At 49.5% G+C, this 71732-nt stretch overlaps 2 long non-coding RNA genes and 1 gene segment (V, D, J or C); all 3 read right to left on the reverse strand.

Moving 5' to 3' along the window:
- Nucleotides 1-9207: 9207 nt before the first annotated feature.
- LOC147373637 (uncharacterized) lies at nucleotides 9208-11096 on the reverse strand. Its single transcript, XR_015163139.1, has 2 exons — nucleotides 9457-11096; nucleotides 9208-9359 (listed from the first exon to the last, which is right to left on the reverse strand). It is a non-coding gene; the product is annotated as an uncharacterized LOC147373637 (long non-coding RNA).
- Nucleotides 11097-11917: 821 nt separating this feature from the next.
- On the reverse strand, nucleotides 11918-12412 carry LOC147373638 (T cell receptor beta variable 6-4-like). The segment is given in 2 exon segments: nucleotides 11918-12276; nucleotides 12364-12412. Coding segments are annotated over 2 exon segments (408 nt in total).
- Nucleotides 12413-26708: 14296 nt separating this feature from the next.
- On the reverse strand, nucleotides 26709-36728 carry LOC147373639 (uncharacterized). 4 transcript variants are annotated; one of them, XR_015163138.1, is made up of 5 exons: nucleotides 36667-36711; nucleotides 33760-33843; nucleotides 33589-33662; nucleotides 33289-33478; nucleotides 26709-31750 (listed from the first exon to the last, which is right to left on the reverse strand). It is a non-coding gene; the product is annotated as an uncharacterized LOC147373639 (long non-coding RNA). The 4 variants fall into 4 exon arrangements; XR_015163136.1 differs by having other exon boundaries at nucleotides 33589-33843; nucleotides 36667-36728; XR_015163137.1 differs by having other exon boundaries at nucleotides 33289-33662.
- Between the last annotated feature and the right edge of the window lie 35004 nt (nucleotides 36729-71732).

A 71732-nucleotide genomic window follows, 5' to 3' on the forward strand; every position in this document is an offset into this window, starting at 1 on the left:
AGAAAAAAACTCAAAAGACTGCTGAAATCATTCCAAGCATCCTGAACTGCTGTAAAGAGCATGCTGCTGCTGCTGCTGCTGCTGCTAAGTAGCTTCAGTCATGTCCGACTCTGTGCGACCCCATAGACGGCAGCCCACCAGGCTCCTCCGTCCCTGGGATTCTCCAGGCAAGAACACTGGAGTGGGTTGCCATGTCCTTCTCCAATGCAAGAAAGTGAAAAGTGAAAGGAAGTCGCTGGGTCGTGTCCGACTCGTACCGACCCCATGGACTGCAGCCTACCAGGTTCCTCCATCCATGGGATTTTCCAGGCAAGAATACTGGAGTGGGGTGCCATCGCCTTCTCTGTGTAAAGAGTATAACTTATCAAAATTGGTTATTCATCAATTTCACCATTGAGACTTTCAGCAGATTGGCCAATTGGTGAGTGGAGTTTTTGCCCAGCAAGCAACCTGCTCTCTTGTCTGTGATCAGGTCCTGGGTCAGCCGGTGTTCCCCTGTCCCAGGGTGTATGTGGCACAGAAGGTCAAGGGGTGAGCAGCACTTGGGGTTTGCCCTTCCTGTGAAACCCAGCTGTGAACCCCCAGTCTTGGAGTCAATGGATCCCAGGGGAAGAAACTCTGCCCTTTTGTGTGGACTTCCATGTGTAAGGAGCCCAGGAGGGATATGGCCTAGGGGCAAATGAAATTGTTGCCCAATAAAAATTTTATATTTTACAAGAAAAAATTGAAAAGCTCATAGTCTTTAATCCGAATCAAATGGATGATAAAAATGGAGTTCTTTCTTAATTAACAAACTGTATACAAATGGGAGTCATGTACCATTTTATGCTTGTGTTCCATGCAGTTCAACTTAGAAATGAATCACACACAAGTAAGAGACTATGGGAATAGTCATATGTATAAAATATTGAGGATGTGAGATGGTCTCTGTGACCTCAGAAGACCTCATGACCTGAGAAGATGCAAAATACTGCCCTGTGCCCACAAGACAGACTGAGTTTGTCATCCAATTTTGATAATTCTGCAGTCGATCATCTTGGGGTTTAATGCAGCTGTTTGACGCATCTACTAACATTTCTCCTAAGTGTTCTGTTTACTTGTGTATTTTAAAATTTATTACTGAGATTGTTTTTCCTCTGGAGAACTCTTGCCTGGTATTCAGTGAGCCCCAAGCAGTTTTATGTAACAGTTTCAAGATGGGAGAGCTCAGATCACTCAGGGAATTTAAAGCTGCCTGGGTGCTTTCTGCTTAAAAAAAGAAAGAGAAATATAAATTTCATGTTGGATGCTACTGTTCCTTCAGATCAGATCAGATCAGATCAGTCACTCAGTCGTGTCCGACTCTTCTCGACCCCATGAATCGCAGCACACCAGGCCTCCCTGTCCATCACCAACTCCCAGAGTTCACTCAGGCTAATGTCCATCGAGTCAATGATGTCATCCAGCCATCTCATCCTCTGTCGTCCCCTTCTCCTCCTGCCCCCAATCCCTCCCAGCATCAGAGTCTTTTCCAATGAGTCAACTCTTCACATGAGGTGGCCAAAGTACTGGAGTTTCAGCTTTAGCATCATTCCTTCCAAAGAAATCCCAGGGCTGATCTCCTTTAGAATGGACTGGTTGGATCTCCTTGCAGTCCAAGGGACTCTCAAGAGTCTTCTCCAACACCACAGTTCAAAAGCATCAATTCTTCGGTTCTCAGCCTTCTTCACAGTCCAACTCTCACATCCATACATGACCACAGGAAAAACCATAGCCTTGACTAGACAGACCTTTGTTGGCAAAGTAACGTCTCTGCTTTTGAATATGCGATCTAGGTTGGTCATAGCTTTCCTTCCAAGGAGTAAGCGTCTTTTAATTTCATGGCTGCAATCACCATCTGTAGTGATTTTGGAGCCCCCCAAAATAAAGTCTGACACTGTTTCCACTGTTTCCCCATCTATTTCCCATGAAGTGGTGGGACCAGATGCCATGATCTTCGTTTTCTGAACGTTGAGCTTTAAGCCAATTTTTTCACTCTCCACTTTCACTTTCATCAAGAGGCTTTTTAGTTCCTCTTCACTTTCTGCCATAAGGGTGGTGTCATCTGCATATCTGAGGTTATTATTTCTCCCGGCAATCTTCATTTCAGTTTGTGTTTCTTCTAGTCCAGCGTTTCTTATGATGTACTCTACATAGAAGTTAAATAAACAGGGTGACAACATACAGCCTTGACGAACTCCTTTTCCTATTTGGAACCAGTCTGTTGTTCCATGTAGAGTTCTAACTGTTGCTTCCTGACGTGCATACAGATTTCTCAAGAGGCAGATCAGGTGGTCTGGTATTCCCATCTCTTTCAGAATTTTCCACAGTTGATTGTGATCCACACAGTCAAAGGCTTTGGCATAGTCAATAAAGCAGATAGATGTTTTTCTGGAACTCTCTTGCTTTTTCTATGATGCAGCGGATGTTGGCAATTTGATCTCTGGTTCCTCTGCCATTTCTAAAACCAGCTTGAACATCAGGAAGTTCACGGTTCACATATTGCTGAAGCCTGGCTTGGAGAATTTTGAGCATTATTTTACTAGCATGTGAGATGAGTGCAATTGTGTGGTAGTTTGAGCATTCTTTGGAATTGCCTTTCTTTGGGATTGGAATGAAAACTGACATTTTCCAGTCCTGTGGCCACTGTTGAGTTTTCCAAATTTGCTGTCATATTGAGTGCAGCACTTTCTCAGCATCATCTTTCAGGATTTGGAATAGTTCAACTGGAATTCCATCACCTCCACTAGCTTTGTTCGTAGTGATACTTTCTAAGGCCCACTTGACTTCACATTCCAGGATGTCTGGCTCTAGGTCAGTGATCACACCATTGTGATTATCTGGGTCATGAAGATCTTTTTTGTACAGTTCTTCTGTGTATTCTTCCCATTTCTTCTTAATATCTTCTGCTTCTGTTAGGTCCATACCATTTCTGTCCTTTATCGAGCTCATCTTTGCATGAAATGTTCCTTTGGTATCTCTGATTTTCTTGAAGAGATCCCTAGTCTTTCCCATTCTGTTGTTTTCCTCTACTTCTTTGCATTGACCACTGAAGAAGGCTTTCTTATCTCTTCTTGCTATTCTTTGGAACTCTGCATTCAGGTGTTTATATCATTCCTTTTCTCCTTTGCTTTTCACTTCTCTTCTTTTCACAGCTATTTGTAAGTCCTCCCCAGACAGCCATTTTGCTTTTTTGCATTTCTTTTCCATGGGGATGGTCTTGATCCCTGTCTCCTGTACAATGTCACGAACCTCATTCCATAGTTCATCAGGCGCTCTATCTATCAGATCTAGGCCCTTAAATCTATTTCTCACTTCCACTGTATAATCATAAAGGATTTGATTTAGGTCATACCTGAGTGGTCTAGTGGTTTTCCCTACTGTCTTCAATTTAAGTCTGAATTTGGCAATAAGGAGTTCATGGTCTGAGGCACAGTCAGCTCCTGGTCTTGTTTTTGCTGACTGTATAGAGCTTCTCCATCTTTGGCTGCAAAGAATATAATCAATCTGATTTTGGTGTTGACCATCTGGTAATATCCATGTATAGAGTCTTCTCGTGTTGTTGGAAGAGGGTATTTGTTATGACCAGTGCATTTTCTTGGCAAAACTCTATTAGTCTTTGCCCTGCTTCATTCCGTATTCCAAGGCCAAATTTGGCTGTTACTCCAGGTGTTTCTTGACTTTCCTCAATTATCAGAATATTCTCAATTGAGAGATGTAACATTAAGTGCTATTTGAATTTACTTTTTTTTAACTGTTTTTAAATTGAAGTATTGATATAATTTACAATGTTGTGTTAGCTTCAGGTGTTCAGCAAAGTGATTCAGTTATATATGCATATATATAATCTTTTTCAGATCGTTTTCCATTATAGGCTATTACAAGACATAGAATATAGTTTCGGGTGCTGTACAGTAGGTCCTTGTTGTCTGTTTTATAGGTAGCAGTGTGCATATGTTAATCCCAATCTCCTAATATATCTCCCTCCCACCCTGCTATCCCCTCGGGTAACCACAAGATGGTTTTCCATGTCTGTGAGTTGATTTCTGTTTTGTAAATAAATTCATTTATATCATTTTTAGATTCCATGAAAGTGATATCATATATCTGTCTTTCTCTGTCTGACTTCGCCTGTTATGATAATCTCCAAGTCCATCCATGTTGTTGAAAATGGCATCATTTCATTCTTTTTATGGCTGAGTAATATTCTATTTATACACGTACATCTTCATTCATTTATTCATCTGTTGACGGACATTTAGGTGGCTCCCATGTCTTGGTTATTGTAAATAGTGCTATAGTGAACAGTGAGGTCATGTGTCTTTTCGAATTACAGCACACACACCCTTCACGCTGATGGAGCGCATTTCACACTAGTCTCATGAGATCTCCAAAATGAGCAGTTTTCTCCCCTGATGAGACGTGGCCTTAGGAAGAAGGGTCCACCTCATGCCTGTGGCTGCCCTTTTTGTGCAGAGAGCAGCTGGCTATGCCACGCTGTGGGTTCACTGCTGGCACAGAGGTGCAAGGAGGTCTGGTTGGTCCTGGCCGACTCCAGGGTCAGGGGGAAAGTCTCCTTCTTTCTTCAGATTCAGAGGGATACAGTATCTCTGTTACCCCCACCCCCACCCCTGCCAGTGTCACGGACACCATTTGAATAATGGATAAGCCTTAGCCCCTGTCTCAGGTCTTGCCGGTACCAGAACATTCTCAAGGAGTTCATATGCTGAGAACATTTGAGGACCATCTTGTTTCCTGTTTGTATAATACGGTCTCTTGATTTCTGGGTGACTGCCGCATCCACCGGTCCTGTTGGAGAGGCAGATACACACAGCAAAGATATGGCTTAGTGAGAAGAGTAAACTGGGTCTGAGAAGGAAAGAGATGACTTGGAGCTGGGACTCTGCAAACCCTGCAGAGGTTTCAGCCAGTTCCAAACTCACCTGATGCCAGGAGACAAAGAATCACGCAGAGTTTGGGGCTAGTGGCAGGGTCAGGGCAAGGAGGACTGTCCCTGCTAAACGCTCTGATCCACAGGTCTGAGAGAGAGAGCTGGGGCTCTTCTCCAAAGGCCAGATGGGCCTGCCTGGGATGCCGGCCCCCACCCCTGCAGATTCCCCCAGGGTTCCTTGTGACTTGGCTCAGGCACATCAGCTCCTCCTGGCTTAGATGTTGCTGCAGGGGAGATGGGCGGGGCTGCAATGTACTGAATTTTGGGTGCATGGATTCGGCCCCTGGGTCCCCGGTATTCCTCTGAGACAGTTGCTCCTCGGTCTGCACCTGCCCCTGCCTGACATCAAAGCTGCTTTGCCCAAACCCTTCAACTGCTGATCTCATTAAGGTTTAGAGGGGCCTCCCACTTCTTCCATGGTTGTTAGGTAGCCTGGAAATAACTGAAAACGTCAACAGCTGCTAGTGCTAGATCCCTGCCTGTTTCTTAACACTTTCCCTCCCAGGTTTCTCTCCCAGATCCTGCCCAGAGCCCCAGATCTCAGTGGCATCACAGTGCCACCTTGTGGCCAATAACTGAAGCTTCACCATTGTTTCTTCTGCAGTGGTCCGAGGGGTGCTGGGAAATGTCTGAGTGATCACATTTTATACTGAATTTCCTTCAATTCTAATCCCAACACTAATTCTAACCCTAACTATCCCTTTGATTTATCACACTTAATAGGCAATCTTCATTCTGCGTAACCTCTATCTCATTATCTGGCAGTTATAGTCCAACTGAGATCTTCCTTCTTAAAACTGTCTTCTGAAAGGGAGAGGAATAGAATGGGAGACATGAAAGGAAAAGTTTATTAAAGGTAGTAAGAGAAATGCAGAAGTTGAAGTGTAAGGAGATCTTTTATCTTCATTCAGTTCAGTTCAGTCACTCAGTCGTGTCCGACTCTTTGCGACCCCATGAATCGCAGCACGCCAGGCCTCTCTGTCCATCACCAACTCCCAGAGTTCACTCAGACTCACCTCCATCGAGTCAATGATGTCATCCAGCCATCTCATCCTCTGTCATCCCCTTCTCCTCCTGCCCCCAATCCCTCCCAGCATCAGAGTCTTTTCCAATGAGTCAACTCTTCACATGAGATGGCCAAAGTATTGGAGTTTCAGCTTTAGCATCATTCCTTCCAAAGAAATCCCAGGGCCGATCTCCTTCAGAATGGACTGGTTGGATCTCCTTGCAGTCCAAGGGACTCTCAAGAGTCTTCTTCAACACCACACTTCAAAAGCATCAATTCTTCACCACTCAGCCTTCTTCACAGTCCAACTCTCACATCCATACATGACCACTGGAAAAACCATAGCCTTCACTAGATGGACCTTTGTTGACAAAGTAATGTCTCTGCTTTTCAATATGCTGTCTAAGTTGGTCATAACTTTTCTTCCAAGGAGTAAGCATCTTTTAATTTCATGGCTGCAGTCACCATCTGCAGTGATTTTGGAGCCCCAAAAAATAAAGTCTGACACTGTTTCCACTCTTTCCCCATCTATTTGCCATGAAGTGATGGGACCAGATGCCATGATCTTAGTTTTCTGAATGTTGAGTTTTAAGCCAACTTTTTCACTCTCCTCTTTCACCTTCATCAAGAGGCTTTTTAGTTCCTCTTCACTTTCTGCCATAATGGTGGTGTCATCTGCGTATTTGAAGTTATTGATATTTCTCCTGGCAATCTTGATTCCAGCTTGTGCTTCTTCCAGCCCAGCGTTTCTCACAAAACTGCTTAAAAAAAAAAAAAAAGACAATCAGTGTTAACTCCAAAATATAGATCAGCAAAGGACTGAGGAGATAATGAAATTGCCTTTGAGATGGGGTCAATTGTGTCTGAATAGAAAGTAAACTTGGAATGTAAGAACAAAAAAGAACGTCTTATAAAGCCATAAGTCATCACGGAAGAACAGTGTGTCATGGGGAGATAAGGATGGACGGAATTGAGATCAGCCAGGAACAGTCTCCACTAAATGATCAACTTGAACACTGTGCCAATTTGAGCAGCAGGGAGGGAACAGATGGTTCTGGAAGAAGCATTGGAGTTGGAAGATATGAAAACGGTGGTGCAACATAGTATTATAAGGAAGCTGAATCTGCCAGGTTCATGTGGCAAAGATGGGAAAATGGGGGGAAAAATTGAAGACCAGAATCTGGAAAGGGAGTCCTTCAAATGGGAGTGCTAGAGTAGGGAATTCTCGTGTGTATCTGACCTTCCTTGCTCCCCAGAGCCAGGAAAGCTTTGTGGATACCACAGTCAAAGTCCAGGAAAACTCCCTCCTCTGGGCACTCATGCTCTTGGGAAAAACCTTGGTGTACCGAGTGACTACAGTTAATAATAAGTGGATTTAGGGCAACTGTCATTCCCTTTACCTGCTATGCAAGGCTCAGGGTACCCCTATCATGGCCGAGGCTATGCCATTCAATCCCAGTCTTGCAGCTGGGTTACCTTTTGAAAAGTTAAAGTGTTAGTAGCTCAGTCCTGTCCCACTCTTTGGGACTCCAAGGACTGTAGCCTGCCAGGCTCCTCTGTCCATGGTATTCTCCAGGCACAAATACTGGAGTGGATTGCCATTCCCTTCTCCAGGGGACCTTCTCAAGACAGGGATCGAACCCAGGTCTTCTGCACTGCAGATGGGTTCTTTACCATCCTACCCACCAGAGTTATCTGGTTATGTCTTCAGACTCCAAGAAACCATGACCCATAATCACATCCACTCTGACCAGGGCTTTAGATTTCATAGATTCATCTGTGGGTGAAGATGGATAGAAGGTGTTATTTACAATATAGGTATTTATATTTATAACCAATATGTATAACAATATGTAATATAGCAAACACATAAAAAGGAATAGAAGCATTAGAAAATATCGTGTCTTCTTGAGTTAAAGACCTCAGGGAAAGTATTTCAAATCAAAAGCCTAGGGTGTGAATTACAACAACCTCTAGAGAACAAATTTATTCAGGGAATCAGGATGAAACTGGAGAGGTTGTGAAAGTACGCTTTAGTCTAACTGTCAGGACTGCAGCAGTGAAAACATGAAAACAAAATAGAGAAAGTGGGTTGCTTAAATGAGGCAAAGGAAATAAAGTCTTACTGTTTTCAACACTGTCTTTGTCAACTAACTGGCACAGAAGTAGTAAGGATTTTACTTCAAACAGGACGACAGGCTTGATGCTATATTGTGGAAAACTTGCAATATAACAGGGACGTGTGTGCTCAGTCGCTTCAGTCGTGTCCGACTCTGTGCGACACTATGGAACGTACCCCGCCAGACTCCTCTGGCCATGGGATTCTCCAGGCAAGAATACTGGAGTGGGTCGCAGGCCCTCCTGCAGGGGATCTTCCCAACCAAGGGATCAAACCCAAGTCTCTTAAGTCTCCTGCATTGGCAGTCAGGTTCATCACGGCTAGTTCCACCTGTGACAGGGATGGAAGAGGCTTTAGAACAAAGACTATGCCTGAGGAGGTAGTCGAAAACTTTCCAGTTGCCAACAGCAACCGCAGGGGAACTCACTACGAACACAGGCCCCTAAAGTTGAGTGTGTGGGCAAACACCTGCAGGTCCCATGGAAGCCTGTGGTCTGTGCCTTGGAGCCCTGAGCTGGCCCTGAGACTGCTAGAACCCAGTGAGCCTTAATGATTTCTATCCACCAACATTTACCGCTGCAGTATCTCAGGAGTTAGTCTATGGTCTCTTTCTATCCAAAGAACAGCTGAGTCCAAATCTACCTCTTTTTGTTGGGGTGTGTGTGTGTGTGCTTAGTTGTGCCTACTCTTTATGACAACATAGACTATAGCCCATCAGACTCCTCTGTCCAAGGAACTTTCCAGACAAGAATACTGGAGTGGGTAGCCATTCCCTTCTCCAGGGGATCTTACTGACCCAGGGTTGGAACCGGGGTCTTCTGCATTGCGCAGAAATTCTTTATCACTAGCGCCACATATTGGTGAGTGGAAAGCAAAAAACAACCTATTTAGGGGCTCTGGGAGCTGCAAGGAGACAGAAAGATGAGGTTTGTGAACAGGAAGGAGGCGACTGTGCTGCGCTGTGGTTGGGCTGCTGGCACAGAGATACACAGCCGAGTCCCCGGGCTCCGCTGGCTGGATCTTCAGATAGGAGTACGTTTTCTCAGGCCTTTCAGCATAAAACCGGTTTTTAGGCATCCCTGATCTGTCTAGTTGTTGCTCATCTTGAAAGTAAGTCAAAAACTCTGGACCCTGCCCCAGGGTCTGTCGGTACCAATAAAGGGAAACATGACCAGAAATTGGATCACACCTAAGATTTACAGTCTGGCCCCTCCCTGCGACCCTGTGCCTGGGGGACTGGGACACTGCTCCAGCTCCTGTGTGACCTGTGGGGACAGAAGTGGGGGACGGTCAGGTAGAGCCTTACCCACCACCCCCACACACACAAATACATTGGAACCACTTGGTTTGCTGAGGACTCACCCACCCCCAGGAGACAGAGGGTCACCCAGCAGAGGAGCCTGGAGCCCATGGCAGGGACAGAGCAGCAATGGGAGGTTCACCAGCTCAGGGTCCTTGTGAGCATGAGCAGGGGTGGTGGCGGCGGGGGTGGTGGCCTGTCACCTGTCCCCATAGGGCAGCTCCCATGGTGACATCACTGCCTCTGTCAATGCCCATGACTTCAGGGACATGTAATTTACATTGGGTTGGCCAAAACATTCGTTCAAGATTTTCCATAAAATGTTACGGGAAAACCCGAACGAATGTATTGGCCAGCCCAATATTATGACATACATAGATGACTAATTTAAATATTTATAATCTCCCCTTTTTTGGGCTTCCCCAGTGTCTCAGCAGTAAAGAATCTGCCAGGGATGCAGGAGCCCCAGGAAACATGGGTTAGATCCCTGTTTCAGAAAGATCCCCTGGAGGAAGGCATGGCAACCCCTTCCAGTATTCTTGCCTGGAGAATCCCTTAGACAGAGGAGCCTGGCGGGCTAAAGTCAGTACGGTTGCAAAGAGTTGGACACGACTGAAGTGACTTAGCACGCACGCGCGCAAGCTTCCCTTTTAACACAAGCAATGTGTGGGTTTTAGGGCTGCCTTCCCACAGGGCTCACATGTTGCTGCATCTCTACATTAATCTTCTCATCCTCCATCTCCCCTCGCCTGCAGGGCACTTTCACTCAGAGGGTCAACAGCACCTCCAATGTCAGATGTGTGCACGCTAAGTCACTTCAGTTGTGCCTGACTTTTTGCGACCCTATTCTCCCAGACTCCTCTGTCCATGGGATTTCCCAGGCACGAATACTGGAGTGGGCTACCATTCCCTTCTCCAGGGTATCTTCTCTACACAGAGATCGAACCTGTGTCTTAAGTCTCCAGCATTGTCAGGTGGGTTCTCTACCATTAGTCCCACCTGGGAAGCCCCCAAAGCCAGACACCAGGTGGTGAATTCTTTGTCTTACCTGCACATCACGGTCTGCCATGAGGACCCCTATTTCTGACCCAGCCCAGCACCCCGCCCATGGTCCCACAGTCATACAGGCTCCATGGTATTCACTTCGTAGGCAAGGGTGGGCAATGGAGGGGTCCACTTGATTTGGCCCAAGAAGCCTAATGAAGTCACTGACATATTCAGAGACACAAGGGGTGAAATGACGCCCCGGGAAGAGACCTCGGCTGAAAGCTTCTATTCCCTTCTGTGGGCCACAGACCAATTGCCCTCTCTGTGTTCCTCAATCTCCATGCAGCTTCATGTCTCCACAGCCCTCAGCAGAGCCTCACATTCGTCTAAGTCACCACTCATTAAAACACAGTTTCCTCAGAGCTTCTTTACAGAAGACCCAATTTCACTGACCTTTAAAACACTGGTGTGGAATATATCAATACAGTAACAATTCTGTTTTTCTGGAAACCTAGGAGGCTATGTTGCAAAAGTAATGTAGTTCTCACTTTCACTGCCATCAGAGCATCTGCTTGTTCAAAAGTCATTTGTTCACAGGCTAACGGTCATTACAAACATCCTCTCTTTCGGGGGAGGAGGGAGCAGGACCAGAGATGAGTGAGGGGTGGAGAGTAAGGCTGTAGAGTCTAGGAGGGGGACGCTCTGTAGCTCTGTGTCTTTACTGACCTGAATCTAGGAGGGCACTCAGAGGTGATGTTACATCCCACTGTCTCCACTGGTCTTGTTACACTGATCAGCTGTCCCAGCGCCCATGCAGCTCCATCATCACAGGAGCTCAAGGAGGAGACACACACGGGAGACAGAGTCCTGCTTCTGAGTAGATGGAGACCACATCCAGGAGAGAAAAGTTCATAATCTAGGACTCAAAAGTCAGAAGAAAGACATCCCATCTGTGCTCACAGTTCATCTGGGAAACAGCTGTACCCAGATGTGCCTGAACACACAGTGGGACCTTGAATGGGATCACAGGTAGGAGTTAATCACTAGGAAAGGCAGGACCCCTCCGCAGGGCACAGGATGCATTTTTGGAGTCTCTGAGATGGGAAGGGACATGACCCAGGTGACGGAGGAGCAGCGTGACTGGAGAAGAGAGGACTGGGGAGCTGAAGCCAGAGAGATGAAGGGTGGAAACACTCTGTCCCCTCTGGAAAGATGGGCAAGATCAGAAACCACATGAAAGCCAGGTTGATGAATAGTTTCAGAAAGACAGCAATGAGGTGCCCGGGGAGAGACAAGAGGGTCTAGACATATTTGATTTCCCATAACCTTCCCTCCTGGAGGTCTCAGGCTCAGGTGCTGACCAGGAGTCGGAGCTAGAGAAGCATCTTCCTGGATCACAGGGAGGATGCAGAGAAAGACAGAGATGGATGGTGGACATGTGTCCGCAAGGCCTGGAGTGAGATCCGGGCCAGTACAGACCACACACCAAGGGTCACACTGAAGGCACGTGGCAGCAAAGCCCTGAGACTCCCAGTGCTAGGAGCCTACAAGGGCCTCCCCCATCTTTTTGCACAGAGAGGAGGTGACCCTGCAGCGCTGTGGAGTACTGCTGGCGCAGAAGTACACAGATGTCTGGGAGCGGTTGGCGGACTCCAGCGTGAGAGGGAAGTTCTCTGTGCTTGATCTGGAGACGCTGTAGCCATCAGGCATGTCTCCTTTGTACGTGGTGTCAGTGAAAGATGAATAACGAATCAGCCTCAGCCTGAGTCCCAGGTCTTGTCGGTACCAGTACATACTGTCGTGGTACAGATCCTGAGTACATCTCAGTGTCACGTTCTGTCCTGTCTTCACGACCTGGAATCTGGGGTCCTGAGAGACACCAGCATGGACCGCCCCTGTGGAGAAGGAAGACTGATGCTTCCATCACAGCGGACAGGCTTAGTGCTGGCAGCCCCAAGGGGACCCTGCCCCCCAGGACTCACCTGTCTGCAGGAGACAGAAGACCACACAGCCCAGGAGGCAGGGGCTCATGGCGGGGGCAGGGCGGGTGGAGGGCCCTCTGGTCTGAGTGTGGATGAGAGGGGAGAAGGGCTCTCCAGGAGTTCTTCTGAGATGTCACTGTCCCTGCCAGGCTCCAGAGCCAACCAGTCAGTCAGGGGGCCACGCCTCTTCCCCCAGAGGCTCAAATCAGAAATGAACCTAAGTGAAGAGTTCACAACAGGGAAACCTGTCCAGATCAATGGACTTGAGCCTTACAAGTTGTTGTAACCCTTCTGTAAACAGTTTGCAACTTTATTCACTTTTTCTAGAGATAATTCTTCATTCATACTTTTATTACTTTTACCTGCATATTTCTGTAGTGTTGAATCTCAGGAAAATCCTTTGGGCTTCCAGCTGCCCTTTATGACTCATGAATCCCAAATACATCTTCAAGTGTCTAGGTAAGTGTTAGTTGCTCAGTCATGTCTGACTCTTTGTGACCCCATGCACTGTAGCCCACCAGGCCCCTCTGTCCATGGGATTCTCCATGCAAGAATACTGGAGTGGGTTGCCATTTCCTCCTCCATGGGATCTTCCAGACCCAGGGATCGAACCCAAGTCTCTTACATCTCCCTCATTGGCAGGCAGAATCAGGAAGGTCCCCTGCAGAAGGAAATGGTAACCCACTCCAGTACTCTTGCCTGCAAAATCCCATGGACAGAGAAGCCTGGTAGACTACAGTCCATGGGATCGCAGAGTCAGACACAACTGAGCGACTTCACCTTCTTTCTTTCTTTCACTTTAGCGCCACCTGGGAGAGTGTCCATTTCTACTTTCGTTAATTAACCACAGTCCTGTTGATGTCCTTCGACCTGCAATGATTCTTTTGGCATCTTGTTCCCCAACCGCAGGTCAGACTTATCCACACTTGAGGAATCTTTTGGCTCTATTTCTTATCAATTCACCAACAGATGGGTCCCCTGCCAGATGCATCTACATTCCCATCCTGTTCACTGGACACAGGGCTTGCAGTTTCTGAAGGGGGGAAGGGGAAGAGCAAGTGGAACCACGTCCAGCTTGGGACTTGCCGTTCTTTGTGGAGAGAAGCCAGTTGCCCAGCACCACGGATGACCTGGGCTTCTCTCAGATTGTGAGAATGGTAAGGAATCTGCCTGCCAATGCAGGAGACATAAGACGTGCAGTTTTGATACCTGGGTTGGAAAGATCCCCTGGAGGAGGACATGGCTACCCACTCCACTATTCTTGCCTGGAGAATCCCATGGACAGAGGAGCCTGACTGGCTACTGTCCATGGGGTCACAAAGAGTCAAACACGACTGAAGCAACTAAACACTCACACACACACAAGCAGGTGACAAAGGAACGTATACGTGGGACGGATGCAGGGAGAGGTGGCAGACTCCAGGTTAAAGGAAAAATGCTCTGATTTTAGGTGAGACATCCATTCCATGGGAATGCTTCCTTGTGAAGTGGGGATTGCATTAATTCAGAAACAAATATCATAGAGCTCCTCAAACGCTTATCTTGTTGTACATCATCCCACACATAGAAGCCCCCACACATGCTGCAGTGCTCTGCTCTCTGCAGATTCTCAGTGGTATTTGAAACCAGGGACCCTAAAAATTATACAGCTATTCCTGGTTACATGACGCTGAATCTGTGGTGACCTCCTGATGTGCTGGTTTCCTCAGAGCACGACCACACGTCACAGGCCTGGGTGACGCAGCATTCCTGGCAGGGGTCAGATTGTGTGTGGTGAGGACCACAAGTGATAAGGACAGGCTTGAGCAGCATTCCTTGCTCTAACGGTTATGAAATATGAGGGCTGGGCAGGCCGATTCCCCTTAGATAAATAAGCAGATAAAATAATACTTATCTTGCAATATCATTTTGAGCATTAAAAAATTTCAGGAAAGAATGTCTAGGAAAGGCTGTCCACTTTACCAGGGCCTGGGTCTCACTGGCTGGCAGTCGATGCCCGGCAACCACTTCCTGAGCTGGGGCAGGAGTGTTTTTGTCCCAGAGGCTCCTTATCATGCAGCACTGTGTCTTGCCTACTGGCACAGAGATACACGGCTGAGTCTGTCAGTTCCAAGGAGCTCAGGTTCATCTGAGAGCGAGAGTCACCGAACTGTTCACCTGAGAATCGATCAGGCATGTTTCCTTTTGTACGCACTTTCCCATCATAATACAGAATGAGGAACTGGGGGCCCTGGCCCAGGGCCTGTTGGTACCAGGATACATAGCGGTGTCCAGATTCAGGGGAACATCTCAGAGTCACTTGCTGCTTTCTTGATTTGATCAGGTATTTGGGGGTCTGGGTGACTTCAGAATCCACCAGGCCTGTTGGGGAGGAGACAGAAGGAAGCTGAGGGCAGAGCACAGGGGAGCCTCCTGCTGCAGCCCTCATCGCCACGCTTCTATCTCAGGGAGGCAAAGACATCTCAGAAGCTCCCACACTGTGTCCAGGACTCACCTGCTCCCAGGAGGCAGAGAGTCACACAGCAGAGGAGCCTGGAGCCCATGGCAGCATCAGGAACCCAAGACTGCTGGTAGATGGGGGCGGGACTCCTGGGGTGAGTGGTGTAAAGTGCTGACCCTCCTGCTTCCCTGACTGGAGCATTTGCCTATGATGTCCCTGCTCTGTGTCTCTGCAGGCTGACCCAGGGCTGGCTCCTCTATGCCATTCCCTGTCCTGACAGCCCCTCAGCAAAGGGTGGGTGTGAGGTGAGTTTCATCCCCTGGTCCATGTGCCCACAACGTGTCTTGTTCTGCTCTGTCTGACCCTGCCAGACACTCATCATCCAGCCCTCACCAGATACCCCAAGCTCTCACCCTCTCCTTGCCATGCTGCTCGAGGAGACAGCCCCCTGGGCACATCCTGAAACTCCAGGTAGGTCCCCAGTCCCCCGGGCAGTGAGGAGGCTGTGCTGGCTCCATGTGTCCCAGGACCACTCAGGGAACTCAAACCTGCTCCCAGATGCAAGCATGTAGCCAAGGTTGCCTTAAGCTGCCCTCCCCAGGTGACTCCTAAGCCCTCCCCAAACACCATGCTTACCGTGGAAACACAATGCCTCCACGTGGCCAAAGGTCGAGGGCCTCATGGATGAGCAGCATCTGTTTAAAGCAAAGGTACAAAAATCCCACACCCTGAACACACACACACACACACACACACACACACATCTGTTCTACTGCCTTCCTAGCCTGGCTCATTAGGGTTGATTTTCAAATCCACTCTTAGCCTCTAGAGGTAGAATCCTGTATGATCTGACCGTATTACTAAGAAGGAAATAACTGCTTCACCAGTACAATGATGGTAGTTAGCTAAAGATGGAAATATATGATCATAAAATAAATGCTCAAAGGATCTCAAGTGAATCTGCCTGCAAACATGTCTTCATAACTACTTCTGGTTAATCAGAGGCATATATGTTGAGATTTCCTATTTAAATTAAGCATTATCAAATTCCATGTATACTTTTTCTAAAGAAGTTTTATAAATGTGGACTCAATTATTTCTGCATTTATAAAATCGTGATATAATGGGGGTGATGCAGGATATATTTTGACTTTGAGAAGATTTTGATGAGGGTGCCAGGTGGTGCCAACCTGGCCTAGGTTAGGTGAGATGCTAAGGATGTTGGGGGGCGGGGAGTGCGTGTCGAGAACACACAAAGGCAATCTGTCCCCTTCAAATGGACTCACGTGTGTTTGGGGATGATACGTAATTAACTAAAGTTTGTTTCTTTTTCATGAGTCCATACATGTTGCTTAAAACAGACCGCATGGAGAGGCCTTTTTAAAAGCCTCCCTGAGACTTGGGAACGGACCTGACCCAGATGAGGGAGGGGCTTGTGGCCGCAGTAGAGAGGGTCAGGGAGCTGATGCAGGGAGGTGGGGAGAGGAATGTCCTGCCCGCCTGGGAAAAGTGGACAAGAGCAGAGACCATGTGAGAGCCAGGCTAGGGGAGAACGTTCCAGAAAGACAGAAATGAGCTGCCTGAGGTGAGACAAGTGTCTAGATGTATCTAGTTTACCAACAACCTTCCTGCTAGGTCTCAGGCTCAGGTGATGACAAGGAATATGACCTGGAGAAGCTTCTTCCTGGTTCACATGGAGGATGCAGAGGAAATACAGAGATCAATGAGGACACATGGCCCCGAGGCCCGGGAGTGAGGCTCAGGCCAACCTAGTCCACACACCCAGGCTCACACTGCAGGCACACGGTCTGCAAAGCCCCGAGGCTCCCGGTGCTGGGAGCCCGCACGGGGCCCTCAGCGGTCTTTTTGCACAGAGAGGAGGTGGCCACGCAGCGCTGTGGAGTACCTGCTGGCGCAGAAGTACACAGATGTCTGGGAGCGGTTGGCAGACTCCAGCGTGAGAGCAAAGTTCTCTTTGTTTGATCTAGAGACGCTGTAGCCATCGGGCATGTCTCCTGGCTCGCTAGTGTGCCCACCATCTGAGTAATGGATCAGCCTCAGCCCGTGTCCCAGGTCTTATCGGTACCAGGACATGTAGTTATGACCCAGATCCTGAGAACATCTCAGTGTCGCATTCTGTCCTGTCCTCACGACCTGGAATCTGGGGTCCTGAGTGACTCCAGCATGGACCGCCCCTGTGGAGAAGGAGGACCGATGCTGCAGTCATAGCAGACAGGCTTAGTGCTGGCACCCCGAAGGGGACCCTGCCCCCAGGACTCACCTGCCTGCAGGAGACAGAAGACCACACAGCCCAGGAGGCAGGGGCTCATGGCGGGGGCGGGGCAGGCGTAGGGCCCTCTGGTCTGAGTGTGGATGAGAGGGGAGAGGGGCTCTCCAGGGAGTCCTTCTGAGATGTCACTGTCCCTGCCAGGCCCCGGAGCCAAACTGTCACTCAGTGAGCCACGCCCCTTCCCCCAGAGAATCAAATCAGAAATGAACCTGAGAGATAAATTCACAACCCGGACACCCATCCAGATAACGGACAAAAGCCTCACACGTTGCTGTAACATTTCTGTATGTGTTAAAGTTTTTTTCTGTAAATGTTAAAGTGATTAAACGATTTGGATGTTCTAGTCCAGAAATAAATCTTCATTAACGTGTATATTACTTGTATTTATCTACATGTTTCTGGAGTTTTGAATCCTGGGGAATCCTTCTGGCATCCTGCTGCCCTTTATGATATGTGTCCCAAGAGCTCTTCAAGAGGAGAAGGCAATGGCACCCCAATCCAGTACTCTTGCCTGGCAAATCCCAGAGACGGGGGAGCCTGATGGGCTGCCGTCTATGGGGTCACACAGAGCTGGACACGACAGAAGCGACTTAGCAGCAGCAGCAGCACTTCAAGGCTCCATTTCCGCAACATTGACCACAGTCCTGAGCCTGTCCCTCCACCTACCATGTTTCTCCAGGTTTCTGCTCCCAACCTCATCGCAGGCTCATCAGCATTTGAGGAATTTGTTTGGTCTGCTTCTAATCAATTCACTGACAGACGGTCCACCTGTCAAACGCAGGTACAGCTCCCTCATGTTCAGGGCAGCCCGTGATTCCCGTGTTGGGGAGAGGGAGCAAGCAGAGCCCCCTCAGGCCAGTGACTCACCTTTCTGGGTGGAGAGAATTGGGTGCCCAGCACAGGATGACGTTTAGCCACAAAGGATGCAGGAGGGACGTGGAGGGAGGTGCAGATGCCAGGGTGATGAAAAATGCTCAGTTTTTATTTGAGATGTCCCTCTCATGGGAATACCTCTTTGTGAAGTGTGGCTGCCATTCACTGAGTAACAGTTCATATCATAGAGCCCCAAACTGTATCTTGTTACACACAGCACAACAGGTATATGTAATTTGCTTGTACAGAGATAGTTCCATGAGTGAGGGGCCCACGGCTGTTGAGAAGAAACTTGCGCCGGGATGCTAGCTGTAACACTTATGAAATATGAGATACGGGCAACTCATGTCCCCTCAGATGTACAAACAGTTAAAATAATACTTATTTTGATGACTTTAGTGAGCATTAAAACATACCAAGAAGTAAATGTCTGGGAAAGTCTATCTCTCTATCATGACTGGGCTTGGCAGGCTGGCAGCTGACACACAGGCACCACTTCCTGAGCTGGGGCAGGAGTGTTTTTGTCCCAGAAGCACCTGATCATGCAGGGCTGTGTCTTGGCTGCTGGCACAGAGATACACGGCTGAGTCCATCAGCTCCAAGGAGCTCAAGTTCAGTTCAGAGCGAGAGTCACTAAACTATTTTCCTGAGATTCTATTCGGGAACTGTGCTTCTCCCCTCACTTTCTGCCTGTAATACTCAACGAGGAACTCGGGGCCCTGGCCCAGGGCCTGTTGGTACCAGTACACGGAGAGGTGTCCAGAGACAGGGGAGCATCCCAGGGTCCCTCGCTGTCCTTTTGCTTTAATCAGGTATCTCGGGGTTTGGGTGACTCCAGAATCCACAAGGCCTGTGGGGGAAGAAGACTAGGGCTGAGAAAGAATGCAGAAGAGAACCAGATGGTGCCTTGGATTCAGGCAGAGTCAGGCTAGGAACACGGATTCTCCCCTGTGCCAAACACCCACCTGCTGCCAAGAGACACAGAGCCACACAGTAGACGCGGCCGCAGTCCATGGCAGGAGGGCCAGAGCTGGTAGGCGTATCCGTGCTCAGAGCTCTGGTTCTCTGAGAGCTGGGGTTCTGGGCCTCCTTCCTCTGACTGGAGGTGAGGCAGTGACGTCACTGCTCTGATGTCATTGCCTCTGCTGGTTCCCAGGAATCCGACCTCTCATTCCAGGTCGCTGATCCAGGAACCCTGCTCTGTCCTGCAAAGTGTCTTAGATAACACGTGAGCTGGACTGCTGGTGTAGGCGAGGCTGGCTTTATGCCCGACGCCCTTCCCCATGGCTCCTTTGCTTTTCTTTCAGGCAGGTGTTGCTCTTTTCTGTTTCTCTTTCCTACCACCTCCGAGCTCCATACCCTTCACTTTTGCTGCAACCTCAGAGGCTCCCTCAGCACTGCATAGTTGAAGTTCATGGCTCCCAGCTGGGACAGCAAGCCTGAAAATTAATGCCTGTGCTAGTAGGGATTCTAGAGATAAAAAAACCAAATAAAGCTTTCTCTTAGGCCTCCTGGTCCCAGGCACTAGCTCTGTCTGCTTGCTCTGCCCAGAAACTTGTGGTGTTTCTCAGCTGCACAGCGTCCCCATGTGCTGTATGTGTGGAAATCAAGACTGTCTGCCCAAATTTAATAGTCATGGGATGTGTTCATATTAGAGAATATTTCACTGTTTGGCGATTGAACTGTGTTTTTGCTTGTTTTGTTTTTCTAAAGAACACACACACAATTAGAAACACAAACACACACACCAGCCTGCCATAGCTGATTCATGATTTTGTATTTCAAGAGAAAAGAAATGTGCTTATGCAGGAAATATTTGATATTTGACTTTTAGAAGATTGTGATGAGGGAGATGCTACAAACTTGGGTTAGGTTTTGTCCCTGGTGGTGTTCAGTGGCTAACTCGAGTCCAACTCATTGAAACCCCATGCATTGCAGCGTCCCAGGCTCCCCTTTATCACTATCTCCCACATTTGCACAAATTCATGTCTGTTAGTCGGTGATGCTATCTAACCACCTCTTTCTCTGCCACCCCCTTCTCCTCTTGCTTTCAGTCTTTCCAGCATCAGGGTCTAGGCTATTTAGATGCTAAAGACAGGCAATGGTGGAGAATACATACACACACAGCTTGTCTCTCCTCCCCAGGGACGACCAGGGAATTTTGGATGATTAATAATTAACTGAGGTTGCATTCTCTTTGAGGACCCCAGATAACCTTCTCAAACATGCCCAGTTAGGGATCATTACAAGGTTCCCTGGGTGATGGGCAAGGACATGACCCAGATGAAGGAGGAGCAGCAGAGCTGAAGTAGAGAAGAGTGGGAACGAGGGCCAGGAAGGTGGGAGAGAAAGGCCCACATCTGGGGAAGTTGGACAAGAGCAGAGACCACTCAAGGGCCACCCTGGGGGAGAGCCTTCCACAGCGACAGGCATGTGGTGCCCGGGGAGAGACAAGAGGGTCTAGATGTATCTCATTTCCCAACGTCATTCCCTCTTGGAGGCCTCACGTTCAGACTGTTGACTAGGAGGCAGAGCTGGGTACCATCTTTAGGCTCGCATGGCAGCTAGAGTGAAAAGACAGAGAGTGAGGGTGGACACATGTCCACGAGGCCCTGTCGTCAGGTCCATGCCAGGAAGATTAAACATCGCTGGCTATGCTGCCAGTATGTGTCTGTGGGCTCCGAGTCTCCAGGTGCTAGGAGCATGTAAGGGGTTCCCCGAGTTCCAGGCTACAGGGCCCTCATCTACTTTTTTGCACAGAAAGGAGGTGGCCGTGCAGCACCGTGGAGTAACTGCTGGCACAGAAGTACACAGATGTCTGGGAGTGGTTGGCAGACTCCAGCGTGAGAGGGAAGTCCTCTGTGCTTGGTCTGGAGACACTGTAACCCTCGGGTATGTCTCCTTTAACCGTGTTGGGAGCAGCAAATGAGTAATGGATCAGCCTCAGCCCGTGTCCCAAGTCTTGTTGGTACCAGTACATGCAGTCATGACCCAGATCCTGAGTACATGTCAGTGTAGCCTTCTGTCCTGTCCTCACGACCTGGAACCTGGGGTCCTGAGTGACACCAGCATGGACCGCCCCTGTGGAGAAGGAGGACCGATGCTACAGTCACAGTGGACATGCTTAGTGCTGGCACCGCAAAGGGGACCCTGCACCCAGGACTCACCTGCCTGCAGGAGACAGAAGACCACACAGCCCAGGAGGCAGGGGCTCATGGCGGGGGCGGGGCAGGCGGAGGGCCCTCTGGTCTGAGTGTGGATAAGATGGGAGAGGGGCGCTTCAGGGAGGCCTTGCCAGATTTCACTGTCCCTGCCAGGCCCACAGCCAACCTGTCACTCAGGGGCCACACCTCTTCCCCCAGAGGCTCAAATCAGAAATGAACCTGAGTGAAGAGTTCAAAACAGAAACAACCCATCCAGATCAATGGACTTGAGCCTTATGACTTGTTGTATCCTTTCTATAAACAGTTTACAACTTTAAGTGTGTTGTATTCCAGAGATAATTCTTCATTCCTAAGTATGTGAAGTTATATGCAGATTTCTAACTGCAGGGTTGGGGGTTACTCAGTGCTCCTAAATAGCACATTGTTCAAGAGTCAACTACAATCCATACATCAGTAAAGTTGATTTTAACATGCCTGAGGAGGGATGTATGTCACATGCTCTGGCTAATATCCTGCACTAAATCAACAGGCAGAATTATTTTCTCCCCTGTGATTTCTAGAGGCCTCAGCTGGAGGCAAAATGTGTCCATCTCTATATTTGCACCTAAGAAATGGTGGAAGAGGCTGTCAGAGATTAGCAAAGGGACTCAGGAAATCCAGAGTCCTGTTATGTGCCAGGGACTTCATGCTTCCTAAATTCCTAGGCAGGCGTGGAAGTTGTTGGGATGACTAATTTAATGTGTCACCTTGACTAGGCCACAGATATTTAGTTCCACATTGTTCTGAATGTCCCTGTGAGGATGTGTTGGTGAGAGATAAATATGTGAAAGTTATCAATAGATTTTAAAATCAGATTAGATGAACATCTTTATTGGTAAGGCAGATGAACTTCCATAATGTAGTAGGTCTCATGCAAAGAGATGAAGAAATGAACAGAACAAAAACCCTAAACCTCTCCTAGGTAGGAGAGAATTATCCAGCTGATGGCCTTCACTAGACTATCACCTCTCCCTGCCTAACAGCCTTTGAAATTAAACAACAGCTCTTCTTAGGTGGCTAATAACATGAGCCCAGCTTCTAGACCCTGGACTATTAACAACTATGTGTGTCAAATACTTTAAATGATAACACACACACACACACACATATATATATGTGTGTGTATATATATGTTTTTTTGTTTTATGGAAGAATCATATAATGGGGGCGAGGACCACAGTGACAAGAACAGACCTGAGTCTGATTCCTTGTTCTGATATTTATGAAGTATGAGATCTGGGCAAGCCACTCCCCCTCAGATATGTAAAGAGTTAAAATAATACTTATCTTGTATGATCTTTGGAGCATTAAAACATATCAAGACATGAATGTCTGGGAAAGGCTGTCTGCTTTAGCAGAATTAGGCCCGGCTGGGGGGCAGTTGATACCTTCACACCACTTTCTGAGCTGGGCCAGGATGTTTTTGTTCCAGAGGCACCTGATCATATAGGGCTGTGTCTTGGTTGCTGGCACAGAGATATACGGCTGAGTCTTTCAGCCCCAAGGAGCTCAAGCTCAGTTCAGAGCTAGAGTCACTGAACTGTTGACCTGAGAATCACCCTAATAGGTTTGCTTCTCCTCTCACATTCTGTTGAAATAGTGAACGAGGAACTGGGGGCCCTGGCCCAGGGCCTGTTGGTACCAGTACACAGAGAGGTGTCCAGACTCAGGGGAACATCTCAGTGTCACTTGCTGCTTTCTTGATTTGATCAGGTATTCGGGGTCTGGGTGATTTCAGAATCCACCAGGCCTGCTGGGAGGAGACAAGGAAGCTGAGGGCAGAGCACAGGGAAGGCTCCTGCTGCAGCCCTCATCGCCAGGCTTCTATCTCAGGAGGCAAAGACATCTCAGAACCTCCCACACTGTGTCCAGGACTCACCTGCTCCCAGATGGAAGAAGTCACACAGCAGAGGAGCCTGGAGCCCATAGCAGCATCAGGAACCCAAGACAGCTGCTGGCTGGGGGCGGGGCTCCTGGGTGAGTGGTGTAAAGTGTTAATCCCCAGGCTTCCCTAATTGGAGCATTTGCCTATGACGTCACTGCTCTGTGCCTATGCAGGCTGTTTCCAAATTCTCTGGACCCCTTGTCAGGACCCATGATGGACTCCTCTATGCCCTTCCTGCCCTTCACAGCCCCTGAGCAAGGGATGGATGTGAAGGGTGCCCCATCCCCATGTCCCCAACTCCCACAGCATACCTTGTTGTCCCCTGCCAGCCCCTGCCTGACACGCAGCCAGGCACTCACCTGGCCAGCAGTCACCAGGCAATCAGCTGACAATCACCCAGCCCTCACCAGTCACTCCAACCCTTCACCTCCACTTCCCTTGCAGCTCCTGGAGACCATCTCCTGGGCACATCCTGAGGATCCAGGCACATTCCCACTTTCCTGGGCAGCGAGGAGTCTGTACTGGTTCCATATGTCCTGGAACCTCAGGACCTCAGGGAACTCAAACCTGCTTTCTCATTTAAGCATGTAGCTAAGGTTCCTTAAAGCTGCCCTCCCCAGGGTGACTCTCCACCCCTCCCAGGACCCACTGCTTGCCGTGGGCCCACAGTGCCTGCTAGTGGTCAATGGTCCACAGTCTCATGGATCTGTGCCTTCTGTCTAAAGCAAGAATGTAAATACCCCACACCCTGCACACACACACACACACACACACACACACACACACACACAAAACACACACTTATTCTACTGTCTTCCCAAGCTGGCTGAGTTAAGATTGATCTTCAAATTCCCTTTAGCCTCTGGAGGTAAAAGACTGTAGAAACCAACATTTCAATTAAGAAGAAAATAATTGCACTGACAGTAGTATGCTAAGGTGGAATCACACAGACCTTCAATACAGACACTCTGCTGAGCTCAGGTGAATACAGCCTGGAGCACTGCATTCTGTAGATCCCTCTGATTAATCAGATCCACATATTTCTAAATTTTCTATATAAATTATTACTAATTCTAGGGAATGGATTTATATACAGAGATTATATATATTAACTCATTTAGTTTTAAAGTTATAAAACTTGAAATAAAAAAAACCCAACCATCCACTACATTTAACGTCGATGTAGCTGGGCGTGATATGAGACAGCACACTCAGTGTCACACTGCAGGCATGTGGCCCTGGGTTCCAAGGCTCGCGTGTGAGACACCTGCAAGGGGCTCTCCTCCTTCCAGGCTGCAGGGATTCCCTCATCTTTTTGCACAGCGAGGAGGTTGCCGTGCAGCGCCGTGGATAACCGCAGGCGCTGAAGTACACAGATATCTGGGAGCGGTTGGCAGACTCCAGCGTGAGAGGGAAGTCCTCTGTGCTTGGTCTGGAGACGCTGTAGCCCTCAGGCACGGCTCCTTTCTCCATGGCAGGAGGGATAACTGAGTAATGGATCAGCCTCAGCCCGTGTCTTCGGTCTTGTCGGTACCAGTACATATTGCTGAAGCTCAGATCCTGAGTACATGTCAGTGTCGCGTTCAGTCCTCTCCTCACGACCTGGAATCTGGGGTCCTGAGAGACACCAGCATGGACCACCCCTGTGGAGAAGGAGGACCAATGCTGCAGTCACAGCGGACAGGCTTAGAGCTGGAACCCTGAAGGGGACCCTGCACCCAGGACTCACCTGCCTGCAGGAGACAGAAGACCACACAGCCCAGGAGGCAGGGGCTCATGGCGGGGGCGGGGCAGGCGGAGGGCCTTCTGGTCTGAGTGTGGATGAGAGGGAGAGGGGCTCTCCAGGGAGTCCTTCTGAGATGTCACTGTCCCTGTCAGGCCCAGGAGCCAATCTGTCACTCAGGAGCAATGCCCCTTCCGCCAGAGGCTCAAATCAGAAATGAACCTGAGAGATAAGTTCACAATGGACATAAGCCGTACAAGTTGATGTAACTCTTCTGTAAAACTGATTAAGTTTTGTGTGTGTTCTAGTCCAGAGATAATTCACATTGATACATGTATTACTTCTATTTATCTGCATATATCTGTAGTTTAAATCTTGTGGAAATCCTTCTGGCTTCCTGTTGCCCTGTTTAGCTCATGTGTCCCATTAGGACTTCAAGGTTTCATTTTTGCAAAGCTGACCACAGTCCTGAGATTGTCCCTCCACCTACCACGTTTCTCCAGATCTCTGCTCCCAAACTCACTGCAGGCTCATCAACATTTGAGAAATCTGTTTGGTCTATTTCTAATTGAGTCACTGACAGACGGTCCGCCAGGCAAATGTGGGTACAGCTTCTTCATGTTCCCAGGAGGCCCTGACTCCCATGTCGGTGCAGGGCAGGGAGCAAGCAGAGCCCCCTCAAGACTGTGACCCACCTCTCTTGGTGGAGAGAAGCTGGGCGCCCAGCACAGGATGACGTATTGGCATAAAGGAATTCAGATGTAGGAGGGACGTGGAGGGAGGTGCAGATGTCAGGTCAAATGAAAAATGCTCTGTTTTTATTTGAGACATTCCTCCCATGGGAATATCTCAGAGGCTCCCACACTGTGTGCAGGACTCACCTGCTCCCAGCAGGCAGAGAGTCACACAGCAGAGGAGCCTGGAGCCCATGGCAGCATCAGGAACCCAGGACTACTGCTAGCTCAGGCAGGGCTCCTGGGGTGAGTGGCGAAGAGTACTAACCCTCTTGCTTCCCTGGTTGGAGCATTTGCCTATTTCGTCACTGCTCTGTGTCTCTGCAGTGCCTTTCCTGATCCACTGAACCCCTTGGCAGGACCCAGGGCTGGCTCCTCTATGCCCTTCCCTGTCCTGCACAGCCCCTCAGCCAAGGGTGGGTGTGAGGTGAGCACTGTCCCCATGTCCCCATATGCCCAGAACATGGCTTTTTCTTCTCTTCCTGTCCCTGCCTGACACTCATCACACAGCCCTCACCAGCCACACTTATCCCTCACCCTCCCCTTCCCATGCTGCTCCAGGTGACGACCCCTGAACACATCCTGAGGCTCGAGGAACGTCCCCACTCCCCTGGGCAGTGAGGAGTCTGTGCTGGGTCCATGTGTCTGGACTACTCCGGGAGCTCAAACCTGCTCCCTGATGCAGGCATGTAGCCAAGGTTCCCCTAAGCTGCCCTCTCCAGGGTGACTCTCAACCCCTCCAGCACACCCTGCTTACCATGGGCCCACAGTGCCTCCTAGTGGCCCATGGTCTCATGGATCTGTGCCTTCCATCTACAACAAGAACACAAATTCCCCACACTCCACACTTTCAAGCCCTACACACACACACACACGCGCGCACACACACACACACACACCCTTCATATGCTGCCTTCCCAGCATGGCTGAATTAGGGTTGATCTTCAAGTCTAGTCTTAGCCTGTGGAGGTAAAACACTGTATGATTAGACATTTCTACTAAGAAGGAAATAATTCCTGTACCACTCCAATGACAATAGATAGCTAAAATGGAGTGATACGGGCAATAAAAATAAGAGCTCCGTGATCTCAAATGAAGCCAGCCTGCACACCTGTATTCCAGACCTCCTTTTGATTAAGCAGATCTATATATTTCCAGATTTCATATTTAAATTAAGCATTACCAAATTCTAGCAGGTGCATTTTATAAAGAGGCTTTATGTATGTTAAACTATTTATTTCCTATGAACTTGTAAAATCTTAATATAATAAAAAACCATGAAAGAACTATTTTGACTTTGAGAAGATTTCTCTGAGGGAAAAGTAGAAACCTGGTCCAGGATAATTGAGATGCTAGGAAAGATGGGCAGGGAAGGAGAACACACACACCCAGCCTGTCTCTCCTCCTGGGAATGAACTCCCAAGGGATTTTGGATGGTTTCTAATTAACTGAGTTTGTTTTCTCTTTGATGATCCCAAGAGCTTGCTCAAACACGACCAATTAGGCATGGTTACCAAGTTCCCTGTGTCATGGGAAGGGACGTGGCCCAGATGAGGGGAGAGCCATGTGTCTGCAGCAGAGAGGGCAGGGGAGCTGAGGCCAAGACAGTAAAGGAGGAAAGACCCTCACCTCCTGTGGGCTAGAGCAGGGAGCACTTGAGAGCTAGGCTGTGGGAGAAACTTCCAGAGAGACAGCAATCAGGTGCTGGGAGAGACAAGAGGGTCTAGATATATCTGATTTACTAATATTCTTCCCTTCTGGAGGTCTTAAGCTGATGAGGAAGAGTCAGAACTAGTCAGAATTGGATGCAGTCTGAACTGCATCCAGGGAGGATGCAGAGGAAAGACAGAGACTGATGGTGGACATGTGTCTGCGAGTCCCTGGGGTCAGATCCAGGCCTGTCCAGGTCACACATCCAGGGTCACAGTGCTGGCACGTGGTCCCCAGGGCTCTGAGGCTCCCAGTGCTAGGAGCCTGCATATTGGACCCTGTCTTTTTGCACAGAGAGCAGGTGGCCGTGCAGCGCCGTGGAGTAACTGCTGGTACAGAAGTAAACGGATGTCTGGGACTGGTTGGCGGACTCCAGCGTGAGAGCAAAGTTCTCTTTGCTTGATCTGGAGACGCTGTACCCGTCAGGCACATCTCCTGGCTCGCTAGAACGCACACCAGCTGAGTAATGGACCAGCCTCAGCCCGTGTCCCAGGTCTTGTCGGTACCAGTACATATAATCGTGATTCAGATCCTGAGTACATTTCAGTGTCGCGTTCTGTCCTCTCCTCACGACCTGTAATCTGGGGTCCTGAGTGACACCAGCATGGACCGCCCCTGTGGAGAAGCAGGACCCATGCTGCAGTCACAGCAGACAGGCTTAGTGCTGGCACCCCCAAGGGGACCCTGCCCCCTAGGACTCACCTGCCTGCAGGAGACAGAAGACCACACAGCCCAGGAGGCAGGGGCTCATGGCGGGGGTGGGGCAGGCAGAGGGCCCTCTGGTCTGAGTGTGGATGAGAGGGGAGAGGGGCTCTTCAGGGAGTCCTTCTGAGATGTCACTGTCCCTGCAAGCCCCCTGAGATGTCACTGTCCCTGCCCGGCCCCAGAACCAACCTGTCTCTCAGGGGGCCACACCCCTTCCTGTAAAGGCTCAAATGAGAAATGAACCTGAGCGATAAGTTCACAGCACGGAGCCCTATCCAGATCATGGCACGTACACTCACACGGCTGCAACCTTTCTGTAAGTGTTAAAGATTTTTTCTGTAGATATTAAACTGATTAAATGTGTTGTATGTTCTAGTCCAGAGATAGGTCTTCATTAACATGTATATTACTTGTATTTACCTACATATTTCTGGAGTTTTGAATCCTGAGGAAATCCTTCTGGCTTCCTGCTGCCCTTTATGATAAGTGTCCCAAGAGCACTTCAAAAGGAGAAGGCAGTGGCAACCCACTCCAGTGATCTTGCCTGGAAAATCCCAGATACTGGGGAGCCTGGTGGGCTGCCGTCTATGGGGTCACACAGAGTCAGACTCAACAGAAGCGACTTAGCAGCAGCAGCAGTTCTTCAAGGCACCATTTCCGCAACATTGACCGCAGTCCTGAGACTGTCCTTCCACCTACCATGTTTCTCCAGGTTTCTGCTCCCAACCTCATCTCAGGCTCATCAACATTTGAGGAATTCTTTGGTCTATTTCTAACCAATTCACTGACAGACGGTCCACCGGTCAAACGCAGGTACAGCTCCTTCATGTTCAGGGCAGCCCGTGATTCCGTGTTGGGGAGAGGGAGCAAGCAGAGCCCCCTCAGGCCGGTGACCCACCTTTCTGGGTGGAGAGAATTGGGTGCCCAGCACAGGATGACGTTTTGGCACAAAGGAATACTGATGCAGGAGGGACGTGGAGGGAGGTGCAGACGCCAGGGTGATGAAAAATGCTCAGTTTTTATTTGAGACATTCCTCTCATGGGAATACCTTCTTGTGATTGGTGGCTGCCATTCACTGAGTACAGTTCATATTACAGAGCCCCAAACTGTATCTTGTGACACATAACACAACAGATGTATGTAATTTGCTTGTACAGAGATAGTTCCATGAGCAAGGGGACCACGGGTGTTGAGAGCACACTTGCGCCGGGATGCTCGCTGTAACACTTACGAAGTATGAGATCTGGGCAACTCACGACCCTCAGATGTACAAACAGTTAAAATAATACTTATTTTGATGACTTCAGTGAGCATTAAAACACACGAAGATATAAATGTCTGGGAAAGTCTATCACTCCACCAGGACTGGGCTTGGCAGGCTGGCAGCTGACACACGGGCACCACTTCCTGAGCTGGGGCAGGACTGTTTTTGTCCCAGAGGCACCTGATCATGCAGGGCTGTGTCTTGGCTGCTGGCACAGAGATACACCGCTGAGTCTGTCAGCTCCAAGGGGGTGAGGCTCAGCTCAAAGCCAGCATCACTGAACTGGTTTCCTGAGAATCGATCTGATATGTTTCCTTTTTGATACACTTTCCCATCATAACACTGAACAAGAAACTGGGGGCTCTAGCCCAGGGCCTGTTGGTACCAGTATACAGAGAGGTGTCCAGATTCAGGGGAACATCTCAGAGTCACTTGCTGCTTTCTTTATTTGATCAGGTACTTGGGGGTCTGGGTGACTCCAGAATCCACCAGGCCTGTTGGGGAGAAGACAAGAAAGCTGAGGGAAGAGCACAGGGAAGCCTCCTGCTGCAGCCCTCTTCACCAGGCTTCTATCTCAGGAAGGCAAAGACATCTCAGAAGCTCCCACACTGTGTCCGGGACTCACCTGCTCCCAAGAGGCAGAGAGTCACACAGCAGAGGAGCCTGGAGCCCATGGCAGCAACAGGAACCCAGGACTGATGCTGGCTGGGGGCGGGGTTCCTGGGGTGAGGGGGTAAATATTGACCTTCCTGCTTCCCTGATTGGAGCATTTGCCTATGACGTCACAGCTCTGTGTCTCTGAAGGTTGCCCTTGTCCACTGGAACTCTTGCCAGGACCCAGGGCTGGCTCCTCTAAGCCCTTCCCTGTCCTGCACAGCCCCTCAGCAAAGGGCGGGTGTGAGGTGAGCACTGTCCCCATCTCCCCATATGCCCATAACATGCCTTTTTCTTCTTGTCCTGTCCCTGCCTGACACTCATCACCCAGCCCTCACCAGACACACTAATCCCCTCACCCTCCACTCCCCATGCTGCTCCAGGAGAGGACCCCCTGGGCATATCCAGAGGCTCCAGGCATGTCTCCATTCCCCTGGGCAGTAAGGAGTCTGTGCTGGGTCCATGTGTCTGGACCACTCAGGGAGCTCAAACCTGCTTTCTGATGCAGGCATGTAGCCAAGGTTCCCCTAAGCTGCCCTCTCCAGGGTGACTCTCAACCCCTCCAGCACACTCTGCTTACCATGGGCCCACAGTGCCTCCTAGAGGCCAATGGTTTCATGGATCTGAGCCTTTCATCTAAAACAAGAATACAAATTCCCCACACTCCACACTTTCAACCCCTACTCACACATACACACACACCCATACACACACCCCTCATCTGTTGCCTTCCCAGCCTGGATGAATTAGGGCTGATCTTCAAGTCTAGTCTTAGCCTGTGGAGGTAAAAAAATGTATGATCAGATATTTCTACTAAGAAGGAAACAATTGCTGCACCACTACAGTGCAAGTAGTTAGCTAAAATGGAGTACTTCGGGCAATAGAAATAAGTGCTCTCATGATCTCAAATGGTGGAAACCTGGTCCAGGTTAATTGAGATGCTAAGAAAGAGGGGCAAGAAGGGAGAACACACACACCCAGCCTGTCTCTGCTCCTGCTAATGCACCCCAAGGGATTTTGTATGGTTTCTAGTTAACTGAGGTTGTTTTCTCTTTGATGACCCCAAGACCTTGCTCAAACATGACCGCTTACACGTGGTTACAAAGTTCCCTGTGTCATGTGAAGGGACATGACCCAGATGAGGGCAGAGCGGTGTGTCTGGAGCAGAGAGGGAAGGGGAGCTGAGGCCAAGGAAATAAAAGAGGAAAGATCTGTCCCTCTGATGGGCAAGAGCAGGGAGAACTTGAGAGCTAGGCTTCAGGAGAAACTTCCAGAGAAACAGCAATGACGTGCTGGGAGAGACAAGAGGGTCTAGATATATCTGATTTACTAATATTCTTCCCTTCTGGAGGTCTTAAGCTGATGAGGAAGAGTCAGAACTAGTCATAAATGGATGCAGACCGAACTGCATCCAGGGAGAATGCAAAGGAAAGACAGAGACTGATGGTGGACACATGTCTCCGAGACCCTGGGGTCAGATCCAGGCCTGTCCAGGTCATACATCCAGGGTCACAGTGCTGGCACGGGGTCCCCAGGGCTGAGGCTCCTGGTGCTAGGAGCCTGCACGTGGGCCTCCTGTCTTTTTGCACAGAAGCAGGTAGCCATGCAGTGCCATGGAGTAACTGCTGGCACAGAAGTATGCAGATGTGTGGGAGCAGTTGGCAGAATCCAGCGTGAGAGGGAAGTTCTCTGTGTTTGATCAGGAGACGCTGTAGCCCTCGGGCACATCTCCTGGCTCGCTACTGGACACACCAGCTGAGTACTGGATCGGTCTGTGTCCCAGGTCTTGTTGGTATCAGTACATACAGTTATGACCCAGATCCTGAATACATTTCAGTGTCGCGCTCTGTCCTGTCCTCACGACCTGGAATCAAGGGTCCTGAGAGACATCAGCATGGACCACCCCTGTGGAGACGGAGCACACCAGACAGGCTTAGTGCTGGCATCCCCAAAGGGGACCCTATCCCCAGGACTCACCTGCCTGCAGGAGACAGAAGACCACACAGCCCAGGAGGCAGGGGCTCATGGCGGGGGTGGGGCAGGCAGAGGGCCCTCTGATGTGTGTGTGGATGAGAGGGGAGAGAGGGTCTCCAGGGAGTCCTTCTGAGATGTCACTGCCCCTGCCAGGCCCCAGAGAAAACCTTTCACTCAGGCGGGCACCCCCCTTCCCCTGGAGGCTCAAATCAGGAATGATCCTGAGTGAACTGTTCATATGTGACCGACCTGACAGCATATTAAAAAGCAGAGACATTACTTTGCCAACACAGGTCCGTCTAGTGAACGCTATGGTTTTTCCAGTGGTCACGTATGGATTGTTGGGCCATAAAGAAAGCTGAGGGCCAAAGAATTGATGCTTTTGAACTGTGGTTTTGGAGAAGACTCTTGAGAGTCCCTTGGACTGCAAGGAGATTCAAGCAGTCCGTCCTAAAGAAATCAGTCCTGAATACTCTTTGGAAAGACTGATGCTGAACCTGAAGCTCCAATACTTCAGCCACCTGATGGGAAAAACTCATTTAAAAAGGCTCAGATGCTGGGCAAGATTGTAGGCGGGAAGAGAAGGGGACAATAGAGGATGAGATGGTTGGATGGCATCACCAACTCGATGGAAACATGTTTGAGTAAACTCTGGGAGTTGGTGATGGTCAGGAAAGCCTGACCCGCTGCAGTGCATGGGGTCGCAAAATGTCAGACATGACTGTGGGACTGAACTGAACTAAACAGCTCACAACAGGGAGATCCATCCTGCTCAATGAAAATAAGCCTTACAATTTGTTGTAAACTTTCCATAAAACTGTTCACAACTTTATGTATACTTTATTCCAGAAATAGCTGTTCATTATCACATATATCCAGTTTATTGATCTGTAGTTTATTATTTCTGTAGTTTTGAATCTCAGGGAAAATCCTCAGGCCTTCCTGCTGCCCTTTATGACTCACGTGTCCCAAATAATCCCTCATGTTTCTATTTTGTTTAATTGACAACAGTCCAGTTCATGTCCTTCCACCCACAGTGATTATGGTTCTGGTTCCCTAACCTTAGGGCAGGCTCATCAACACTTGAGGAATCCTTGGGCTCCCTTTCTTATTAATTCACCGACTGACAGGGTGCCTGTCACATGCAGGCTCAGCGCCTTCATGTCCACCTGAGCACGTGCTTCTCGTCGTGTCTGAGGGTTGGGGGAGCAGCAAGCCGAACCACCTCAGGCCTGTGACCCAGCTTTCTTTGAGGAGAGAAGCTGGTTGCCCACCACCACGGATGACGTGTTGGCACAAAGGAGTGCAGACGTGGGAGGGATGTCGGGACAGATGGCTGACCCCGGGGTAAAGGAAAAATGCTCCGATTTTACGTGAGACATCCATTGCATGGGGGTACTTCCTTGTGAAGCAGACAGCCATTCAGTAACTGATATCCTAGAGGCCCAGACTGTATCACATGCACAAACCTCACATTTAGAAGGATCCTGTTCTGGCTGCCATGCTCTGCTGCTGTGATTTTCAAATTCTCAATAATTTCTGATCCTGAATATCATGCACCTGGTCCTGAGTGGGTGACTGTGGTGACCTCCTGATGAGCTGGTTTCCATGGAACCCGATCGCAGGTCTGGGGTCTGGGTGACTAACCATTCCCTGGGCCTCAGAGACAAAAACACAGAAGCTAAGGTCAGAAGCAACAAATGAGCTCGATGTTGTAGCCACAAAAACAAGCCTTCAATTGGAGCCTGGCAAGTCCATGGGATCCATACCTGTGCTCAGAATGTCTCTGGTCCAAGAGACAGTGGGACCCACAGCGCAGGAGACTAGTGCCCAGGCCAGGCCACTATAGAAAGGGGGACTTTTCAGTTCAACTCCTGTGACTTGGACACTGGGCTCAAATCAAAGGCAAGCCTTCTCCCTGACATGAAATGATCTCTCACCAAAATCACTGCTGCTGGTAGGAGGCAGTGCTGTGTGCATATCACATGGGACCTCAAAGGAATTTCCTAGGAGATGAGGACATCCTGTCAAAATAGCATCATAGAATCATTTCAGACAATATGTGCACGAGAAAAATTTATGAACGTGAATAAATAATTAAAAAAAAAAGCCTGTACAGCAGGGAAGACCTTTGGATGGTCATTTTTCAAACCATCCATCTCCAGATAGGATAGTCCCTGACATGGATATGGTGCTCACATGCTTTCAAGAACTTCTTCAACCAAAATACTTTCCAGGAGCAATTTCGTAAATATCTAGCTCTGGGCTAAAGAGGACTTTAAAACAAAATGACAGCAACAGAAATACTATGGTTGTCAGGGAAGGAGACAGGCCTGGCAATGGGGCCTCAGAGGATTTTTGGTGATGAAATGTTCTCAGCCTTTATAGGTGAATGTTCCGTGGGCACACACACATGGATTGATCAGAACCATTCATCTGTTCACTGGACAGTGTGTAATGTTACTGTATATACAGCGGACCCCTTGGACTACACTATTTTGAACTTCAGGGGTCCACTTTTGTGTGGAATTATTAATAGATGCTAACTACAGACCTTGGTGTTCATGTGGTAAAGAATCTGCCTGCAATGGGAGAGACCTGGGTTGGATCCCTGGGTTGGGAAGATCCACTGGAGAAGGGAAAGGCCACCCACTCCAGTATTCTGGCCTGGAGAGTTTCATGGACTGTATAGGGGTGGCAAAGAGTCAGACAGGACTGAGTGAGTTTCACTTTCACTTTTCACAGTACCACACAATTGTGGCTGGTTGAATCTGAGGATGTGACATCGTAAACAGGGTTGACTGAATTTTAAACACATTTTACAGCAGGGTTAAGGCTGGTTCAGGGGCCCAAAACTTCACATTATTCAAATGTTAACTATAATTCATATGCCAATACAGTTGATGTAAAAATGCCTGAGGGTAAGTTACATGCTCTTTTTCTCTCATGTATTGAGCCAGCAAGCATAATTACTTTCTTTCCTGTGACATCTGAAGACCTCAAATATAGGCTTTGAAGTCACAACATGTCCATATCTACTTTCGCACCTAGGAAGCACTAGAGGAGGCTGTCAGAGGTTAGCAAAGGGAGTCAAGAAATCCATGGTCCTGTTACCTGCCAGGGACTTCATGCTTACTAAATTCTTGTGCAGCCCTGGAAGGTGGTGTCCTGACTAACGCAATAAGTCAACTTGACTCTGCCTTGGATATTTAGCTTTATTTTTTGGGTGCTCCAATGAGGGATATTTTTTGGTTCAGACGGTAAAGTGTCTGCCTGCAATGTGGGAGACCGGGGTTTGATCCCTGGGTCGGGAAGATCCGCTGGACAAGGAAATGGCAACCCACTCCAGTACTCTTGCCTAGAAAATTCCACGGATGGAGGAGCCCAGTGGGCTACAGTCCATTGGGTCACAAAGAGTGACAAGACTGAGCGACTTCACTTTCAACATGTGAATAGGTATGTTTTAATAATAGATTAGATAACCTTTTAGTTCATAAAGCAGATGACCCTCCATAATGTCGGTGGCCTTCATGAAACCAGGTGAAGAGATGAATAGACGAAAACACTGATCCTCCCTCAAGTAAGAGATAATTGTCAGCGGATGGCCTTCACACTGGACCGTTAAATCTTTGCTTTTGAACTTAAACATCAGCTCCCCTCAGTCTCTAGTAGCACCAGACCCGCTTGCAGCTTTTGGACTTACCAGTCTTAACAACTATGTGAGCCGATTGCCTTAAAACTTGTATGTGAGTATGTGTGTGTATGTGTGTGTGTGTGTTTATGTGTATTATTTATTCTATGTGAGGGACAGTTTTATGGGGGCAAAGACCACAAGTAATGAGGACAGGTGCCAGAGTCCAACTCCAGCAACCAGGGATTCACCCTGAAGAGATGGACAGTGTCGGCGAATGAGACAGCTTCTCATTTTTCTTGGGCTGCCTGTTTATTCCAAGTTTAAGATTCTCTTTTATACTTTTACAAAAACATTAGGCCAGAGGTTTGACATTTTCAGTTCCCCCTCTCCCAGATTTATTATCTCCATAAATCATTGTTGCTCTTCAAACAGAGTTCCTGCTTCAGTGATTCTCTGGGGATCAGCCTTGTCATCTATTATCTACCTCTTCTAATGTGTCCTATAGTTAACTTGTGATTACATTGTAAATCATGCTACATTCCTCAGTTTACTACTTATCTTCCTAAATCCTGTTTGCCCCTAACATCCTGAGCTCACTATCTCTTAACAAGGCTTCTAGCTATAGTGTCTCTAAAAATTCCTAACTTCCATAAGCTATAGTAAAATATGCTAACTTTACAACATTCCTTAAATCTTTAACTTCTAACTATTTTAATTATTACTAAGCCCTAAATTCAGTAAACTCCTTTGCCATAAACATTCTCCTCACAAATAGGCTTCAGATATCAATCCCTCCCATGGCCTCAAGCTACGGCCTATGTGCTCATCCTGGAACACACTTTTGTAAAAGTCCTTGAACAAATGTCAATGATTAACTTTATGAATTATTTTCTGAGCACAGCTGCAGAAGGCTTTGTGCCTTTGCATGTTCCTCTCAAGAACAATAAGCACGTTAATATTCCTTTTCAGTCAACTCAGCCGAGGAGAGGAAAAGACAAGTCAGAATTACAAGGCCTAACTCCTTCATCCTGGGATCCCTGCCTGCGGAATGAGGAGAGGGGGCTGGGGACCGTGCCTCCATTTTGTCAGTAATGCCTAACGTGGCTCCCAACAGACAGGCTTGAATCAAATTCCTTGCTCTGAAAGTAATGACATATAAGATGTGGACAAGTCAGTTCCCATCAAATGTATAAATAGGTAAAATAATACTTACCTAGAATGATGTTTGGGAGCATTAAAACACAGCAGAGGAAGAACGTCTGGGAGAGTCTCTCGGATCTATCTAGCCCTGACAGGCAGGCAGTCACCCTCACAGCCACTTCCTGAGCTGGGGCAGAAGTGTTTTTGTCCCAGAGGCACCTGATCATGCAGGGCTGTGTCTTGGCTGCTGGCACAGAGATACACGGCTGAGTCTGTCAGCTCCAACGAGCTCAAGTTCAGCTCAGAGTGAAAGTCACTAAACTGTTTTCCTGAGAATCCATCCAGGAGCTGTGCTTCTCCCCTCACTTCCTGCCTGTAATACTCAACGAGGAACTCGGGGCCCTGGCCCAGGGCCTGTTGGTACCAGTACACGGAGAGGTGTCCGGAGACAGGGGAGCATCCCAGGGTCCCTCGCTGTCCTCTTGCTTTAATCAGGTATCTCGGGGTTTGGGTGACTCCAGAATCCACAAGGCCTGTGGGGGAAGAAGACTGGGGCTGAGAAAGAACGCGGGAGAGAACCCGATGGTGCCTTGGATTCAGGCAGGGTCAGGCCAGGAACACGGATTCCCCCCTGTGCCAAACACCCACCTGCTGCCAGGAGACACAGAGCCACACAGGAGACGGGGCTGCAGCCCATGGCAGGAGGGCCAGAGCTGGGAGGCGTATCCGTGCTCAGAGCTCTGGTTCTCTGAGAGCTGGGGTTCTGGGCCTCCTTTCTCTGACTAGAGGTGAGGCAGTGACGTCACTGTTCTGATGTCACTGCCTCTGCTGGTTGCCAGAAATCTGACCTCTCATTCCAGGTCGCTGATCCAGGAACCCTGCTCTGTCCTACAAAGTCTTTTAGATGATGTGTGAACTGGACTGCTGGTCTCAGCGAGGCTGGGTTTATGCCCGACGCCCTTCCCCATGTCTCCTTCGCTTTTCTCCTCAGGTAGGTGTTTCTCTTTCCTACCACCTCCGAGCTCCATACCCTTCACTTTTGCTGCAACCTCAGAGGCTCCCTCAGCACTGCATAGTTGAAGTTCATAGCTCCCAGCTGGGACAGCAAGCCTGCAAATTAGTGCCTATGCTAGTAAGGCTTCTAGAGATAAAAACACCAAATAAAGCTTTCTCTTAAGCCTCCTGGTCCCAGGCACTAGCTCTGTCTGCTTGCTCTGCCCCTGAAACTTGTGGAGTTTCTCAGCTGCACAGTGTCCCGCTGTGGTCTATGCGTGGAAACCAAAATTGTCTGCCCAGATTTAATAGCCATGGGATGTGTTCATATTTGAAAATATTTCACTGATTGCCGATTGAACTGTGTGTTTGCTTGTTTTGTTTTTCTAAAGTACACACACACAATTAGAAACACAAACACACCAACCAGCCTGGCATAGCTGATTCATGATTTTGTATTTCAAGAGAAAAGAAATGTGCTTATGCAGGAAATATTTAATACTTGACTTTCAGAAGATTGTGATGAGGGAGATGCTACAAACTTGGGTTAGGTTTTGTCGGTGGTGGTGGTGGTGTTGTTCAGTGGCTAACTCGAGTCCAACTCATTAAAACCCCCTGCATTGCAGTGTCCCAGTCTCCCCTGTATTCACTATCTCCCACATTTGCACAAATTCATGTCTGTTAGTCGGTGGGGCTATCTAACCACCTCGTTCTCTGCCACCCCATTCTCCTCTTGCTCTCAGTCTTTCCAGCATCAGGGTCTAGGCTATTTAGATGCTAAAGACAGGCAATGGTGGAGAATACATACACACACAGCTTGTCTCTCCTCCTCAGGGACGACCAAGGAATTTTGGATGATTAATAATTAACTGAGGTTGCATTCTCTTTGAGGACCCCAGATAACCTTCTCAAACACGCCCAGTTAGGGATCATTAGAAGGTTCCCTGAGTGATGGGCAAGGACATGACCCAGATGAGGGAGGAGCAGCAAGACTGAAGTAGAGAAGAGTGGGAACGAGGGCCAGGAAGGTGGGAGAGAAAGGCCCACATCTGGGGAAGTTGGACAAGAGCAGAGACCACTCAAGAGCCACCCTGGGGGACAGCCTTCCACAGAGACAGGCATGCGGTGCCCGGGGGGGAGACAAGCAGGTCTAGATGTATCTGATTTCCCGACATCATTCCCTCCTGGAGGCCTCATGTTCAGACTGATGACTAGCAGTCAGAGCTGGGTAGCAATTTTAAGCTCACGTGGCAGCTAGAGTGAAAAGACAGAGAGTGAGGGTGGACACATGTCCATGAGGCCCTGTTCTCAGGTCCGTGTCAAGAAGATCAAACATCGCTGCCTATGCTGCCAGTATGTGTCTGTGGGCTCCGAGTCTCCAGGTGCTAGGAGCCTGCAAGGGGCTCCCTGAGTTCCAGGCTGCAGGGCCCTCATCTGCTTTTTTGCACAGAAAGGAGGTGGCCGTGCAGCACCGTGGAGTAACTGCTGGCACAGAAGTACACAGATGTCTGGGAGCGGTTGGCAGACTCCAGCATAAGAGGGAAGTCCTTTGTGCTTGGTCTGGAGACTCTGTAACCCTCAGGTATGTCTCCTTTAACCATGTCAGGAGCAACAACTGAGTAATGGATCAGCCTCAGCCCTTGTCCCAAGTCTTGTCGGTACCAGTACATGCAGTCATGACCCAGATCCTGAGTACATGTCAGTGTAGCCTTCTGTCCTGTCCTCATGACCTGGAATCTGGGGTCCTGAGTGACACCAGCATGGACCGCCCCTGTGGAGAAGGAGGATCGATGCTGTAGTCACAGCAGACAGGCTTAGTGCTGGCAGCCCCAAGGGGACCCTGCCCCCAGGACTTACCTGCCTGCAGGAGCCAGAAGACCACACAGCCCAGGAGGCAGGGGCTCATGGCAGGGGCGAGGCAGGCGGAAAGCCCTCTGGTCTGAGTGTGGATGAGAGGAAGTGGGGCGCTCCAGGGAGGCCTTGCGAGATTTCACTGTCCCTGCCAGGCCCCACAGCCAACCTGTCACTCAGGGGCCACGCCTCTTCCCCCAGAGGCTCAAATCAGAAATGAACCTGAGTGAACAGTTCAAAACAGAAACAACCCATCCAGATCAATGGACTTGAGCCTTATGACTTGTTGTATCCTTTCTATAAACAGTTTACAACTTTAAGTGTGTTGTATTCCAGAGATAATTCTTCATTCCTAAGTATGTGAAGTTATATGCAGATTTCTAACTGCAGGGTTGGGGGTTACTCAGTGCTCCTAAACAGCACATTGTTCAAGAGTTAGCTACAATCCATGCATCAGTAAAGTTGATTTTAACATGCCTGAGGAGGGTTGTATGTTACATGCTCTGGCTAATTTCCTGCACTAAATCAACAGGCAGAACTATTTTCACCCGTGTGATTTCTAAAGGCCTCAGCTAGAGGCAAAATATGTACATCTCTATCTTTGCACCTAAGATATGGTGGAAGAGGCTGTCAGAGATTAGCAAAGGGAATCAAGAAATCCAGAGTCCTGTTATGTGCCAGGGACTTCATGCTTACTAAATTCCTAGGCAAGCCTGGAAGTTGTTGGGATGACTAATTTAATGTGTCACCTTGACTAGGCCACAGATATTTAGTTCCACATTGTTCTGAATGTCCCTGTGAGGATGTCTTGGTGAGAGATAAATATGTGAAAGTTATCAATAGTTTTTAAAATCAGATTAGATGAACATCTTTATTGGTAAGGCAGATGAACTTCCATAATGGAGTAGGTCTCATCCAATGAGATGAAGAAATGAACAGAACAAAAACCCTAAACCTCTCCTAGGTAGGAGAGAATTATCCAGCTGATGGCCTTCACTAGACTATCACTTCTTCCTGCCTAACAGCCTTTGAACTTAAACATCAGCTCTTCTTAGGTCTCTAATAACATGAGCCCAGCTTCTAGATCTTAAGCTTATCACTATTAACAACTATGTGGGTCAAATCCTTTAAAAGATATATATATATATATATATATGTTTGGTTGTTTTATGTGAGAATGATGCAATGGGGGCGAAGACCACAGTAACAAGGACAGACGTAAGTCTGATTCCTTGTTCTGATATTTATGAAGTATGAGATCTGAGCAACCCACTCCCCCTCAGATGTGTAAAGAGTTAAAATAATACTTATCTTGCATGATCTTTGGGAGCATTAAAACATATCAAGACATGAATATCTGGGAAAGGCTGTCTGCTCTACCAGGACATAGGCCTGGCTGGCTGGCAGTTGACACTCTCACACCACTTTATGAGCTGGGGAAGGATGATTTTGTTCCAGAGGCACCTGATCATGCAGGGCTGTGTCTTGGCTGCTGGCACAGAGATGCACGGCTGAGTCTTTCAGCTCCAAGGAAGTCAAGCTCAGTTCAGAGCTAGAGTCACTGAACTGTTGACCTGAGCATCGTCCTGATAGATTTGTTTCTCCTCTCACATTCTGTTGAAATACTGAACAAGGAACTGGGGGCCCTGGCCCAAGGCCTGTTGGTACCAGTACAGAGAGAGGTGTCCAGAGTCAGAGGAACATCTCAGCGTCACTTGCTGCTTTCTTGATTTGATCAGGTATTCGGGGTCTGGGTGATTTCAGAATCCACCAGGCCTGTTGGGGAAGAGACAAGGAAGCTGAGGGCAGAGCACAGGGAAGCCTCCTGTGCAGCCCTCATCACCAGGCTTCTGTCTCAGGGACGCAATGAAGTCTCAGAAGCTCCCACACTGTGTCCAGGTCTCACCTACTCCCAGAAACAAGAGGTCACACAGCAGAGGAGCCTGGAGCCCATGGCAGCATCAGGAACCCAAGACAGCTGCTGGCTGAGGCGGGTCTCCTGGGGTGAGTGGTATAAAGTGCTGACCCTCCTGCTCCCTGATTGGAGCATTTGCCTATGACATCACTGCTCTGTGCCTCTGCAGGCTGCCCTGTCCACTGTACTCCTTGCCAGGACAAAGGTGAGCCCTCTAAGCCCTTCCTGCCCTTCCAGCACCTGAGCAAGGGGTGAGTGTGAAGAGTGCACCATCCCCATGTCCCCAGTGCCCACAGCATACTTTGTTGTCCTCTGCCAGCCCCTGCCTGACATGCAGCCGGGCACTCACCTGGCCGGCAATCACCAGGCAATCAGCTGACAATCACCCAACCCTCACCAGCCACCCCAACCCCTCACCTCCACTTCCCTTGCAGCTCCTGGAGACCGTCTCCTGGGCACATCCTGAGGATCCAGGCACATCCCCCATTTTCCTGGGCAGCGAGGAGTCTGTCCTGGTTCCATGTGTCCTGGAACCTCAGGACCTCAGGGAACTGAAACCTGCTTTCTCATTCAGGCATGTAGCCAAGGTTCCTTAAAGCTGCCCTCCCCAGGGTGACTCTCCACCCCTTCCAGGACCCCCTGCTTACTGTGGGCCCACAGCGCCTCCTAGTGGCCAATGGTCCACAGTCTCATGGATCTGTGCCTTCTGTCTAAAGCAAGAATGTAAATACCCCACACCATGAACACACACACACACACACACACACACAGCATACACTTGTTCTACTGTCTTCCCAAGCTGGCTGACTTAAGATTGATCTGCAAATTCCCTCTTAGCCTCTGGAGGTAAAAGCCTGTAGAAACCAACATTTCCATTAAGAAGAAAATAATTGCACTGACTGTAGAATGCTAAGGTGGAATCACACAGACCTTCAATACAGACACTCTACTGAGCTCAGGGGAATACAGCCTGGGACACTGCAATCCTTACACCCCTCTGATTAATCAGATCCAGATATTTCTAGACTTTCTTTATAAATTATTACTAATTCTAGGTAATGGAGTTATATACAGAGATTATATATATTAACCCATTTAGTTTTAAAGTTATAAAACTTTGAAATAAAAAAACCCAGCGGTCCACTACATTGGACGTCGATGTAGCTGGGCGTGATATGAGACTGCACACTCAGTGTCACACTGCAGGCATGTGGCCCTGGGTTCCAAGGCTCCGCGTGTGAGAATCCTGCAAGGGGCTCTCCGAATTTCAGCATGCAGGGCTTCCCTTATCTTTTTGCACAGAGAGGAGGTGGCCCGTGCACCGCCGTGGATAACCACAGGTGCAGAAGTACACAGATGTCTGGGAGCGGTTGGCGGACTCCAGAGTGAGAGGGAAGTTCTCTGTGCTTGGTCTGGAGAATCTGTAGCCCTTGGGCACAGGTCCTTACTCCATGGAGGGAGGGATAACTGAGTAATGGATCAGCCTCAGCCCGTTTCCTGGGTCTTGTTGGTACCAGTACATATAGCTAAAGCTCAGATCCTGAGTAGATGTCAGTGTCGAGCTCTGTCCTCTCCTCACGACATGGAATATGGGGTCTTTAGAGACACCAGCATGGACCGCCCCTGTGGAGAAGGATGACCAATGCTGCAGTCACAGCGGACCTGCTTAGTGCTGGCACCCCGAAGGGGACCCTGCCCCCCCAGGACTCACCTGCCTGCAGGAGACAGAAGACCATACAGCCCAGGAGGCAGGGGCTCATGGCGGGGGTGGGGCAGGCGGAGAGCCCTCTGGTGTGTGTGTGGATGAGAGGGGAGAGGGGCTCTCCAAGGAGTCCTTCTGAAATGTCACCCTCCCTGCCAGGCCCCAGAGCCAACCTATCACTCAGGGAGCCACGCCCCTTCCCCAGAGGCTCAAATCATAAGTGAACCTGAGAGAGAAGTTCACAGCCCAGAGTCCCATCCAGATCAATGGACATAAGCTGTACAAGTTGATGAAACTCTTCTGTAAAACTGATTAAATTTTGTGTGTGTTCTAGTCCAGAGATAATTCACACTGATACATGTATTACTTCTATTTATCTGCATATATCTGTAGTTTAAATCTTGTGGAAATCCTTCTGACTTTTTGTCGCCCTGTTTAACTCATGTGTCCCAGTAGGACTTCAAGGTTCCATTTCTGCATAACTGACCACAGTCCTGAGATTGTCCCTCCACCTACCATGTTTGTCCAGGTCTCTGCTCCCAAACTCACTGCAGGCTCATCAACATTTGAGAAATCTGTTTGGTCTATTTCTAATCGAGTCACTGACAGACGGTCCGCCAGCCAAATGTGGGTGCAGCTTCTTCATGTTCCCAGGAGGCCCTCCTTCCCATGTCGGTGCAGGGCAGGGAGCAAGCAGAGCCCCTCAAGACTGGGACCCACCTCTCTTGGTGGAGAGAAGCTGGGCGCCCAGCACAGGGTGACATATTGTCACAGAGGAATTCAGATGTAGGAGGGACGTGGAGGGAGGTGCAGACATCAGGGCAAATGAAAAATGTTCTGCTTTTATTTGAGACATTCCTCCCATGGGAATATCTCAGAAGCTCCCATGGAGTCCAGGCCTCACCTGCTCCCAGGAGGCAGAGAGCCTGGAGCCCATGTCAGCATCAGGAACCCAGGGCTACTGCTAGCTGGGGGCGAGGCTCCTGGGTTGAGAGGGTAAGTGCTGACCCTCCTGCTTCCCTGATTGGAGCATTTCCCTATGACGTCACTGCTCTCTGTCTCTGCAGGCTGCCCTTGTCCACTGGACCCCTTGGCAGGACCCAGGGCTGGCTCCTCTATGCCCTTCCCTGTCCTGCACAGCCCCTCAGCAAAGGGTGGGTGTGAGGTGAGCACTGTCCCCATGTCCCCATATGCCCATAGCATGGCTTTTTCTTCTCTTCCTGTCACTGACTGACACTCATCACCCAGCCCTCACCAGCCACACTAATCCCTCACCCTCTTCTTCCCATGCTGCTCCAGGTGACGGCCCCTGAACACATCCTGAGGCTCGAGGAACGTCCCCACTCCCCTGGGCAGTGAGGAGTCTGTGCTGGGTCCATGTGTCTGGACCACTCAGGGAGCTCAAACCTGCTCCCTGATGCAGGCATGTAGCCAAGGTTCCCCTAAGCTGCCCTCTCCAGGGTGACTCTCAACCCCTCCCAGCACACCCTGCTCACCATGGGCCCACAGTGCCTCCTAGTGGCCCATGGTCTCATGGATCTGTGCCTTCCATCTACAACAAGAACACAAATTCCCCACACTCCACACTTTCAAGCCCTACACAGACACACACACACACCCTTCATATGCTGCCTTCCCAGCATGGCTGAATTAGGGCTGATCTTCAAGTCTAGTCTTAGCCTGTGGAGGTAAAACACTGTATGATCAGACATTTCTACTAAGAAGGCAGGAATTCCTGCTCCACTCCAGTGACAATAGTCAGCTAAAATGGAGTAATGCTGCTGCTGAGTCGCTTCAGTCGTGTCCAACTCTGTGCGACCCCATAGACGGCACCCATCAGGTTCCTCCGTCCCTGGGATTCTCCAGGCAAGAGTACTGAAGTGGGTTGCCAGTGCCTTCTCGGAAAATGGAGTGATTTGGGCAATACAAATAAGCGCTCCATGATCTCAAATGAAGCCAGCCTGGACACCTGTATTCCAGACCTCCTTTTGATTAAGCAGATCCATACATTTCCAGATTTCATATTTAAATTTAGCATGACCCAATTCTAGCAGGTGCATTTTATGAAGAGGTTTTAGGTGTATTAACATATTTATTTCCTATGAACTTGTAAAATCTTGATATAATAAGATACCATGAAGGAAATATTTTGACTTTGAGAAGATTTCTCTGAGGGAAATGGTAGAAACCTGGTCCAGGATAATTGAGATGCTAAGAAAGAGAGGCAGGAAGGGAGAACACACACACCCAGCCTGTCTCTCCTCCTGGGAATGGACTCCCAAGGGACTTCGGCTGGTTTCCAATTAACTGAGGTTGTTTTCTCTCTGATGACCCCAAGAGCTTGCTCAAACACGCCCACTTACACGTGGTTACAAAGCTCCCTGTGTCAGGAAGGGACATGACCCAGATGAGGGCAGAGCAGTGTGTCTGGAGCAGAGAGGGCAGGGGAGCTGAGGCCAATGCAGTAAGGGAGGAAAGACCCGCCTCTCTGGTGGGCAAGAGCAGGGAGCACTTGAGAGCTAGGCTGTGGGAGAAACTTCCAGACAGACAGCAATGAGGTGCTGGGAGAGATAAGAGGGTCTAGATATATCTGATTTACTAATATTCTTCCCTTCTGGAGGTCTTAAGCTGATGAGGAAGAGTCAGAACTAGTCAGAACTGGATGCAGTCCGAACTGCATCCAGGGAGAATGCAAAGGAAAGACAGAGATTGATGGTGGACATGTGTCCCCGAGTCCCTGGGGTCAGATCCAGGCCTGTTCATATCACACATCCGGGGTCACAGTGCTGGCACGTGCTCCCAGGGCTCTGACGCCCCTGGTGCTAGGAGCCTGCACGTGGGACTCTGTCTTTTTGCACAGAGAGCAGGTGGCCGTGCAGCGCCATGAAGTAACTGCTGGCACAGAAGTACACAGATGTTTGGGAGGGGTTGGCAGACTCCAGCGTGAGAGGAAAATTCTCTTTGCTTGATCTGGACACCCTGTACCCGTCGGGCATGTCTCCTTTCTCCGTGCTGGGAGGCCCAGCTGAGTAATGGATTAGCCTCAGCCCGTGTCCTGGGTCTTCTCGGTACCAGTACATAGAGTTATGATCCAGATCCTGAGTACATGTTAGTGTCGTGCTCTGTCCTCTCCTCACGACCTGGTATCTGGGGTCCTAAGAGACACCAGCATAGACCGCCCCTGTGGAGAAGGAGGACCGATGCTGCAGTCACAGTGGACAAGCTTAGTGCCGGCACCCTGAAGAGGACCCTGCCCCCCAGGACTCACCTGCCTGCAGGAGACAGAAGACTACACAGCCCAGGAGGCAGGGGCTCGTGGCGGGGGCGGGGCAGGCGGACGGCCCTCTGCTCTGAGTGTGGATGAGAGGGAGAGGCGCGCTCCAGAGGGGTTCTCTCTGAGAGGTCACTGCCCCTGCCATACCCCAGAGCTAACCTGTCACTCAGGGGGCCACACCTCTTCCCCCAGAGGCTCAAATCAGAAATGAACCTAAGTGAACAGTTCACATATGATCAACCTAGGCAGCATATGAAAAAGCAGAGACATTACTTTACCAACAAAGTTCCGTCTAGTCAAAGCTATGGTTTCTCCAGTAGTCATGTATGGATGTGAGAGTTGGACTATACAAAGAATTGGTGCTTTTGAATTGTGATGTTTGAGAAGACTCCTGAGAGTCACTTGGACTGTAAGGAGATCCAAGCAGTCCATCCTAAAGGAAATCACTCCTGAATATTCATTGGAAGGGCTGATGCTGAAGCTAAAACTCCAATATTTTGGCCACCTGATGGGAAGAACTGACGCATTTGAAAAGACCCTGATGCTGGGCCAGATTGAAGGCAGGAGGAGAAGGGGATGACGGAGGATGAAATGTTTGGATGGCATCACCATCTCAATGGATATGCGTTTGGATAAACTCTGGGAGTTGGTGATGGACAGGGAGGCTGGAGTGCTCAGGTCCAGGGGTCGCACAGAGTCAGACCAGACTGACTGGAAACTTGACTCTGCCATGGGTATTTAGCTTTATTTTTCTGGATGCTCCTAAGGGGGTGTTTTTGGAAAAGTTAACGTGTGAATAGGTATATTTTAATAATAGATTAGATTAATATTTTATTTCATAAACAGATGACCTTCCATAATGTTGGTGGGCTTCATGAAACTAGGTGAAGAGATGAATAGATGAAAACACCGATCCTCCCCCAAGTAAGAGATTATTGTCAGCCGATGGCCTTCACACTTGACCGTTAGTTCTTCTGCTTTTGGACTTAAACATCAGCTCCCCCTCAGTCTCCAGTAGCACCAGACCCACTTGCAGCTTTTGGACTTACCAGTCTTAACAACTATGTGAGCCGATTGCTTTAAAATACGTATGTGAGTATGTGTGTGTATGTGTGCGTGTGTGTGTGTGTTATTTATTCTTTGTGGTGGACAGTTTTATGGGGGCAAAGACCACAAGTGATGAGGACAGACTTGAGACAAATTCCTTGCTCTATAAGGAATGACATACAAGATCTGGGCAAGTCAGTTCCCCTCATGTATAAACAGGTAAAATAATTCTTACCTAGCATGATCTTTGGAAGCATTAAAACACCGCAGAGGAAGAACGTCTGGGAGATTCTATCGGATCTATCTAGGCCTGACACGCAGGCAGTCACCCTCACAGCCACTTCCTGAGCTGGGGCAGAAGTGTTTTTGTCCCAGAGGCAACTGATCATGCAGGGCTGTGTCTTGGCTGCTGGCACAGAGATACATGGCTGAGTCCATCAGCTCCAAGGAGCTCAAGTTCAGCTCAGAGTGAAAGTCACTAAACTGTCTTCCTGAGAATCGATCCAGGAGCTGTGCTTCTCCCCTAACTTCCTGCCTGTAATACTGAACGAGGATCTCGGGGCCCTTGCCCAGGGCCTGTTGGTACCAGGACACGGAGAGGTGTCCGGAGACAGGGGAGCATCCCAGGATCCCTCTCTGTCCTCTTGCGTTAATCAGGTATCTCGGGGTTTGGGTGACTCCAGAATCCACAAGGCCTGTGGGGGAAGAAGACTGGGGCTGAGAAAGAACGTGGGAAAGAACCCGATGGTGCCTTGGATTCAGGCAAAGTCAGACCAGGAACACAGATTCCCCACTGTGCCAAGGACCAACCTGCTGCCAGGAGACACAGAGCCACACAGGAGACGGGGCTGCAGCCCATGGCAGGAGGGCCAGAGCTGGGAGGCGTCTCCTTACTCAGAGCTCTGCTTCTCTGAGAGCTGGGGTTTTGGGCCTCCTTCCTCTGATTGGAGGTGAGGAAGTGACGTCACTGCTCTGATGTCACTGCCTCTGCTGGTTCCCAGGAATCTGACCTCTCATTCCAGGTCGCTAATCCAGGAACCCTGCTCTGTCCTACAAAGTCTCTTAGATGACATGTGGGCTGGACTGCTGGTCTGGGTGAGGCTGGGTTTATGCCCGACGCCCTTCACAATGTCTCCTTTGCTTTTCTCTTTAGGCAGTTTTTTCTCTTTCCTACCACCTCCCAGCTCCATACCCTTCACTTTTACTGCAACCTCAGGGCTCCCTCAGCACTTCATGGCTGAGGGAACTCATGGCTCCCAGCTGGGACTGCAAGCCTGCAAATTAGTGCCTATCCTAGTAAGGCTTCTAGAGATAAGAACACCAAATAAAGCTTTCTCTTAAGCCTCCTGGTCCCAGGCACTAGCTCTGTCTGCTTGCTCTGCCCCAGAAACTTCTGGAGTACGGCAGTTCCATAGCATCCCCATGTGGCCTATGCATGGAAACCAAGATTGTCTGCCCAGATTTAATAGTCATGGGATGTGTTCATATCAGAAAATATTTCACTGTTTGCCGAAAGAACTGTGTCTTTGTTTGCTTTGTTTTTCTAAAAAACACACTCAAGATTAGAAGCACAAACACATAAACCAGCCTGCCATGGCTGATTTATACTTTTGTATTTCAAGAGAAAAGAAATGTGCTCATGCAGGAAATATTTAATACTTGACTTTTCAAAGATTTTGATGAGAGAGATGCTACAAACTTGGGTTAGTTTTTGTCCGTGGTGTTGTGGTTCAGTTGCTAACTCAAGTCCAACTCATTGAAACCCCATGCATTGCAACGTACCAAGTTCCCTTGTTCTTCACTCTCTCCCACAGTTTGCTCAAATTCATGTCTGTTGAGTTGGTGATGGTATATAACCACCTCTTTCTCTGCCACCCCCTTCTCATCTTGATTTCAGTCTCTCCCAGCATCAGGGTCTAGGCTATTTAGATGCTAAAGACAGGCAATGGTGGAGAATACATACACACACAGCTTGTCTCTCCTCCTCAGGGACGACCAAGGAATTTTGGATGATTAATAATTAACTGAGGTTGCATTCTCTTTGAGGACCCCAAAGGACCTACTCAAACACGCCCACTTAGAGATCATTACAAGGTGATGGGCAAGGACATGACCAGATGAGGGAGGAGCAGGGTGGGAAGGAGGGCCAGGAATGTGGGAGAGAAAGGCCCACATCTGGGGAAGTTGGACAAGAGCAGAGACCACTCAAGGGCCAGCCTTGGGGAGAACCTTCCATAGTGACAGGCATGCGGTGCCCGGAGAGAGACAAGAGGGTCTAGATGTATCTGATTTCCCAACATCATTCCCTCCTGGAGGCCTCATGTTCAGACTGATGACTAGCAGTCAGAGCTGAGAAGCATCTTTAGGCTCACGTGGCAGCTAGAGTGAAAAGACAGAGAGTGAGGGTGGACACATGTCCATGAGGCCCTGTTGTCAGGTCCGTGCCAGGAAGATCAAACATCGCTGGCTATGCTGCCAGTATCTGTCTGTGGGCTCCGAGTGTCCAGGTGCTAGGAGCCTGTAAGGGGCTCCCCAGGATCCAGGCTGCAGGGCCCTCATCTGCTTTTTTGCATAGAAAGCAGGTGGCCGTGCAGCACCGTGGAGTAACTGCTGGCACAGAAGTACACAGATGTCTGGGAGCGGTTGGCAGACTTCAGTGTGAGAGGAAAGTTCTCTGTGTTTGATCTGGAGACACTGTACCCGTCGGGCACGTCTCCTGGCTCGCTAGAGCGCACACCAGCTGAGTAATGGATCAGCCTCAGCCCGTGTCCCAGGTCTTGTCGGTACCAGTACATGTAGTTATGACCCAGATCCTGAGCACATGTCAGTGTCGTGCTCTGTCCTCTCCTCACGACCTGGAATCTGGGGTCCTGAGTGACTCCAGCATGGACTGCCCCTGTGGAGAAGGAGGACCGATGCTGCAGTCACAGCAGACAGGCTTAGTGCTGGCACCCCGAAGGGGACCCTGCACCCCAGGACTCACCTGCCTGCAGGAGACAGAAGACCACACAGCCCAGGAGGCAGGGGCTCATGGCGGGGGCGGGGCGGGCAGAGGGCCCTCTGGTGTGTGTGTGGATGAGAGGGGAGAGGGGCGCTCCAGGGAGGCCTTCTGAGATGTCACTGTCCCTGCCAGGCCCCGGAGCCAATCTGTCACTCAGTGCGCCACACCCCTTCCCCCAGAGAATCAAATCAGAAATGAACCTGAGAGATAAGTTCATAACCCGGACACCCATCCAGATAACGGACAAAAGCCTCACACATTGCTGTAACCTTTCTGTATGTGTTAAAGTTTTTTTCCATAAATGTTAAAGTGATTAAACGATTTGTATGTTCTAGTCCAGAGATAAATCTTCATTAACGTGTATATTACTTGTATTTATCTACATATTTCTGGAGTTTTGAATCCTGGGGAATCCTTCTGGCATCCTGCTGCCCTTTATGATATGTGTCCCAAGAGCACTTCAAGAGGGAGAAGGCAGTGGCACCACAATCCAGTGTTCTTGCCTGGCAAATCCCAGAGATGGGGGAGCCTGGTGGGCTGCCGTCTATGGGGTCACACAGAGTTGGACAAGACAGAAGCGACTTAGCAGCAGCAGCAGCAGTACTTCAAGGCTCCATTTCTGCAACATTGACCGCAGTCCTGAGACTGTCCCTCCACCTACCATGCTTCTCCAAGTTTCTGCTCCCAACCTCATCACAGGCTCATCAACATTTGAGGAATTTGTTTGGTCTGCTTCTAATCAATTCAGTGACAGACAGTCCACCAGTCAAACGCAGGTACAGCTCCCTCATGTTCAAGGCAGCCCGTGATTCCCGTGTTGGGGAGAGGGAGCAAGCAGAGCCCATTCAGGCCGGTGACCCACCTTTCTGGGTGGAGAGAATTGGGTGCCCAGCACAGGATGACATTTTGGCGCAAAGGAATACTGATGCAGGAGGGACGTGGAGGGAGGTGCAAACGCCAGGGTAATGAGAAATGCTCAGTTTTTATTTGAGACATTCCTCTCATGGGAACACCTCCTTGTGAAATGTGGCTGCCATTCATTGAGTAACAGTTCATATCACAGAGCCCCAAACTGTATCTTGTTCCACACAACACAACAGGTATATCTAATTTGCTTGTACAGAGATAGTTCCATGAGCGAGGGACCACTGGTGTTGAGAACACACTTGAGCCGAGATGCTAGCTGTAACACTTATGAAGTATGAGATCTGGGCAACTCACGACCCTCAGATGTACAAACAGTTAAAATAATACTTATCTTGATGACTTCAGTGAGCATTAAAACACACCAAGAAGTGAATGTCTGGGAAAGTCTATCGCTCCACCAGGACTGGGCTTGGCAGGCTGGCAGCTGACACATGGGCACCACTTCCTGAGCTGGGGCAGGACTGTTTTTGTCCCAGAAGCACCTGATCATGCAGGGCTGTGTCTTGGCTGCTGGCACAGAGATACACGGCTGAGTCTGTCAGCTCCAAGGGGGTCAGGCTCAGCTCAGAGGCAGCATCACTGAACTGTTTTCCTGAGACCCGATCTGATATGTTTCCTTTTTGATACACTTTCCCATCATAATACTGAACAAGGAACTGGGGGCCCTGGCCCAGGGCCTGTTGGTACCAGGACACAGAGAGGTGTCCAGACTCAGGGGAACATCTCAGAGTCACTTGCTGTTTTCTTGATTTGATCAGGTACTCGGGAGTCTGGGTGACTCCAGAATCCACCAGGCCTGTTGGGGAGGAGACAAGGAAGCTGAGGGCAGAGAACAGGGGAAGCCTCCTGCTGCAGCTTTCATTGACAGGCTTCTATCTCAGGGAGGCAAAGACATCTCAGAAGCTCCCACACTGTGTGCAGGACTCACCTGCTCCCAGCAGGCAGAGAGTCACACAGCAGAGGAGCCTGGAGCCCATGGCAGCATCAGGAACTCAGGACCACTGCTGGCTGGGGGCGGGGCTCCTGGGGTGAGGGGGTAAATACTGACCCTCCTGCTTCCCTGATTGGAGCATTTGCCTATGACGTCACAGCTGTCTGTCTCTGCAGGCTGCCCTTGTCCACTGAACCCCTTGCCAGGACCCAGGGCTGGCTCCTCTATGCCCTTCCCTGTCCTGCACAGCCCCTCAGCAAAGGGTGGGTGTGAGGTGAGCACTGTTCCCATGTCCCCATATGCCCATCACATGGCTTTTTCTTCTCTTCCTGTCCCTGCCTGACACTCATCACCCAGGCATCACTAATCCCTCACCCTCCACTTCCCATGCTGCTCCAGGTGACGGCCCCCTGGACACATCCTGAGGCTCGAGGAACGTCCCCATTCCACTGGGCAGTGAGGAGTCTGTGTCTAGACCACTCAGGGAACTCAAACCTGCTTCCTGATGCAGGCATGTAGCCAAGGTTCCCCTAAGCTGCCCTCTCCAGGGTGACTCTCAACCCCTCCCAGCACACCCTGCTTACCATGGGCCCACAGTGCCTCCTAGTGGCCCATGGTCTCATGGCTCTGTGCCTTCCATCTAAAACAAGAATACAAATTCCCCACACTCTACACTTTCAACCCCTACACACACACACACACACACACACACCCTTATCTGCTGCCTTCCCACCAGGATGAATTAGGGCTGATTTCAAGTCTAGGCTTAGCCTGTAGAGGTAAAACTCTGTACGATCAGACATTTCTACTAAGAAGGAGATAACTGCTTCACCACTACAGTGACAGTAGGTAGCTAAAATGGAGTAATACAGGCAATAGAAATAAGTGCTCTCATGATCTCAAATGAAGCCAGCCTGGACACTGTATTCCAGCCCTCTTTCTCATTAATCAGATCCATACATTTCCAGATTTCATATTTAAATTAAGCATTACCAAATTCTAGCAGGTACAATTAATTAAGAGGCTTTATGAGGCATTTATTTCCTATGAATTTGTAAAATCTTGATATAATAAGATACCATCGAGGAAATACTTTGAGAAGATTTATCTGAGGGAAATGATAGAAACCTGGTCCAGGATAATTGAGATGCTAAGAAAGAGGGGCAGGAAGGGAGAACACACACACCCAGCCTGTCTTCCTCCTGGGAATGGACTCCCAAGGATTTTGGATGGTTTCCAATTAACTGAGGTTGTTTCCTCTTTGATGACCCCAAGAGCTTGCTCAAACACGCCCGCTTACACGTGGTTACAAAGCTCCCTGTGTCAGGAAGGGACATGACCCAGATGAGGGCAGAGCAGTGTGTCTGGAGCAGAGAGGGCAGGGGAGCTGAGGCCAAGGCAGTAAAGGAGGAAAGACCCGCCCCTCTGGTGGGCAAGAGCAGGGAGCACTTGAGAGCTAGGCTGTGGGAGAAACTTCCAGACAGACAGCAATGAGGTGCTGGGAGAGACAAGAGGGTCTAGATATATCTGATTTACTAATATTCTTTCCTTCTGGAGATCTTAGGCTGATGCATAAGAGTCAGAACTAGTCAGAACTGATCCAGTCCAAACTGCATCCAGGGAGGATGCAAAGGAAAGACCTAGACGGATCATGGACACGTGTCTCTGAGTCCCTGGGGTCAGATCCAGGCCTGTCCAGGAAACCCATCCAGGGTCACAGAGCTGGCACATGGTCCCCAAGACTGTGAGGTTCCCGGTGCTAGGAGCTTGCACGTGGACCCCCTGTCTTTTTGCACAGAGATCAGGTGGCCATGCAGCTCCGTGGAGTAACTGCTGGCACAGAAGTACACAGATGTCTGGGAGCGGTTGGCGGACTCCAACGTGAGAGCGAAGTTCTCTGTGCTTAGTCTGGAGACACTGTAGCCCTCGGGCATGTCTTTCTCTGTGGTGGGAGCAGCAGCTGAGTAATGGATCAGCCTCAGCCCGCGTTCCGGGTCTTGTCGGTACCAGTACATGCGGTCATGACCCAGATCCTGAGTACATTTCAGTGTAGCCTTCTGTCCTGTCTTCACGACCTGGCATCTGGGGTCCTGAGTGACACCAGCATGGACCGCCCCTGTGGAGAAGGAGGACCCATGCAGCAGTCACAGTGGACAGGCTTAGTGCTGGCACTCCTAAGGGGACCCTGCCCCCCAGGACTCACCTGCCTGCAGGAGACAGAAGACCACACAGCCCAGGAGGCAGGGGCTCATGGCAGGGGTGGGGCAGGCGGAGGGCCCTCTGCTCTTAGTGTGCATGAGAGGGGAGAGGGGCTCTCCAGGGAGTCCTTCTGAGATGTCACTGTCCCTGCCAGAACCCAGAGCCAATCTGTCACTCAGGGGGGCCACGCCCCTTCCCCCGGAGGCTCAAATCAGAAATGAACCTGAGTGAACCATTCACATGGGACTGACCTAGACAGCAAAGTAACACGCAGAGACATTACTTTGCCAACAAAGGTCCGTCTTGTCAAAGCTATGGTTTTTCCAGTAGTCATGTTTAACTTGAGAGTTGGAATATAAAGAAAGCTGAGCACCAAAGAATTGATGCTTTTGAACTGTGGTGTTGGAGAAGACTTTGGAAAGTCCCTTGAACTGCAAGGAGATCCAAGCAGTCCATCCTAAAGAAATCAGTCCTGAATATTCATTGGAAGGACTGATGCTGAAGCTAAAACTCCAATATTTTGGCCACCTGATGCGAAGAACTGACCCATTGAAAAGACCCAGATGCTGGGCAAGATTGTAGACGGGAGGAGAAGGGGACAACAGAGAATAAGATGGTGGATGGCATCTCCTACTCAATGGACATGTGTTTGAATAAACTCCAGGAGTTGGTGATGGACAGGAAAGCCTGACGTGCTGCAGTCCATGGCGTCACAAAGCATTGGGCACGACTGTGCGACTGAACTGAACTGAACAGCTCACAACAGGGAGACCCATCAGCTCAATGAACATAAGCCTTATATTTGTTGTAAATTTTCCATAAAACTCTTCACAACCTTATATATACTTTATTCCAGAACTAGCTGTTCATTATTACATACATTCAGTTTAGTGATCTGTAGTTTATTATTTCTGTAGTTTTGAATTTCAAGGAAAATCCTCAGGGCTTCCTGCTGCCCTTTATGACTCACGTGTCCCAAATAATCCCTCATGTTTCTATTGTGTTTAATTGACAACAGTCCAGTTCATGTCCTTCCACCCACAATGACTCTGGATCTGGTTCCCTAACCTTAGGGCAGGCTCATCAACACTTGAAATATCCTTGGGCTCTCTTTCTTATTAATTCACTGACTGATAGCTGCTGCTGCTACTGCTAAGTCACTTCAATTGTGTTCGAGTCTGTGCAACCCCAGAGACGGCAGCCCACCAGGTTCCCCCGTCCCTGGGATTCCCAGGCAAGAACACTGGAGAGGGTTGCCACTTCCTTCTCCAATGCATGAAAGTAAAAAGTGAAAGTGAAGTCGATCAGTACTGTCTGACTCTTCTCGACCCCCTGGACTGCAGCTCACCAGGCTCGGTGCCTGTCACATGCAGGCTCAGTTCCTTCATGTCCACCTGAGCATGTGCTTCTTGAGTTGAGGAGTTGGGGAGCAGCAAGCCCAACCACCTCCGGCCTGTGACCCAGCTTTCTTTGAGGAGAGAAGCTGGTTGCCCAGCATCACGGATGACATGTGGGCACAAAGGAGTACAGACGTGGGAGGGATGTCAGGAGAGATGGCTGACGCCGGGGTAAAGGAAAAATGCTCGGATTTTACGTGAGACATCCATTGCATGGGGTACTTCCTTGTGAAGCAGGGCAGCCATTCAGTAACCGATATTCTAGAGCCCCAGACTGTATCTCATGCACAAACCTCACACTTGGAAGGACCCTGCACTAGCTGCCATGCTCTGCTGCTGTGATTTTCAAATTCTCAATAATTTCTGAACCTGAATATCATGCACCTGGTCCTGAGTGGGTGACCCCGGTGACCTCCTGATGAGCTGGTTTCCATGAAACCCGATCACACGTCTGGGGTCTGGGGGACTAACCATTCCTGGGGCCTCAGAGATAAAATCACAGAAGCTAAGGTCAGAAGCAACAAATGAGCTCGATGTTGTAGCCACAAAAACAAGCCTACAATTGGAGCCTGGCAAGTCCATGGGATCCACACCTGTGCTCAGAATGTCTCTGGTCCAAGAGACAGTGGGACCCACAGCCCAGGAGACTAGTGCCCAGGCCAGACCACTACAGAAAGGGGGACTTTTTAGTTCAACTCCTGTGACTCAGACACTGGGGTCAAATCCAAGGCAAGCCTTCTCCTGACATGAAATGATCTCTCACCAAATTGCTGCTGCTGGTTGTCTGCTCAGTCCCACCACCAGTGTGAGAACAGGAGACCTTGCTATCTGTGTCACATGGTACCTCAAAGGAATTTCCTAGGAGATGAGGACTTCCTGTCAAAATAGCATCATAGAATCATTTCAGAGAATGTGTGCACGAGAAAAGAAATTTATGAACGTGAATAAATAATTAAAAAAAAAAAAGCCTGTAGCAGCAGGGAAGACCTTTGGATGGTCATTTTCCAAACCACCCATCTCCAGATAGCATAGTCCCTGACATGGATATGGTGCTCACATGCTTTCAAGAACTTCTTTACCCATAATACTTTCCGCTGGACAAGGAAATGGCAACCCACTCCAGTACTCTTGCCTAGAAAATTCCATGGATGGAGGAGCCTCGTGGGCTACAGTCCATTGGGTCACAAAGAGTGAGCGACCGAGCGACTTCACTTGCAAAGTATGAATAGGTATATTTTAATAAACATTTTAGTTCATAAAGCAGATGACCTTCCATAATGTCGGTGGCCTTCATGAAACCAGGTGAAGAGATGAAGAGACGAAAACACTGATCCTCCCCCAAGTAAGAGATAATTGTCAGCCGATGGCCTTCACACTGGACCGTTAGTCCTTCTGCTTTTGAACTTAAACATCAGCTCCCCTCAGTCTCTAGTAGCACCAGACCCGCTTGCAGCTTTTGGACTTACCAGTCTTAACAACTATGTCAGCCGATTGCTTTAAACTACATGTGTATATGAATGTGTGTGTGTGTGTTTCTGTGTATTATTTATTCTATGTGGGGGACAGTTTTATGGGGGCAAAGACCACAGGTAATAAGGACAGGCTTGAATCAGATTCCTTGATCTGAAAGTAATGACATATAAGATGTGGACAACTCAGTTCCCCTCAGATGTATAAACAGGTAAAATAATTCTTACCTAGCATGATCTTTGGAAGCATTAAAACACAGCAGAGAAAGAATGTCTGGGAGAGTCTATCGGATCTATCTAGGCCTGACAGGCAGGCAGTACCCTCACAACCACTTCCTGAGCTGGGGCAGGAGTGTTTTTGTCCCAGAGGCACCTGATCATGCAGGGCTGTGTCTTGGCTGCTGGCACAGAGATACACGGCTGAGTCTGTCAGCTCCACGGAGCTCAAGTACAGCTCGGAGCGAAAGTCACTAAACTGTTTTACTGAGAATCGATCCGGGAGCTGTGCTTCTCCCCTTACTTCCTGCCTGTAATACTCAACGAGGAACTTGGGGCCCAGGCCCAGGGCCTGTTGGTACCAGTACACGGAGAGGTGTCCAGAGACAGGGGAGCATCTCAGGGTCCCTCGCTGTCCTCTTGCTTTAATCAGGTATCTCGGGGTTTGGGTGACTCCAGAATCCACAAGGCCTGTGGGGGAAGAAGACTGGGGCTGAGAAAGAACACAGGAGAGAACCTGATGGCGCCTTGGATTCAGGCAGGGTCAGGCCAGGAACACGGAATCCCCCCTGTGCCAAGGACCCACCTGCTGCCAGGAGACACAGAGCCACACAGCAGACGGGGCTGCAGCCCATGGCAGGAGGGCCAGAGCTGGGAGGCGACTCCTTGCTCAGAGCTCTGCTTCTCTGAGAGCTGGGGTTTTGGGCCTCCTTCCTCTGACTGGAGGTGAGGCAGTGACGTCACTGTTCTAATGTCACTGCCTCTGCTGGTTCCCAGGAATCTGACCTCTCATTCCAGGTCACTGATACAGGAATCCTGCTCTGTCCTACAAAGTCTCTTAGATGACCTGTGAGGTGGACTGCTGGTCTAGGCGAGGCTGGGTTTATGATCGACGCCCTTCCCCATGGCTCCTTCGCTTTTCTCTTCAGGCAGGTTTTGCTCTTTTCTGTTTCTCTTTCCTACTACCTCCCAGCTCCATACCCTTCACTTTTGCTGCAACCTCAGGGCTCCCTCAGCACTGCATAGTTGAACTTCATGGCTCCCAGCTGGGACAGCAAGCCTGCAAAATAGTGCCTATCCTAGTAAGGCTTCTAGAGATAAAAATACCAAATAAAGCTTTTTCTTAAGCCTCCTGGTCCTAGGCACTAGCTCTGCCTGCTTGCTCTGCCCCAGAAACTTGTGGAGTTTCTCAGCTGCACAGCGTCCCCATGTGCTCTATGCGTGGAAACCAAGATTGTCTGCCCATTTTAATAGTCGTGGGATGTGTTCATATTAGAAAATATTTCACTGTTTGCCGAAAGAACTGTGTCTTTGCTTGCTTTGTTTTTCTAAAGAACACACACACAATTAGAAACACAAACACACAAACCAGCCTGCCATAGCTGATTCATGATTTTGTATTTCAAGAGAAAAGAAATGTGCTCGTGCAGGAAATATTTAGTACTTTGACTTTTAGAAGATTGTGATGAGGGAGATGCTACAAACTTGGGTTAGCTTTTGTCGGTGGTGGTGTTCTTCAGTTGATAACTTGAGTCCAACTCATTGAAACCCCATGCCATGCAGCATCCCAGGCTCCCCTGTTCTTCACTATCTCACACAGTTTGCTCAAATTCATGTCTGTTGAGTCGGTGATGCTATCTAACCACCTTTTGCTCTGCCACTCCCTTCTCCTCTTGCTTTCAGTCTTTTCAGCATCAGGGTCCAGGCTATTTAGATGCTACAGACAGGCAATGGTGGAGAATACATACACACACAGCTTGTCTCTCCTCCTCAGGGACGACCAAGGAATTTTGGATGATTAATGTTTAACTGAGGTTGCATTCTCTTTGAGGACCCCAGAGGACCTACTCAAACATGCCCAGTTAGGGATCATTACAAGGTTCCCTGGGTGATGGGCAAGGACATGACCCAGATGAGGGAGGAGCATCAAGGCTGAAGTAGAGAAGGGTGAGAACGAGGGCCAGGAAGGTGGGAGAGAAAGGCCCATATCTGGGGAAGCTGGACAAGAGCAGAGACCACTCAAGAGCCACCCTGGGGGAGAGCCTTCCATAGTGACAGGCATGCGGTGCCCGGGGAGAGACAAGAGGGTCTAGATGTATCTGATTTCCCGACATCATTCCCTCCTGGAGGCCTCATGTTCAGACTGATGACTAGCAGTCAGAGCTGGGTAGCATCTTTAGGCTCTCATGGCAGCTAGAGTGAAAAAACAGAGAGTGAGGGTGGACACATGTCCATGAGGCCCTGTTGTCAGGTCCGTGCCAGGAAGATCAAACATCGCTGGCTATGCTGCCAGTATGTGTCTGTGGGCTCCGAGTCTCCAGGTGCCAGGAGCCTGTAAGGGGCTCCCCAGGTTCCAGGCTGCAGGACCCTCATCTGCTTTTTTGCATAGAAAGGAGGTGGCTGTGCAGCACTGTGGAGTAACTGCTGGCACAGAAGTACACAGATGTCTGGGAGCGGTTGGCAGACTTCAGTGTGAGAGGAAAGTTCTCTTTGTTTGATCTAGAGACGCTGTACCCATCGGGCATGTCTCCTGGCTCGCTAGTGTGCGCACCATCTGAGTAATGGATCAGCCTCAGCCCATGTCCCAGGTCTTGTTGGTACCAGCACATGCGGTTATGACCCAGATCCTGAGTACATTTCAGTGTCGCGTTCTGTCCTGTCCTCACGATCTGGAATCTGGGGTCCTGAGTGACAACAGCATGGACCGCCCCTGTGGATAAGGAGGACCCATGCTGCAGTCACAGTGGACAGGCTTAGTGCTGGCACCCCGAAGGGGACCCTGCCCCCCAGGACTCACCTGCCTGCAGGAGACAAAAGACCACACAGCCCAGGAGGCAGGGGCTCATGGCGCGGGCGGGGGCGTGGCAGGCCGAGGGCCCTCTGTTCTGAGTGTGGATGAGAGGGGAGAGGGGCTCTCCAGGGAGGCCTTCTGAGATGTCACTCTCCCTGCCAGGCCCCAGGGAAAACCTGTCACTCAGGGGCCACGCCTCTTTCCCCAGTGGCTCAAATCAGAAATGAACCTGAGTGAAGAGTTCACAGCTCGGAGACCCATCCAGATCAGTGGACTTGAGCCTTATGAGTTGTTGTGTCCTTTCTATAAACAGTTTAAAACTGTAAGTGTGTGGTATTCCAGAGATAATTCTTCATTCCTAAGTATGTGATGTTATATGCAGATTTCTAACTGCAGGGTTGGAGGGTTACTCAGTGCTCCTAAATAGCACATTGTTCAAGAGTCAGCTAAAATCCATACATCAGTAAAGTTGATTTTAACATGCCTGAGGGGGGATGTATGTTACATGCTCTGGCTAATTTCCTGCACTAAATCATCAGGCAGAACGATTTTCACCCCCGTGATTTCTAAAGGCCTCAGCTGGAGGCAAAATGTGTCCATCTCTATCTTTGCACCTAGGAAACGGTGGAAGAGGCTGTCAGAGATTAGCAAAGGGACTCAGGAAATCCAGAGTCCTGTTATGTGCCAGGGACTTCATGCTTCCTAGGCAAGCCTGGAAGTTGTTGGGATGACTAATTTAATGTGTCACCTTGACTAGGCCACAGATATTTAGTTCCACATTGTTCTGAATGTCCCCATGAGGATGTCTTGGTGAGAGATAAATATGTGAAAAGTTATCAATAGATTTTAAAATCAGATTAGATGAACATCTTTATTGGTAAGGCAGATGAATTTCCATAATGTAGTAGGTCTCATCCGATGAGATGAAGAAATCAATAGAACAAAAACCCTAAACCTCTCCTAGGTAGGAGAGAATTATCCAGCTGATGGCCTTAACTAGACTATCACTTCTTCCTGCCTAACAGCCTTTGAATTTAAACATCAGCTCTTCTTAGGTCGCTAATAACATGAGCCCAGCTTCTAGACCTTAGACTTATCACTATTAACAACTATGTGAGTCAAATTCTTTAAATGATTTATATATATACATATATATATGTATATATATGTTTGTTTGTTTTATGGGAGAATCATACAATGGGGGCGAGGACCACAGTGACAAGAACAGACCTGAGTCTGATTCCTTGTTCTGATATTTATGAAGTATGAGATCTGGGCAAGCCACTCCCCCTCAGATGGGTAAAGAGTTAAAATAATACTTATCTTGTATGATCTTTGGGAGCATTAAAACATATCAGGACATGAATGTCTGGGAAAGGCTATCTGCTCTACCAGGACTTAGGCCTGGTTGGCTGGCAACTGATACCCTCACACTACTTTCTGAGATGGGGCAGGATGTTTTTGTTCCAGAGGCACCTAATCATGCAGGCCTGTGTCTTGGCTGCTGGCACAGAGATGCACGGCTGAGTCTTTCAGCTCCAAGGAGCTCAAGCTCAGTTCAGAGCTAGAGTCACTGAACTGTTGACCTGAGAATCGCCCTGAGAGGTTTGATTCTCCTCTCACATTCTGTTGAAATACTGAACGAGGAAATGGGGGCCCTGGCCCAGGGCTGTTGGCTTTAGTACACAGAAAGGTGTCCAGAGTCAGGGGAACATCTCAGAGTCACTTGCTGCTTTCTTGATTTGATCAGGTATTTGGGGGTCTGGGTGATTTCAGAATCCACCAGGCCTGTTGGGGAGGAGATAAGAAAGCTTAAGGCAGAGCACAGGGAAGCCTCCTGCTGCAGCCCTCATCGCCAGGCTTCTATCTCAGGGATGCAAAACCATCTCAGAAGCTCCCACACTGTGTCCAGGCCTCACCTACTCCCAGAAAGAAGAGGTCACACAGCAGAGGAGCCTGGAGCCCATGGCAGCATCAGGAACCCAAGACAGCTGCTGGCTGGGGAGGGGGCTCCTGGGTGATTGGTGCAGAGTGCTGACCCACCTGCTTCCCTGATTGGAGTATTTGTCTATGACGTCACTGCTCTGTGCCTCTGCAGGCTGCCCTGTCCCCTGGGCCCCTTGACAGGACAAACGGGAGCCCTCTATGCCCTTCCAGCCCTTCACAGCCCCTGAGCAAGGGGTGGGTGTGAAGGGTGCACCATCCCCATGTCCCCAGTGCCCACAGCATACCTTGTTGTCCCCTGCCTGCCCCTGCCTGACTCGCAGCCATGCACACACCTGGCGGGTAATCACCAGGCAATCAGCTGACAATCACCAAGCCCTCACCATCCACTCCAACCCCTTCACCTCCACTTCCCTTGCAGCTCCTGGAGACCGTCTCCTGGGCACATCCTGAGGATCCAGGCACATTCCCGCTTTTCTGGGCATCAAGGAGTCTGTACTGGTTCCAAGTATCCTGGAACCTCAGGACCTCAGGGAACTCAAACCTGCTTTCTCATTCAGGCATGTAGCTAAGGTCTTTAAAGCTGTCCTCCCCAGGGTGACTCTCCACCCCTCCCAGGACCCCCTGCTTGCCGTGGGCCCACAGTGCCTCCTAGTGGCCAATGGTCCACAGTCTCATGGATCTGTGCCTTCTGCCAAAGCAAGAATGTAAATACCCCACACCCTGAACACACACACACACACACACACACACACACACACTTGTTCTACTGCCTTCCCAAGCTGGCTGACTTAAGATTGATCTTCAAATTCTCTCTTAGCCTCTGGAGGTAGAAGCCTGTAGAAACCAACATTTCCATTAAGAAGACAATAATTGCACTGACAGTAGTATGCTAAGGGGAATCACACAGACCTTCAATACAGACACTCTGCTGAGCTCAGGGGAACACAGCCTGGGACAATGCATTCCGTAGACCCCTCTGATTAATCAGATCCAGATATTTCTAGACTTTCTATATAAATTATTACTAATTCTAGGTAACGGATTTATATACAGAGATTATATATATTAACCCATTTAGTTTTAAAGTTATAAAACTTTGAAATAAAAAAAAACAACTGTCCACTACATTTAACGTCGATGTAGCTGGGCTTGATATGAGAGTGCACACTCAGTGTCACACTGCAAGCATGTGGTCCTGGGTTCCAAGGTTCTGCGTGTGAGAAGCCTGCAAGGGGCTCTCTGAATTTCAGCATGCAGGGCTTCACTTATCTTTTTGCACAGAGAGGAGGTGGCCGTGCAGCGCCGTGGATAACCGCAGGTGCAGAAGTACACAGATGTCTGGGAGCGGTTGGCGGACTCCAGCGTGAGAGGGAAGTTCTCTGTGCTTGGTCTGGAGAATCTGTAGCCCTCGGGCACGGCTCCTTTCTCCATGGAGGGAGGGATAACTGAGTAATGGATCAGCCTCAGCCCGTTTCCTGGGTCTTGTTGGTACCAGTACATATAGCTAAAGCTCAGATCCTGAGTAGATGTCAGTGTCGCGCTCTGTCCTCTCCTCACGACATGGAATATGGGGTCCTTAGAGACACCAGCATGGACCGCCCCTGTGGAGAAGGACGACCCATGCTGCTTCACAGCGGACCTGCTTAGTGCTGGCACCCCCGAAGGGGACCCTGCCCCCCAGGACTAACCTGCCTGCAGGAGACAGAAGACCACACAGCCCAGGAGGCAAGGGCTCATGGCGGGGGTGGGGCAGGCGGAGGGCCCTCTGGTGTGTGTCTGGATGAGAGGGGAGAGGGGCTCTCCAAGGAGTCCTTCTGAAATGTCATCCTCCCTGCCAGGCCCCAGAGCCAACCTATCACTCAGGGGGCCAAGCCCCTTCCCTAGAGGCTCAAATCATAAGTGAACCTGAGAGAGAAGTTCACAGCCCAGAGCCCCATCCAGATCAATGGACATAAGCTGTACAAGTTGATGAAACTCTTCTGTAAAACTGATTAAATTTTGTGTGTGTTCTAGTCCAGAGATAATTCACATTGATACATGTATTACTTCTAATTATCTGCATGTATCTGTAGTTTAAATCTTGTGGAAATCATTCTGGCTACCTGTTGCCCTGTTTAACTCATGTGTCCCAGTAGGACTTCCAGGTTCCATTTCTGCATAACTGACCACAGTCCTGAGATTGTCCCTCCACCTACCATGATTTTCCAGGTCTCTGCTCCCAAACTCACTGCAGGCTCATCAACATTTGAGAAATCTGTTTGGTCTATTTCTAATCGAGTCACTGACAGATGGTCCGCCAGCCAAATGTGGGTGCAGCTTCTTCATGTTCCAGGAGGCCCTGCTTCCCATGTTGGTGCAGGGGAGGGAGCAAGCAGAGCCCCCTCAAGACTCTGACCCACCTCTCTTGGTGGAGAGAAGCTGGGCGCCCAAAACAAGGTGATGTATTGTCACAAAGGAATTCAGATGTAGGAGGGACTTGGAGGGAGGTGCAGACATCAGGGCAAATGAAAAATGTTGTTTTAATTTGAGACATTCCTCCCATTGGAATACCTCAGAAGCTCCCACACTGTGTCTAGGACTCACCTGCTCCCAAAAAGGGTCACACAGCAGAAGAACCTGGAGCCCATGTCAGCATCAGGAACCCAGGGCTACTGCTAGCTGGGGGCGAGGCTCCTGGGTTGAGAGGGTAAGTGCTGACCCTCCTGCTTCCCTGATTGGAGCATTTACCTATGACGTCACTGCTCTCTGTCTCTGCAGGCTGCCCTTGTCCACTGGACCCCTTGGCAGGACCCAGGGCTGGCTCCTCTATGCCCTTCCCTGTCCCGCACAGCCCCTCAGCAAAGGGTGGGTGTGAGGTGAGCACTGTCCCGATGTCCCCATATGCCCATAGCATGGCTTTTTCTTCTCTTCCTGTCACTGCCTGACACTCATCACCCAGCCCTCACCAGCCACACTGATCCCTCACCCTCCCCTTCCCATGCTGCTCCAGGTGACGACCCCTGAACACATCCTGAGGCTCGAGGAACGTCCCCACTCCCCTGGGCAGTGAGGAGTCTGTGCTGGGTCCATGTGTCTGGACCACTCAGGGAGCTCAAACCTGCTCCCTGATGCAGGCATGTAGCCAAGGTTCCCCTAAGCTGCCCTCTCCAGGGTGACTCTCAACCCCTCCCAGCACACCCTGCTCACCATGGGCCCACAGTGCCTCCTAGTGGCCCATGGTCTCATGGATCTGTGCCTTCCATCTAAAACAAGAATACAAATTCCCCACACTCCACACTTTCAACCCCTACACACACACACACACACACACACCCTTCATATGCTGCCTTCCCAGCATGGCTGAATTAGGGTTGATCTTCAAGTCTAGTCTTAGCCTGTGGAGGTAAAACACTGTATGATCAGACATTTCTACTAAGAAGGCAGGAATTCCTGCACCACTCCAGTGACAATAGTCAGCTAAAATGGAGTAATGCTGCTGCTGAGTCGCTTCAGTCGTGTCCGACTCTGTGCGACCCCATAGACAGCACCCATCAGGTTCCTCCGTCCCTGGGATTCTCCAGGCAAGAGTACTGAAGTGGGTTGCCAGTACCTTCTCGGAAAATGGAGTGATTTGGGCAATACAAATAAGCGCTCCATGATCTCAAATGAAGCCAGCCTGGACACCTGTATTCCAGACCTCCTTTTGATTAAGCAGATCCATACATTTCCAGATTTCATATTTAAATTTAGCATGACCCAATTCTAGCAGGTGCATTTTATGAAGAGGTTTTAGGTGTATTAACATATTTATTTCCTATGAACTTGTAAAATCTTGATATAATAAGATACCATGAAGGAAATATTTTGACTTTGAGAAGATATCTCTGAGGGAAATGGTAGAAACCTGGTCCAGGATAATTGAGATGCTAAGAAAGAGAGTCAGGAAGGGAGAACACACACACCCAGCCTGTCTCTCCTCCTGGGAATGGACTCCCAAGGGACTTTGGCTGGTTTCCAATTAACTGAGGTTGTTTTCTCTCTGATGACCCCAAGAGCTTGCTCAAACACGCCCACTTACACGTGGTTACAAAGCTCCCTGTGTCAGGAAGGGACATGACCCAGATGAGGGCAGAGCAGTGTGTCTGGAGCAGAGAGGGCAGGGGAGCTGAGGCCAATGCAGTAAGGGAGGAAAGACCCGCCTCTCTGGTGGGCAAGAGCAGGGAGCACTTGAGAGCTAGGCTGTGGGAGAAACTTCCAGACAGACAGCAATCAGGTGCTGGGAGAGATAAGAGGGTCTAGATATATCGATTTACTAATATTCTTCCCTTCTGGAGGTCTTAAGCTGATGAGGAAGAGTCAGAACTAGTCAGAACTGGATGCAGTCCGAACTGCATCCAGGGAGAATGCAAAGGAAAGACAGAGACTGTGGTGGACATGTGTCCCCGAGTCCCTGGGGTCAGATCCAGGCCTGTTCATATCATACATCCGGGGTCACAGTGCTGGCACGTGCTCCCAGCGCTCTGACGCCCCTGGTGCTAGGAGCCTGCACGTGGGACTCTGTCTTTTTGCACAGAGAGCAGGTGGCCGTGCAGCGCCATGGAGTAACTGCTGGCACAGAAGTACACAGATGTTTGGGAGGGGTTGGCAGACTCCAGTGTGAGAGGAAAATTCTCTTTGCTTGATCTGGACACCCTGTACCCGTCGGGCATGTCTCCTTTCTCCGTGCTGGGAGGCCCAGCTGAGTAATGGATTAGCCTCAGCCCGTGTCCTGGGTCTTCTCGGTACCAGTACATAGAGTTATGATCCAGATCCTGAGTACATGTTAGTGTCGTGCTCTGTCCTCTCCTCACGACCTGGTATCTGGGGTCCTAAGAGACACCAGCATAGACCGCCCCTGTGGAGAAGGAGGACCGATGCTGCAGTCACAGTGGACAAGCTTAGTGCCGGCACCCTGAATGGGACCCTGCCCCCCAGGACTCACCTGCCTGCAGGAGACAGAAGACCACACAGCCCAGGAGGCAGGGGCTCATGGCGGCGGCGGGGCAGGGGGAGGGCCCTCTGCTCTGAGTGTGGATGAGAGGGAGAGGCGCGCTCCAGAGGGGTTCTCTCTGAGAGGTCACTGCCCCTGCCATACCCCAGAGCTAACCTGTCACTCAGGGGGCCACACCTCTTCCCCCAGAGGCTCAAATCAGAAATGAACCTAAGTGAACAATTCACATATGATCAACCTAGGCAGCATATGAAAAAGTAGAGACATTACTTTACCAACAAAGTTCCGTCTAGTCAAAGCTATGGTTTCTCCAGTAGTCATGTATGGATGTGAGAGTTGGACTATACAAAGAATTGGTGCTTTTGAATTGTGATGTTTGAGAAGACTCCTGAGAGTCACTTGGACTGTAAGGAGATCCAAGCAGTCCATCCTAAAGGAAATCACTCCTGAATATTCATTGGAAGGGCTGATGCTGAAGCTCAAACTCCAACATTTTGGCCACCTGATGGGAAGAACTGACGCATTTGAAAAGACCCTGATGCTGGGCCAGATTGAAGGCAGGAGGAGAAGGGGATGACGGAGGATGAAATGTTTGGATGGCATCACCATCTCAATGGATATGCGTTTGGATAAACTCTGGGAGTTGGTGATGGACAGGGAGGCTGGAGTGCTCAGGTCCAGGGGTCGCACAGAGTCAGACCAGACTGACTGGAAACTTGACTCTGCCATGGGTATTTAGCTTTATTTTTCTGGATGCTCCTAAGGGGGTGTTTTTGGAAAAGTTAACGTGTGAATAGGTATATTTTAATAATAGATTAGATTAATATTTTATTTCATAAACAGATGACCTTCCATAATGTTGGTGGGCTTCATGAAACTAGGTGAAGAGATGAATAGATGAAAACACCGATCCTCCCCCAAGTAAGAGATTATTGTCAGCCGATGGCCTTCACACTTGACCGTTAGTTCTTCTGCTTTTGAACTTAAACATCAGCTCCCCCTCAGTCTCCAGTAGCACCAGACCCACTTACAGCTTTTGGACTTACCAGTCTTAACAACTATGTGAGCCGATTGCTTTAAAATACGTATGTGAGTATGTGTGTGTATGTGTGCGTGTGTGTGTGTGTTATTTATTCTTTGTGGTGGACAGTTTTATGGGGGCAAAGACCACAAGTGATGAGGACAGACTTGAGACAAATTCCTTGCTCTATAAGGAATGACATACAAGATCTGGGCAAGTCAGTTCCCCTCATGTATAAACAGGTAAAATAATTCTTACCTAGCATGATCTTTGGAAGCATTAAAACACAGCAGAGGAAGAACGTCTGGGAGAGTCTATCGGATCTATCTAGGCCTGACACGCAGGCAGTCACCCTCACAGCCACTTCCTGAGCTGGGGCAGGAGTGTTTTTGTCCCAGAGGCAACTGATCATGCAGGGCTGTGTCTTGGCTGCTGGCACAGAGATACACGGCTGAGTCCGTCAGCTCCAAGGAGCTCAAGTTCAGCTCAGACTGAAAGTCACTAAACTGTTTTCCTGAGAATCGATCCAGGAGCTGTGCTTCTCCCCTAACTTCCTGCCTGTAATACTGAACGAGGAACTCGGGGCCCTGGCCCAGGGCCTGTTGGTACCAGGACACGGAGAGGTGTCCGGAGACAGGGGAGCATCCCAGGGTCCCTCTCTGTCCTCTTGCGTTAATCAGGTATCTCGGGGTTTGGGTGACTCCAGAATCCACAAGGCCTGTGGGGGAAGAAGACTGGGGCTGAGAAAGAACGTGGGAAAGAACCCGATGGTGCCTTGGATTCAGGCAAAGTCAGACCAGGAACACAGATTCCCTGCTGTGCCAAGGACCAACCTGCTGCCAGGAGACACAGAGCCACACAGCAGACGGGGCTGCAGCCCATGGCAGGAGGGCCAGAGCTGGGAGGCGTCTCCTTGCTCAGAGCTCTGCTTCTCTGAGAGCTGGGGTTCTGGGCCTCCTTCCTCTGATTGGAGGTGAGGAAGTGACGTCACTGCTCTGATGTCACTGCCTCTGCTGGTTCCCAGGAATCTGACCTCTCATTCCAGGTCGCTAATCCAGGAACCCTGCTCTGTCCTACAAAATCTCTTAGATGACATGTGGGCTGGACTGCTGGTCTGGGTGAGGCTGGGTTTATGCCCGACGCCCTTCCCCATGTCTCCTTTGCTTTTCTCTTTAGGCAGTTTTTTCTCTTTCCTACCACCTCCCAGCTCCATACCCTTCACTTTTACTGCAACCTCAGGGCTCCCTCAGCACTTCATGGCTGAGGGAACTCATGGCTCCCAGCTGGGACTGCAAGCCTGCAAATTAGTGCCTATCCTAGTAAGGCTTCTAGAGATAAGAACACCAAATAAAGCTTTCTCTTAAGCCTCCTGGTCCCAGGCACTAGCTCTGTCTGCTTGCTCTGCCCCAGAAACTTCTGGAGTACGGCAGTTCCATAGCATCCCCATGTGGCCTATGCATGGAAACCAAGATTGTCTGCCCAGATTTAATAGTCATGGGATGTGTTCATATCAGAAAATATTTCACTGTTTTCCGAAAGAACTGTGTCTTTGTTTGCTTTGTTTTTCTAAAAAACACACACAAGATTAGAAGCACAAACACATAAACCAGCCTGCCATGGCTGATTTATACTTTTGTATTTAAAGAGAAAAGAAATGTGCTCATGCAGGAAATATTTAATACTTGACTTTTCAAAGATTTTGATGAGAGAGATGCTACAAACTTGGGTTAGTTTTTGTCCGTGGTGTTGTGGTTCAGTTGCTAACTCAAGTCCAACTCATTGAAACCCCATACATTGCAATGTACCAAGCTCCCTTGTTCTTCACTCTCTCCCACAGTTTGCTCAAATTCATGTCTGTTGAGTTGGTGATGGTATATAACCACCTCTTGCTCTGCCACCCCCTTCTCATCTTGATTTCAGTCTCTCCCAGCATCAGGGTCTAGGCTATTTAGATGCTACAGACAGGCAATGGTGGAGAATACATACACACACAGCTTGTCTCTCCTCCTCAGGGACGACCAAGGAATTTTGGATGATTAATAATTAACTGAGGTTGCATTCTCTTTGAGGACCCCAAAGGACCTACTCAAACACGCCCACTTAGAGATCATTACAAGGTGATGGGCAAGGACATGACCAGATGAGGGAGGAGCAGGGTGGGAACGAGGGCCAGGAAGGTGGGAGAGAAAGGCCCACATCTGGGGAAGTTGGACAAGAGCAGAGACCACTCAAGGGCCAGCCTTGGGGAGAACCTTCCATAGTGACAGGCATGCGGTGCCCGGGGAGAGACAAGAGGGTCTAGATGTATCTGATTTCCCAACATCATTCCCTCCTGGAGGCCTCATGTTCAGACTGATGACTAGCAGTCAGAGTTGAGAAGCATCTTTAGGCTCGCGTGGCAGCTAGAGTGAAAAGACAGAGAGTGAGGGTGGACACATGTCCACGAGGCCCTGTTGTCAGGTCCGTGCCAGGAAGATCAAACATCGCTGGCTATGCTGCCAGTATGTGTCTGTGGGCTCCGAGTGTCCAGGTGCTAGGAGCCTGCAAGGGGCTCCCCAGGATCCAGGCTGCAGGGCCCTCATCTGCTTTTTTGCATAGAAAGCAGGTGGCCGTGCAGCACCGTGGAGTAACTGCTGGCACAGAAGTACACAGATGTCTGGGAGCGGTTGGCAGACTTCAGTGTGAGAGGAAAGTTCTCTGTGTTTGATCTGGAGACACTGTACCCGTCGGGCACGTCCCTGGCTCGCTAGAGCGCACACCAGCTGAGTAATGGATCAGCCTCAGCCCGTGTCCCAGGTCTTGTCGGTACCAGTACATGTAGTTATGACCCAGATCCTGAGCACATGTCAGTGTCGTGCTCTGTCCTCTCCTCACGACCTGGAATCTGGGGTCCTGAGTGACTCCAGCATGGACTGCCCCTGTGGAGAAGGAGGACCGATGCTGCAGTCACAGCAGACAGGCTTAGTGCTGGCACCCCGAAGGGGACCCTGCACCCCAGGACTCACCTGTCTGCAGGAGACAGAAGACCACACAGCCCAGGAGGCAGGGGCTCATGGCGGGGGCGGGGCAGGCGGAGGGCCCTCTGGTGTGTGTGTGGATGAGAGGGGAGAGGGGCGCTCCAGGGAGGCCTTCTGAGATGTCACTGTCCCTGCCAGGCCCCAGAGCCAATCTGTCACTCAGTGCGCCACACCCCTTCCCCCAGAGAATCAAATCAGAAATGAACCTGAGAGATAAGTTCATAACCCGGACACCCATCCAGATAACGGACAAAAGCCTCACACGTTGCTGTAACCTTTCTATATGTGTTAAAGTTTTTTTCCATAAATGTTAAAGTGATTAAACGATTTGTATGTTCTAGTCCAGAGATAAATCTTCATTAACGTGTATATTACTTGTATTTATCTACATATTTCTGGAGTTTTGAATCCTGGGGAATCCTTCTGGTGTCCTGCTGCCCTTTACGATATGTGTCCCAAGAGCACTTCAAGA

This window comes from Bos grunniens, chromosome 4 (assembly GCF_055505025.1).
Source record: "Bos grunniens cultivar Pamir isolate PY7600 chromosome 4, Bosgru_T2T1.0, whole genome shotgun sequence".
NCBI classification, from domain to species: domain Eukaryota; kingdom Metazoa; phylum Chordata; class Mammalia; order Artiodactyla; family Bovidae; genus Bos; species Bos grunniens.